Genomic DNA, 72,089 nt, shown 5'->3' on the forward strand with positions numbered 1-72,089 from the left:
GTTCAAACTTATGATTGCGTTGGATAAAAACCGCAATTTTTATACGTGTGCATGCAAAACAAATTTCTTGTTAGAGGGGTCTAAATACAGCACAAACAACATTTTCCAAAAGAACAAAAAAGTGAAAAAGTATATTTTAACAAAACGCATTTGACTAACAGGTCGAACAACAAATGTTCTTTAACCCTGCTGACTGCCATTGGCGATTGCCAAATAAACGGATCACCGATGTAATAAATGGATCTTAAATATAAATTTAATACTAAACAGAAAACAATAATAAACTTGCGGAAAAGATGTTATACCGCAAACAAAAGGTGCAAAGGTTTTTGTACACCATATCCGGATTTCGACAATTAATGTCTCTTCAGTGATGTTAGGAATCGAAACGGTATTTGGAAAGCCATACAATATATATATATATATTTTTATGTATCAGAACATTTACTAATACATCCATAAAGTAATATGAAGTTCAACAACTATAAGTATCCGGTTTCAGTCGTTCGAGTTAAATAGAAAGAATTGTCCAATTTTATTTAATTCCTATTTTTGTTTTATATATATAATTAAATTATCATTTAAATTATCATATATACCAGTATTCAAGAACTATTCATTAAATTAAATATTCAATTTAAACATGTTAAACAGAAGCTTAACATTTTGAATAGGTGAGAGAAAACAATCTATTTAAGGAATGACTGTCATATTTTTTTCTGTCTATGAAGAAATAACATCAAAAATGTGGTGCACACTGAATAACCCGCGTAGCGAGTTATTTAAAAGTGTGCACCACATTTTTCAAGGTTATTTCGAATAGACAGAAAAAATATTACAGTCATTCCTTATAATTTAATTCTAAAACGGAGTAAATCATGATAAAAACGTTGATGACGTCACGGTCACATGACAAAATTATGTCTATTAGCTGATAGACAAAACACTTTCAGCCAATCAGAAGACGTGTTACATCCAAAATTAAATTATTTAACCTTAACTTGCACTTAAATTTTAAAAAACATAAAACAGGATGACAAGATTTTCCATAATACCAAACGGTGCATCAGACCCACAACTTTTTTTTCTTATGACTATTTTATGTGTGTTTTCTGAATAACAATCGTCTTTATTCTTTCATTCCAAATAAATCATAAAATGAATATAATATAATTATTAATAACTTAATTGATCATGTTTATAATATTAAGATAAATATCGCATTTACATTATCCACTATATCTTATTTCATATAATTCATGCAAATTTTACAATTTATTAGTCATCTTTTGGAACTATACAAAACATTGTTTATTTTCACTTCATGGTTTTATTGATTTGTTCAATCAAAATTTGTATTTAAAACAAAGGTGAACGTGTTCCTTTGCAGGCACAAATATGAAACATAATTGTCAAATATATTAATGCCTTAACTGGGATCCAAATCACTTGACCAAAAGTTTGACGATCGGATTCTTGAATGTAGGCACTTATCCGCACTGTGTTGTCATATCTTGATGATGCAAAGCGATTCCTATTTCCCACAATTTTCGGGGACCAAATTTCTTTTTTAATAAATCTATAGTCATTTTGGTTTACCGAATTACTGTTAGAGCTTTCCTTGTAAGTATCCTGGACGCAAATGTTTATTGATGCGGAAATTTAGTTTAACTCATTGTTTCAGGAGTTTATCGATTTATACACTAGATCAATTCACTCACAAACGAATTAGAGTCTTTCATACTACGGAAAAACTGTTTAATATCTATGCGCTTATAGATTTTATTTTCATAAAACCTTTGTTCAGTTCATTAACAAATTTACACCTCGGCAGAGTGGTTTGACATTTCCTTATGCTTACGAAATACGACAATAACATATAAACGATTTGATCATCAATTACCTTCCCATCAATCAATCTATATCAGAGAGAGAGAGAGAGAGAATATAGTTAAATGAAATTAATATACTTGTAAAAAGACTTTCTATAAAAATGGTAAGTTGTCAAAATTAATGTTTATCCACAGGAATCAACTAATTGAAAGCTATCACTGTATTCTTGTTTAGAACAAGTAGATTTATCAGTTTTAGCCATTTCAGTGAAATTTAAAGGTACAGTAGCGGGAAAATTCGTAGCCACCGAATTCATTGATTGATGGTTGGTTGCTTAACGTCCAGTGACAAATAGTTCATGCATGTCCAGAACGAGAATGATTTAACGATAAATAGAATAGGTAGGTCCTGTAATAGAGGCCGTCCAGGGTGAAGATTGGGGAAATTTTGATTGCCTGGAATATCAAGAGTATATTTGAGTTAAGGGCATATGATACAGTAGCAAGGGCAGATAATAATGTATCCAAATTAAACGTTTTTGCAACGTTAAAACTGTTAAGTATCCAAAATTCGCGGAAAATTAGCTAACGTCATCAAATCGGTTAGTAGATTGGAAAGTAATTGCAAAGGAAAACACAGTTAATGTATATTTAAGATCTCAAAATATATTGCAGGGCATAAAATGTGAGGCAAATGAATACTGTTTACTTTACTACCATCAATAATTTCGTGAATGACAGTAATTCGTATAGCGTCTTGGTGTACAGCGGGAATAACAGCACGACGTTGTTGCATTAATAATACACTGCGACATCATTTAGCGCCAATAATGGAAATGTGATCGCCAGCATTTGCAAACATAGGTTTTTAATTTCTAGTTAAAAATGAGCACTTGGACCAGGCATGGGGTAATGCTAATTTGTAATTGTAATGCCCTGTAATGCATTACATTTCCCCAAGTAATGCATGTAATGTGTAATGCCCAAATTTTTTCATTACATGTAATTGTAATGTAATGCATTACATTGGCAAAAATGAATGTAATTTATGCATTACATGGCATTATATAGCATTACTTCTTGTCTGATAATGCTATTTATTGCTACAAATTTCAGGGATAATAAGTACTACTGTTGTATTCCTTCTTTTAAGAAATTAGGAAAAGTAAACACAAATCAATGTCTAGTTAAAGGATTAACAAAAAGTGTAAATTTGAACTGTTGTAAAACTTATGATTTTCTTCATCTTACTTTAATACTAAAACATTTATACTAATAATTAAAACAGATCTATTTTTAAACATACAAAAGTAAAATTGTTTTGTATTTGTAGTCGTTTTCATATACCATTATAGTCATTGAAAAACCAATACATGATATTTAAACATGAAAGAAATAAGTTGAATGATTGACAATTGACACCTGACAAAAACCACTAATTAGTTTGTATAGCAATTAATCAATTCCTTTCTTTTGTGATTTTAAAGTAATTAATTAACATTGAGATTAAGTTAACAATATATAAATAAAAAAAAACATAATGGTAGAATAAATTCCTTAAAACATTTCTGTTATTTCTTTTGTGAGAAAACACAGAGATGTATACTTCGAAATATAAAAGCCTGACCCAGAAGAACTATCAATCTTGGCAAACTTTTTAAATCCATCTGGTATTCAGAAATATCAATTAAATGACCCAAAGCAAAACAAAGCTTTAGATTCACTTTTCAAGTATATTGCTAGAAGTGATTTACTCCCATTTTCAACAGTTGAAAGCAAAAGTTTAAGAAATTTATAGAAAAACTTAACCCAAACTTTCAAATTCCAAGCCGGAAACATTTCTCATCTAAATTGATACAGACTAAGGCCACGGATGTATGTAAAAACAATGTATGATAACCTTCAGGCAGCTAATCACATTTGTATGACCGCTGTCATTTGGGCTATATGGCAATGAAAGGATTTTTATAAGACCTATTTGATAGTTACCAAGATTGCAGTATAAAATGTTTTGTGTATGTTTCTTCTGATAATAATCTGAATCTTTTCTTTATCGTATGCCCTTAATATATACCTCAACGTGTATTAGATTTGTAAAATTCACACGGGAAGAAAAAGTAATGCACGAAATCGTAAATGGTATCATTGTTGGACCGGGTGTCATCTAATAAACTATTTATATGACCATAAAAGATTATCGATTTTCAATGGCCCAATACAGATAAAAATAAATAGAAGAAGCACGTGCAATATTATAATGGCGATTATATTGTTTGATTTCATATCAGAGATGCACAAATAACGTTATTTACATTATCGTTTTACCTGTAACCTGTTAAAGAAAGTTTTTGGGGGTCAAAACAGTCAAAGAAATATATGTTCTGTTCGACATCAATTTCACTTTGTCTATTGATTTTCTTTTCCATAACAGAACTTGCTGTGAAATCATCTTCAACCTCAGGTAAAACTATTAATTCATAGTTTACAATTAATGAAAATAATCAACTGTTACAATTTATTATGTTTGTGCCGTTCCTAAGGGCAAAGTTCATTCATTATTTCGTTTCATCTGTCGAAGCTCTTAGCCATCCAAATGTTCATTGCCGAACCCTTTTTCAACTGAAAATATAAATTTGTGTTATCTACACGAATGGTGTTTTGATTTAATACTACATATTTGTATATCTGATATTCTATGGACGAAAAGACAACAATTGACGTAGTAATGAACCATCAAACTCTTTGTTGTTTAGCGCCCACTGACAGCACGCACTCATCTGGGTTTTTTATCCGTGGTTTTGGTGTCTGGTATACCGACATTAAATAATATATAAAGTGATTTTTTAACAGATGATATGTTACGTCCCTCTATGAAACTGCTGTTGTTTTGATTGAGATTAAAAAAGGGGGAAGCTTCATTTATACATCAACATATAAAAAATATAATTTACCACGAAATCTAGTTAAAGGTTCATGTCAAACTTAAACCTGTACAGCACCAAAGTTGTAATAAAATTAACAATACGAAATTTTTGAACAATTCGATGCGAAAGTAATATCCTTAAATGTTCTATGTAAACCAGCGTCTTACTCTTTTCACATCTTGATCAAAAGTAACTCATCGGTGTAAAATTACGAACTTATTCGTTTTTGAATAAGACGCGCTCTTTTGATTTGTGTAATGTATGTTAATAAATTCCAATGTAAAACGTTAGATACGTGTATACGTACCGTCCTCCACGCATTGTGTATGACTTCTATCTTCCCATATATAGTCAGTAACACATTCACAAGTTTGAGTTTCAGTTTGGTATGTTGCATATTTAGGACATAATACTGTTGCTGAAATAATAAGTTAACTTCTGTTTGTCGATACAGAAGCTTCAACGAAGAATAAATTGACGATGATTTGAAAAAAAATAACATCGAGTTCATTTTTGAACAAAAGAGGAGCCAGACTTTGTAAGAAAAAACCTAGAGTGTTCAAAGGTTAGCAAAATAACTAGTCCTAAATCGGTGATAGTTTATATTCAATGTATAATAAGAGGTAGGTGTTACCTGTGAAAAAGGCAAAAATCCGTATTATGTTCGTCATAACGTTTGGTAGTCAGATATTCAAATTTTCTGGAACATATTGTTATTTACAACATGGCAGTCTCCGTCAACAGGTCCTAATGTTGTTAAAAAGTTGACGAATTTGGATCATTAATTTTTATACTGTTTTTAGGACATCGTCCTCTATAATGATTATTTATTTATTTGAAAGGACATACGTACGACTTTGAATGTTTAACAAATTGTTCAAAGTTCAGTGTTGAAAATTCCACAAGAGTACACTGATCGAATGATATGATGAAAAAAACCCGAAATCATTCATTATCAAGCAAAACGTAGTTTCCAAAGCTTTAAGAACCTAATAAATATGAATGACTTCAAATGCAGGAATACGAGATACCCAAGGTACACATGGATTGGAAATATTAAGTTAAAAGTCATACGATCATTTCTATAATGGACGAGGGTTTTAATTAATTCTATGATAACAGAACATTTACCTCTTACCATGAGGTTTTCAATACCCGAATTATTGCATTTGTGCATTTGAAATTATCGCAATAAAATATCAACATCAAAATATTAAACGAGCAGCAGTAAAATGCCACTGTAAAAAGTTTAAAACTCTGTTTGAATTTACCTTTGAATTCGGTAACTATTTATACTTTTTTTATTATATGTAAGTAACATAAAATTGAGAATGGAAATGGGGAATATGTCATACAGACAACAACCCGGCCAAAGAACAGATAACAGCCGAAGGCCACAAATGCATGTAAAGATTGCAGTTGAAAAGCTTTCTTAGATACTGCTAAAATTACAAAAATGACAACGTTTTAAACAATCAACAAATAAACATATACATATCAATACATGTAAACACTTACTGGCAATTGCACAGTTCCCATTGTGTACAACAAAAAGAAGCATTGCAAAGACATACACTTGAATTTTAACACATGTCATCTTAGTCAACTTGTATATATGTTTCGTTTTTAAATGTTCGAAATAAGTTCCAAAACGAAACGTTTTTTTTATATTATGAACTTTATAGAAGTACGAATCAAGGTCAAAATGTTGTAAGGTATTTGTTCGATCAAGATGAGGTGACTACTGGATTTTATTGTTGACTACGACGAGAATTTCAATTGATGATGATGATCTTTATGGATGGATAAATAATTTAAGATAATTGAAAAGTATCGAGTAATTTTGTGCAGCTGAATAGAAGTAATTTGATGTTTTGTGTTCGTTTAAGGTAACATATGAGAATATAGTTCAAATGTTGTTTGGCATGTATGACAAAAAGACAAGGTAGTCCTTAAATTTTTAACATAGTTATTTGAATATACCATACAACTATTCATAACAGCACACACGCACATAATAGTAGCTTTATGTATCATAAGAGATTTCTTATAAAATTCCGTACACGACGAACGAACCTAATGAGGCTGGGTATTGTCATCATCTGAGTTCTATTAAATACCTAGCTTTACCAAGGTAAAATTATATATTTTTTAATCTATTGATTATCTAGATACAAGTCAAATTGCAATCTACCTTCAAATATGTAAGATCAAGTATGTACATATGTACGTATTCCTACTTATCATATCAAACTAAGATAAACTCTTCTTTTCTACATTTAACATGACTTTTGTTCATTATTTTATCGTCATTCCTTCGTTATTTATTTACATTATTAGTAGAAAAAGTGTTTCTTTCTAATCTTCAAATTTTAAGACGCTTTTTTCATACTAGTAAATTATATATAACGAACTTAATAAATGATATCTGAGTGTTGTCTTTACCAGTACGAGCATTGATTTGGTTTCAATAACTTAATATATATTGCTTTACAGTTATGAACATTCATCGTCCTATATGTTTCCGATAGTTGTATTTTGGCACTGCTCAAAATCATACGTTCCGCAGACTCTTTATGACGTCTTTTTACATAACCCGTTAGATTTGTACTGATTTATATTTTTGGTCTTGGAAAACTGATTTTATTTATCAGTTGTAATTGGCTTAAAACTAGATTTCAGTACATGAAATTACGTCTGATGAATAAACCCCTCCCAACATTTTTGTTTACATTTTGTTCTTATGTTGTGCTTCTACCACTATACGGATTTAGTTAACAAGGTTGTGCTCCTTACACAAAAACTGATTCAACAGAGTTGTGGGGCAGCTCGACTAAAATCAACACTGCGGATACATATGTTTTACGATCACCAACACGAATTTATTGACCGATAAATTGTGTTGGTGTCTGAACTAACAAGCGCCATGTTTTCGAGGCGTTAGATTTTTAAAAACCAATACAGTTGTCTGATCTGAAATTCTACCAGTTGTGTTAAGTTCCTGATTGTAACATTTTGACTGAGAGTGGTGGCTAGTCATTCGTGCAAAGCAGGAAACGCGTACATTGTCGACGCACCTAGTATCGTCCCTTTTGGTGATTCATTCAGTTTTGTTTGTGTTCTTAGTCGAATTATGAGATGAATCAATTTTTTAAAAGACCTCGGTAAACCACTATTGTTTTCAATGACCGATATGTGTGTTTAAGGCGGAAACTATAGTAGATAGATAGAACATGTTTGGAGCAACAATAATCAACAGGACAAGAACTACAAATCAGACAAAATGACTGAAATCGTAATTGACTTTTCAGAAGACTTATTATTATAAAAATAGAGGTGTGGTATAATTGTCAATGAGACAACTATCCACCAGTGTTCAACGGAAGTGGATGTAACCAATAATAGGCCGCCGTATGACCTTCAACAATGAGAAAACCCAGTACCGTATAGTCGGCTACAAAATGCACCGACATGAAAAATGTGAAACAATTCAAACGAGAAAACTAACGGTTTCTATGTCTGCTATTGAATAATTTTTACCCATACTTGAGGGTTTTCTCGGACACTATTGGAAATATTAAAATTGCATTGTATCAGGTAAACTCAAACAAGGTCCAGATGAGTAATGCATGTGCTTTGGGGTCTCATGTTTTAATAAAACCCTGCAATGAAATGCTACCTCCACAATAATATCTCTTTATATTTGAGGTAGGATTAAGTGCAAATTTGGACTTCTGTTTACCTGCTTTAAAGTTTATTTAGCTCCAGTTAAAGTATAATAAATTCAGGTGTCGCAACGATTTATTGAATTATAAATCTTCATAAGTATGCGTATGCAATTTAAAAACAGTCTTTTCAGAATTGATTTTCCCAGTAAAGTCATAACTATTCTTAAAATAATAGGCACACAAATGGTGTTTTCTTTCATTTGTATATATTCCTCCTTCTGTGTTAAAAGAACAGAAGGTTAGAATAACTGTTTACATCACAGTTCATTCATGGGTTTTCTCAGTTGTCCATGAATAAGCCATGTCGATATCTGAAAAAAAGAAAATTAACTAATTTTCGAATAAAAAACTAAAATTTAAAGCGTCCAGATAAATTTACGGGATAAATAAAAAAAATGTATAATGCTTGAAAATACGAGCCAGGATAAAAGTTTGTTGTGTCGTCCACTTTACACGAATGAGAGGTACCAAATTAGACTTATCACCGGGGTTGTACTTACATGAGCAACACGACGGGTACCATATGTGGACCAAGATCTGCTAACCCTTCCGGAGCATCTGAGATCACCCCCCGTTTTTGATCTTCGTGTTGCTCAGTCTTTGTGTTTTGTGTACTGTTGTTTGTCTTTTGGTCTTTTCTTTTTTGCCATGGCGTTGTCAGTTTATTTTCGACTTATGAGTTTGAATGTCCCTGTTGTATCTATCGCCTCTCTTTTAAACTTATCGAAATACACGTAACATTTAATGTTCCGGCAACGTTCATATATTATATATATATATATACACACTATAAAGACAATCAAAGTTCTGTTAGAAATGTTGTTTGCTATTCTCTGTGATGTTTTGGCTAGGTATGACATCACTGGTTCGCAATGTGGATCAGATTTCTTCGTTTTTAAAACCACTTATATTATTGTATGTTGATAACATATGTGTTTTTTTCTACCATATAAAATTAAAGGTTTTACTGGAAAAGAAATATATGTGATAGATGCTAAAGAAAATACAAAACCAATATGTTCTTCTTATTTTACAGATGAAATCTGGAGCAATAAATAATTCTTGATTTTGTTTTCCTTGTTTTGACATCATCCTTGCCCCAATCCAGGATTGTCCGGAAAAGCTATATGAAAAGAATTGTTTGTTTTTAAATGATGTTTAAATTTTGTTGTTGTACATATATCAACAAACAAACAAATACAACAATATATTAAAAACCAAAAATACTAGCAGTCCTGGACATAGCAACATCTCATAACCTGAAAATACATGAAAGTCAAAGCTTTAACCTTGCTAAAACTGTCTATAAGAAATAGTGAATGATAAATATTCAAATTAATGATTCAATATACCTGATACTGATTTCAGTACGAAAACTATGTTGACTGATGATGTATATAGTATATTTATCTCTTTATTGTACGTAACTAATGGCTGATGGTAACATTTTGTCGTTTTCCAGAACCACACTATTTCCGCTTTGACAATTTTGATAAGTCATCTGAACTTTTGCAACATTTTATAACTTACTTATTTAAGTTAGCGAATACATTATCTTTTAACTAAAATTTAAGAACGATGACAAATTAAGTGAAATCTCAAATCTTGTAAAAGATTAAATACTCTTTATATAGCTTTTGAAACATATAATATGATTTGAAGGAGCTTAATTGAAAGTTGCTTTACCAACGCACCTGTGTTCAGAGAGCAGTCAAAAGTCAAAATCTGAACTAGGATAATTCATAAAAAAAATAAGGAGAAGTCTATAAAAACTGATAATATCAAACGTTATCAATCAACTTCATATGACCGGGCCCGAGTTGGTGGTATTACATCTTACATAGTATATCCGAATTATTTTTTCCTATACATACTTTATTTCCTGCCATGTTATTTATCCTATATCTCGATGTACCCCGTGGTTGTCTTAATGTTTGCATTGTTTTTGCACTCTTCAGTGTGATTGTCGGGCTGAATTATGACCGTACATGTTTGATTTTCTTGCCAGATTTATAATTTTATTGGTATTACTCCATGGCTTTGTTCTTCAATTCACAGTTGTGGCGTGATCGTCAGTTTGGAAAAAAATCCGCACTTACCAGTCTTTCTTAAACTTGCAGTGAGGCGAGAGTTTTTTTGTTACGTGTTGAAAGCCTCGCTGTGACTTTCAAATGAAGAACAGCAATAAAAGCGCTATTCCTTCTTTTTTTGTGTCATGGATGAATACCTCATATCCTTTCTTTTCTATTATAAGACATCAAGCGCAGGTTACTTGCAATTTCACATTTCGTTGTGCAGTAAACGGAGAAATCTTGTCAAAACCCTTTTTGACGTATGTTTAAAGAAAGTAATCATAAACATGTGTACTTAAGTTCATTCAAGACTACATTAACCAAAAACTGTAACTTGTTAAGTATGGGACAGATGAACGGACGGACACACAAACCAGAAGATATAAGGCCCCCTCCCGCACAATCAAAATCAACACAGAAGTCAAACATGGTGATTCAGGAGGAATTATTGGATTGCCAACTCTATTTATAGTTAATCTGACTGAAAGAAACAGTTTAAGCACCAAATCATGAAAAATGATATTCAAGTCCATTCCACATTTTACAGCATGCCTTACATTACTTTAAGCATTTCCAGATTATGAAGGCAACACAACAAGATTCTTTAGATGGCAGTTAACTATCATTCTAAAATCTTTTTGACAATATATGTACTAGAATATATCTCTAAGTTGACTGTTTGTCTATTTCTCATGTATGCATTAAGTTAAATTATGTCCCCTTACATAATCATTTTACCTTTATTGTGCTTTTCATTGTCAGAAAATCAAAACAATTAATGACATTTGCATGGAAACTGAATAAACTATTTAATCTTGCTGATAAAATCATAATTACATTCTTTGTAAAAAAAATGTCTTGTCAGTGTAAAGAAACCCCTATTGCTATCTCTATTTCAGTCAAATATGAGGGCTAAATGAATAAGTAAGGACCCCCTTAACCACTTGCTGGTTCCAAAAAAGCTCATACTGGTGTCATGTTACCACAGAACTACAAATTAAACCTAAAGAAAACTAGTAAAGCTGTACTTGTGTGGAAAAAAATAAGAAATTATGCAATTTATTTATTTCGGTGAAAATAATAGGATGTACAGGCAAATAAAATATGTCGCGTCTCAAATTCCAGTGGTTGCACATGTGTCAGACACTGCGAAAAGTTATAGCGAGCATTTATAATTAAAAATGTATTGCAAGTTACATAAAAATAATGAAGTTCTACTTTCTAGGTAAATTTTTACTTTATTACCCACAGATCAGGCAAAATTTGCTGAATCAGCAATTTTCACTCCCAGGGGTGGAATTTAAGGTCTGTTTTTATCATAGTTGCCCTTAATCAACTTTTTATTGATAAACTTACAAATTGCATAGGTAAAAAAAATCCTTCATTGATTTAGTGTAAACATGTATATCCCCCTTAAGGTGGCACGGTAGTATTTCCTGGCCCATAAGGGATAATGATAGCCTTTTTAGAATTTTCACCACTTTCTAACACTGCTAAAAATTCTACATTCACAGTTAACTAAAGTACTTTCATTTTACTATTCAGAAATGAATTTGAATATGTATCATGACCGTTTACTTTTTTTGCTATCTTTAAGAATCTAAGGCCACTAGTGCTTTTAGGTCTTTTATCGTGCAGTGAATACAAAATTTAAAAAAATTCTCAAAAATTCATTTTCATCTGTATGTAAAATTATTTCATATTTTTCTACACCTGATTCATCCCTCAGTTTGGGAAAGTATGTTCAGTTGATACTGTATTTTTTGTCCAATCATAATGTTCAGATACATTGACTTAAGTAGGGTAGACAAAAGAGCAACCTAAATTCTGGAATGCAAATACTACCGTGCTACCATAAGATACGCCTGAAGTTAACTATATACCGCAATTTTAACTGGTTTATGAATATGTTTAGTATTCATATCACAAAGGTATAAGAAGAAAACTAGCACTACTGCTATATCCAAAACTTGTTTAACCACGAGTGATTTAGAAATTTTAACATATGTTGCAAACATACATATCTATTATTTCTTCCCTTCTGTTGTTCTTCTAATGGACGTTAAATTTAATTTCCATTATTTTATCTTGTCTTGCTGGGTAACATTCTCTTTCAGTTTTATATGTTTTTCTGATTTGATTTCTTAATCGATTTAAATGATTTGAGATTTGAACATCGGAAAACTACTGTTGCCATAATTTGTTATCTAATTGGCGTAGACATGTTTTTATTGATATTGTGTTTAGTGATATAGATATAATATAAAGCTTTAACATTTTTGAAATGTTTAAAAACAGTCAAAAAAAAAGACGCATGCATACATTTCATGTGTGACATTCTTTTAATTATTTAACTTTTCCCCTGTTTTCATATTTAAACAGAAACATGACTTCCGATAGTTCTTTTTACAACTATCGCACTTGACAGAACCCAAAGCAATGTGTTAATTGTTGTTATAGTCCCATTCATAATGAGGCATTCAACAAAGAGCGAAAGGTCACTTCTCAAAGTGCAAGATGGTACTGCCACCGGTTTAGGCGGACTTATTTACTCCTTTGTTTGGAGGCACAAATCCAATATTACTTGTAGTTTAGATTGGCAGTACGTATTACATTAAGGTCTCAAGTCAAGTTGTATTTATAAAAGCAAGAACACACAAAAAAGAGAAATAAGTGGAGATATTTAATAACAATTATTAATGAATCATTAACACAAAAAAAGAAGGAAAAAGGGGGGGGAGGGGGGGGGGGGGCAACGCAAAAGCGCCTGAGTCCTAAATACTTTCAGTAGGCTACACTTGTGAAATGACGATTAACACAGATTTGAGATTAGATTACCAAATTATAACGAACAAAGACATCTAACAAATATACATTTTGCATTGCATTTCGTACTATTGATAATTCCGAAATAATATATACGTACTTGTACTATATGGTACGCATTTCAAATGACTTGTATCTTCCCATCTATAACCACTATCACATTCACAAGTCTGAGTATCAGTTTGGTATGTTGCATATGTAGGACATATATCAGCGGCTGGAATCATAAGTCAGCTTTTATTTGTAAAAATATGATTCAAATGTGAAGAAAGTCTAATGACGATTTTGGCAACAAATTAAGGAGGCAGCAGCCTAGTGCAAATATATTTCTAAAAATTCCAACAACGTACAGTATGCAACAATATTATCATGACAAACTCTTATTACCCAAGTTTTTTCATATGTATACATGGTATGCAATGCTTATTGATATTTTACAAAACTATTTAAAGCTCAGTGTTTCAAAATATCATTAAAGCACAATAATCGAATGATATGAAAACGAGAAAAAAATAAAACGCTTAATTTTCTACTTGAAAAATATGTAAAAATAAAAGAGGAGTACAGAAAAGTATGTAATAAAAGAGGAGAACAAAAATATATTTGAAACAATAAAAGAGAGTACACAAAACATAAATATCCAATGCAAAATGCAAAATGCACTAATGATAATAAATCTTTTAAATGCAGAAATATGGTGGTCGTACTTGGTGTCTAATTTTTCACTGATCCGAAGTTAACAACTAAGTACTATGGTAAGGTTTTAAGTGGTCAATTGCAACATGCGGAGTATGTGCAAACTCTTGGTAGTTAGGATTTGGGCAAACTTTTCGTAAGTGGTGTATTGGTAATCTATATCATGTGGGGTATAAATACACTATTGGTCAGATGTAAATGTTCTGCTATACAAATGATAAAGAAATCCTGATCCATTTCACAAAGCCGTCGTATCACTAACACTTACATCATTTATAAGATCATCCCCCGGTTTTTTGGTGGGGTTCGTGTTGCTAAGTCTTTAGTTTTCTATGATGTGTTTAGTGTACTGTTGTTTGTCTTTAAGTCTTTTTTGGTTTTTTGCCATGGCATTGTCAGATTATTTTCTACTTATAAGTTTGAATGCCCCTTTGGTATCTTTCGCCTCTCTATTATAACTTAGTTCTTGTTTCTTATATTTAAATAAAGCCCAAGTAAAACTTGCAGTTTTAAAAATATTTTTACATTATTAGTGAAAGGAAATTTTCAACTCACAACAGATACATTTAACTTTATCATTAACTATAAATACATGCCAGTACTTACTGTCAAATACACACATCATATTTTGTGCTAGAAAAAGTATAAGAAATACATATACTTGAATTTTAACACATTTCATCTTAGCTAACTTATGTACACGTACTGTTTGGTGTACTTATTCAACTTCCTCAATAACATGTTTTTTATTGTATCGTTTTACAAAGTACATATCAAGGTGAACATATTGTAAAGTATGTGTTCGATCCAGCTGTAGAGGACCATGGGATTTCAGATTAAAAAAGAATTACTATTCAAATTTATAATGATAATCTATATGTATGAAACAATTAGTTGATATGTTTTTCAAAAATATACAATTATTTTGAGCAATCGAACAAACATTTATATGATGTTTTGTATCTGCTTTACGGTCACGTAATCAAATAGTAAAGCAAATGTGGTTATCTTTTTTGACATTTCCGTAGTTTTGCATGTTTTCTGTTATAAGACTGCGACGTATTACCTTGAACGTTCTAGAATAATTAAACGCACATTGTTTAGTATACCGTGTGACTATTCAGTACCTTAACAAGGATTACGCATATTCTCTTCAGCTATATTGACATATATCTTTTTTATTAGTCAAAAAAGTAAAACAAAAATACCGAGCTCCAAGGTACCTTCAAAAAGGGGATGTTCATAAAAAATAACAAAATCAAACGTGAGACTTTATCAACCAGCGGAACAAATGGAAAAAAAACCCGTCATATTCCTGACTTGGTACAGACATTTTCCGAAGAAAATGGTAGGTTAAACCTGGTTGTATATTTCGCAAAACCATCCACTTGTATGGCAGTTGTTTATAGTTCCGTTTTATTGACAAATTGGGTGAGCAACCTAAACAGACATAATAGGTTACTGTGACAATAATTGGGTTCCAGCAGCCAAAACTGTGTAAACATACAGCATAGATATACAACACAACTAACATATAAACACAATTATTTTTAACACACTGGGAATGCTACATGCATATATCTTCAGCAATGCTAATTGATGTAGTAATTTTAAACAAAATGTATCGAAGGTTTTCTCAATATGATCAAGCATACTTTGAAAAAAGAGTTTTTATATTGATAAAATTTAAATCTGCATACTTTTATAGAAAAAAAGTAGAATGTCAGGAATGTTAAATTTCTATACTTACAAACAAATATATCGAGGGAAAAAACTCATAATCAAATAATCACATCATATCAACAGTAGCGTTGACATAACCATTAATTAATTTCTACAATAATGGGTTTAAAACATAAATATTAATCGACATATATTAAAATGCTATTCTAAAAATCACAAAGTTATTGGAATATTAGATCATAAAATTAGATATATCCTACAAATATACGTACAATTCGTTCTTCTAAAATGGCATCTACACTAGTAATTTATGGGGCCCTTTATAGCTTGCTGTTCGGTGTGAGCCAAGGCTCCGTGTTGAAGACCGTACTTTGACCTATAATGGTTTACTTTTTTAAATTTTGACTTGAATGGAGAGTTGTCTCATTGGCACTCATACCACATCTTCTTATATCTATTGAAAACAAATTGAGTAATCTTTGAATTATTTTTTTTTATATCTACGGAAAAAGAATCATTGTCCTTCTTTGACGTAAGTACTTTACAGAAAAATGAGATAAAATAGTACCGTTCATGTTTACAACTTCAACTGAAGACAATAACGACTTAACTGATGGCTGCGTCCGAAAAACACAATGTTCCTGCTTTGTTTTCGCTTCCTTAATCAACAAGAAACCTTATAAATGTCGTTTTATCTGCATACACTCAAATTAATGTTAAACACATATTCTGGAGTATGAAAAACTATTTGGAAGTCTACGGTAAGTTATGCCTCTTTGAACACAACTAGACACATGAACATTATAAAACGCTTTGAAAATTCGAAAGTTATACATTGCATTAAACTTGATATTTTATAATACATAAAACCTGAGACATCCCATTGTGAGGCTAATTTATGGGTATCACCAAAAAACACTACATTCAATGACAGTAAACGCAGTTCATCGACCTTTCGCCTCTCTTCTTCATCAAACGTTTTACGCGAAATGAACAAAATTAAGTTTTAGTATAATAATGAAGGTCTCTTGTCCTCTTCGTCAATTGAAAATAAACAACAAACAAATTGATCATTTATCGATGCGATTGATACAATAATACTAAACGATTTGATTGCCAGTAAACTGATTGGTTGTTATTTCAATGGAAAATATTCCATTCATATTTAGACCAAGAACAAGTTTTACATTAAAATCAATTATGTAGATTCTGACTGTTCTTCTTCAGTAAACGATGGAAGACGGTTTGAATGTCGCTGCTTGAAATGGAAAGGATAAGCTATCCTAAACTCAGAAATGTTTCTTAAATGGTTGTACCCATTCAAGCCGTTCGTGACTGTGTATTATACATCCCACACTTATTGAAGTGCGCAATCCAGTTTCAGCAAGGGAATTACAGTCAGACGGAGAAATCAGAAGAGCAAATGAGGGATAAACGTTAATCAAACACCAATCCAGCACCTAAATAAAACCCAAAAGTTGATCATGGGGACCTATAGTTGTTAACTTCTATGTCATTTGGTCTCTGGTGGAGAGTTGTCTCTTTGGCAATCATACTACATCTTCTTATTTTTATACACTACTAATAAAGACACTGTATTCAACATTGATTTCTCTATATCCAACACAACAACTGCTTAAAACTTTAGGAGCTAAAGGTACATTTCCTATTATTCTGAAAGAAATAATCAACAAAGCTTTCCTCCATTAAAATGATACCATACGCTATAAATTTATTGTTTTGTGTGTGATATGATTCGACATATTTTGTTAAAAATGAGCCCGGAAATAAACATGCTACACCGAAGAACAAGTGATCAGTATGCTGGAGTTTCTCATTGACAACATATTTGTTGAATTTGGAGGTACAATTTTCCAGCAGGTTGTCGGTGTTCCTATTGGAACTAACTGTGCACCTCTCCTGGCCGACCTTTTCTTATTTTCATATGAGTCGGAGTTCCTTCAGAAATTGTTAAAAACAAGAAGTTCAAAGAATCTAGATTATTTGATTTCATATTCTGATTGGGTCCCATTAATATATCCTCTTGAACTACAGATTAAAGAAACCACAGATACAGTTTCCTCCGCATCATTTCTAGATATTTACCTCGAATTTGACAACAGCGGTCATCTCAATACTAGAATCTATGACAAACGAGACGATTTCAATTTTGAAATTATAAATTTCCTCACCTTAGCAGCAATATACCAACTTCACCCGCGCATGAAGAATACATTTGTTTGCTCAGACACCGATGACGTTTTATAAAGTCTGAGTAGCAGCTGCAAGCTCTTGAATATCGTATGCGTTGAGAAATGTATTCTTCATGCGCGGGTGAAGTCGGTATATTGCTGCTAAGGTGAGGAAATTTATAATTTCAAAATTGAAATCGTCTCGTTTGTCATAGGTTCTGTCAAAGAATGTCTCGTTCTTTCTCTAAAAAAGTTCATCGGAAAGTACCAAGACCTAATAGATAAATATTCAGTGTTTACTTCACAAATGATACAAGATGATCTTGAGTTATATATTCTAGGTGCTTTATTCTACTTTAGTTCTCCCGTTATCTGTCTTAGTGCTATAATTTCGTTTGGTCGTATGGCTTTTGACGTGACTTAGTATTTATACATCTTTCTGGTTTTTGACGTTTTAACTTTGGACATTCCTAGTGTAGGTGGATCTTGAGGTGCGATTTCGGACACAAAGGGTTTTGTTAGGCGTTGATTCTATTTTGTTTACCCTTTTATTTACATTTACTAGTACTCAATTTGTACTTTATCGAGAAAGTGTGTATACCATGTACGGTATGTACTATCACGACAAAAACAGTTTTTGTTGACATCATTGTTAGATTAATTTGTATGTTTTTTTTAATTTTTTTAGTCAGTTGTGTTGTATGCCTGTGATGCATGTTTACCCAGTTTTGGCTGCTGGATCCCAGTTATTGTCACATTAACCTATTATGTCTGTTTGGGTTGCTCACCCAATTTGTCAATATAGTTGAAACTATAACCAACTGTCATACAAGCGGAGGTTTAGTTAGCTATAAAATCCGGTTTAAACCACAATTTTCTTCGGAAAATGTCTCGTACCAAGTCAGAAATATAGCCGTTGTGTTTCACTTGTTTCGTTGATTGATAGCGTTTGGTTTTGTCATTTTTTATTGACTTCCTCTTTTTGAATTTGCCTTGGAGTTCGGTATTTTTGTTAAATGTTTTATATTAAACATTTTCCTTCGACTGAAATTAAAAGCATACAATGGTTTTAATGGAAGGTAAGATGTTTAGTTTATTAACTTTTTGACAATTTTCTGGTCGACATGGCACGACAGATTAAATTAATTTGTCTAGTATTGAGGACCGTGTGTTGAAATGTCTCTCCTTGTTTTGTCTGTTGTTGCGTTCTTGTCTCATTTAAGCAACCATATCCGGTGGCGATGGTTTATTTGAAATTTTATCATCGACTGCTTTGTTTGCACAAAAAGTTTTCCGGGGTGTAAGCGACATTTAAAATGTTCCCAAAAAAATTCCAGAGGTCAAAACATGTGATGCAAGTCAAATCTAAATAAGTAAGTCATTCAAGCACCAATTTTCAAAAATGAATGATAATATATATTAAGAGCGTACGATACAGTTACAGGGGATGTAATGACGTTGCTAACGTAAATTGTTATTTTTCGCGACGTCAAACTGCGACATTTCGGGAAAAGATGCATTTTCCGAGTGATTTTAATCCATAGCTTGAAAACGAGTCCATGTACCCCTTCTTTTTAAAATTATATTTGACTTGATACTATATGAAGATTATTTATTCCAATTTTTGTGAAAAAAAGCACCGATGAATATTTTTTTTTTTAAATTAGATAAATATACAGCAAAAAATGCCGGTGTTTTCTAAAATCTGAAAATTAGATAAAAATGAATTATTTTTAATTAATTGGTACACAAGTGGATACTTTTGTAAAGAAGATATTCCAAATCGTTTTACAAAATTCCGCTTGTGTTTATTTTTTGAAACAAAAAAGTTAAGTAAAAGGATAGAAATGTCCAAGAAACCGAAATTTTAGGTATATGTCAAAACTTTCGACCCCATTTAACTCTAAATTTAGCACATAAAGGTATATTTTTTTATAGATATAAGAAGATGTGGTATGAGTGCAAATGAGACAACTCTCCATTCAAGTCAAAATTTGTAAAAGTAAACCATTATAGGTCAAAGTACGGCCTTCAACACGGAGCCTTGGCTCAAACCGAACAGCAAGATATAAAGGGCCCCATAAAAGACTAGTGTAAAACCATTCAAACAGGAAAACCAACGGTCTAATATATATAAAAAAAGAGAAACGAGAAACATGTACGAACCACATCAACAAACGTTAACCACTGAACATTAGGTTCCTGACTTAGGACAGGTGCAAACAAATGCAGCTGGATTAAACGTTTTAATAGGCGCCAACCTTCACCCTACCTGAAACAATAGTGTAACATCACAACATAGAAAGACACACTATAAAATATCAATTGAAAATGGCTTTATTCAATCAAAAGACATATTAACAAAAACAAGTGAACATACACTGAACGAATAGACGTACATGTACAACATATTTGAATTGACCAGTTGAAAAATAGCTTGTATGCAAATTTTCGGAAAAAATTTCCGTGGGATCGAAACTGTATCCTATGCCCTTAACATCATCGAGGGTATTATGAGCATTGCCTCATTTAACTTTTATTTGCATGTGTTCTGCTATGTTTCGTTGTGTTTTCTCTCAATTGAAATATCTATCACGTTTCTCTGTTTTTACCAATTATTATATGATGTCTTGGTGATCATTATGTTGATAACGATATAAGAGCTTTAAAAAAAAAGAAAGGATAGGGGACTATATTAATTCTACGGCTGATTAATATATATGTTTTCGAAATATTGATTGTCATTTTCATTTCAATAGATAGTACAAAATAAATGTGCATAATTGTAGACATGATTATTCTCTCTATCCATCCAATCCAGGTAGGTCAAAAACACCTATAGAAATAAAATAAAATATTAGTGGTTTTGGACTTTTTAATTCCTTTAAGTTTGTGTGCATATCAGAACAAATGTATGATCGTCATTGAGACAAATATCTACAAATATCCACCATAACTAAGTGCAAAGTGAAGGACGTGAATAACAACAGATCACAATAAAGCTGATATAGCGATACTTTTACTTTGTTTCTTGCTCAATCACGGTTTTTTTCGTTTTGGCAATACAATTAGTCACCGGAACGCTTACAGTTGATAAACGGAAACTTTTTCTTAATACTGACATTTTCAAAACTGCATAATTGATTGATAGTTGTTGTTGTTTTTGTCGCCACTTTCGGCACTTTAAGCAATATTGCCTCTATCGTGGCGGCTAGTTTTATTTGTGGAGGAAGCCGTAGTATCTCGAGAGATATTCGACAGAAAATTTGGCAATCATAGTTAATTCAGATTGGAGTCGACTGCACCTGCCACGTGCGGTATCCAGTGTTAACAGGCTAGTGATACAGTAGATAAACTACTTAGACTACTCGCCCACTCGTCACTCGCCCACTCGACAAGGTTAGCGTCTTCTGCTATACATGCATGCATGATAAGTCGATATTCAAACTCAAAATTTGGATTGTGTGAAGTTCATTCTTTATGGAAGCGAACTATAGTTAGTTTCAAAAACACCCGAGTTCATCCTGATTTTAATTGTGATTAATTGTGATTAAATTTTTATTTAATGTTTTTGTTTTGACATTCGTATCGTATTCCTCGTTCTTCTTAAGGTTTTACGAAGCCAACAGAAAGTTTTAAGTGAAAAATGAAAAAATGCTGAGATATATAGTAAATATTATGTGTACTATAACAATTTTTTTCGTTATAAAAGACAAAAAACACAGAACAGAACAAACTTGAAACATTTACTGGAGAATAATTTAATTTTGGATGTAACACGTCTTCTGATTGGCTGAAAGTGTTTTTTCTATCAGCTCATAGACATAATTTTGTCATGTGACCGTGACGTCATCAACTTTTTTTCATGATTTACTCCTTAAAAATGGAATTTAGAATTAGATTATAAGGAATGACTGTAATATTTTTTTCTGTCTATTCGAAATAACCTCTAAAATGTGGTGCACTCTTTTAGGTATTTCATTGTAGCCATTCCTTTAAACATGCATTTATATATACTTTTACATGAATTGTAAAATTTTGAATTTGATTTTTTACCATGACCTTTAACCTACTTTATGTGCTCTTATACAAGAAGAGACAATGGTCTTAATAAATATCTTACCGTCGTCATATTTGAAACACTCTATACGATTATCTGTCAAGATGAATTCTTTAAAACCATTATTACACTGGCATATTTTCTTTTCTTCATTGTATACAGAGTTTTTGTCAAAACATTTACAACTTTCAGTAGCTTCATCATAGTCCATCCCCGTTGGACATGTACCACTTTCCCGTTTATCCTCTGACGAAAGCGAGGACCTTAGCAAATGAACAATTTTCTCCTCTATAGTTCTCTGCTTAATCTTTCTATCTATAAGAAAAAAATACACTTAATTGAACCACTCGAGTTGATGATAGAAGCAAATATGACCAAATGCATTTACATTTATGCTTTTACTACAATACCATAGAAGTCTACAAAACACTAGTATAAACACAACACAGAATTCTAAATGAAAGTATTTAGTGTTTGAAAATTCCTTTAACTTGATTCACTACCAGATTCAAGCTGGCAGCCACTTTAAGCAGCCAATCAAAATAGCAGCCAATTTTTTCCAGCAGCCAGTTTTGAATATATGTATAAAAACCAAAAAAACTATTTGAGACTCAAACGTTCCAAAAATCTCAAAATCTTAGTTAAATATAATTTAACAGCGGAATTCGACAGTTTCACTGCTTATATTGATTCTCAAAGCATTTCAATCCGTTTTAAATACCAATAATGATAGCAGCCACTTTTTTTCGGAGGACACTGTTTGTTTAATAAATAAATGTACAATATACAATTTAAAATCGGGTTTTTTACGTTCTTTATCTCGTTTCTGATTCGTTATGATCAGGAGGTACAGAAACAATATAGGAATAGAAAATAAAAAAGAAACCAAAGTACAACTTCCATTGTTAATAATAGATTTAAGTAAGTTGTGAGGAATCGTGTTATGTATATATAACTCCAACCAATTTGGACTGAATAAAAAATATGCAATGCACGATAGAAAAATTACATACATGTTTTCCATATACCTTTCATCCTCAAATATCCAGTATTTTAGTTGAAACCATTTTTAAGGTTCATGTGGACCCTTCGTCTAAAATGGCTGCATTTTCACCTCAAAATTTACTCTGAGTACAGACAAACCTGTGCATCTGGAAAAGTTTTAAGGCATAGCATGCCCTAGATAAATGAAATTCAAATATATTTTATGTTTTAGAAAATTAAAAACTTAACCGGATTTTGCAGTGCACTTTTTTTTCATTCCTCCAGAAGGTGCCAAAATAAACTAAGTTGGGAAAGAGGTTTGAGAACTTCCCCACAAGTAATAATTGAAGTGAACTGTTTTGATTGACATGGACAATAGATGGACAATAGATACCTGACAATAATTGGTGATTTAAACTGTGTACCTGAGTGGACCATATCAAGTGAAACTCCACTGTTTGTTAATTTTATCATCTTCTGCAGGGACGAAAAAAAGTGCACTGCTAAATCCAGTTAAGTTTTAAATTTTCTAAAACATACAATGCATTAGAAGTTTATTTATCTAGGGCATGCTATGCCTTAAAACTTTTCCAGATGCGCAGGTTTGTCTGTACTCAGAGTAAATTTGAGGTGAAAATGCAGCCATTTTAGCCAAAGGGTCCACATGAACCTTAATATCAATTTCTGTATATATCAAATGAAAACATTTCGATATACATGTAACGGTTAATTATCTCTTTTTTAATGTGAACAAGTATTTTTCACAAAGATCCTACGTGGACTATTTTGTACGGCATGCATCATTACCAATTCATTAATTCTAAACTGAAATTTTGATTGTCAAATGTGCCAGTACAAATAATTGACATATAACTAAAACTGTGGTGTCCAGACGGGCCCGGATCCCAGAAAAATATTTTAGTGGCGAATAGCCTCGGTCAACACCTTTGAAATGAGCTAGGTCTGGTTCGGAACTTTGGAAAATAGTCCACGTAGGATCTTTGTGAAAAATACTTGTTCACATTAATAAGAGATAACCATTACATGTATATTGAAATGTTTTCACTTGATATATACATACATATATATTAAAAATGGTTTCAACTAAAATACTGGATATTTGAGGATGCCGAGTATATGGAAAGCATGTATGTAATTTTTCTATCGTGCATTGCATCTTTTTCATTCAGTCCAAATTGGTTGGAATTATATATATATCACACGATTCCTCACAACTAACTTAAATCTATTATCAACAATGGAAGTTGTACTTTGATATCTTATCTATTTTCTATTCCTACATTGTTATTCTACCTCCTTATCATAAGGAATCAGAAACGAGAAAAAGAACGAAAAAAAAACGATTTTAAATTGTAAATTGAACATTTTTTTATTAAACAAACAGTGTCCTCCGAAAAAAAGTGGCTGCTATCATTATTGGTATTTAAAACGGATTGAAATGCTTTGAGAATCAGTACAAGCAGTGAAATTGTCGAATTCCGCTGTTAAATTCTATTAAACTAGATTTTGAGATTTTTGGAACGTTTGAGTCTCACACAGTTTTTGGTTTTTAGACATATCATCAAAATTGGCTGCTGGAAAACAGTGGCTGCTATCTTGATTGGCTGCTAAAAGTGGCTGCCAGCTTGAGTCTGGTTGATTCACTGGATATATAAATATGACATCGATTATGACGTGTGTGTGTGTATAGGATAAAAGAGGGACGAAAGATACCAGAGGGACAGTCAAACTCACAGATCGAAAACAAACTGACAACGCCATGATCAAAAATAAAAAGACAAACAGACAAACAATAGTACAGATGACACAACATAGAAAACTAAAGACTAAGCAACACGAACCCCACCAAAAACTTTGGGTGATCTCAGGTGCTCCGGAAGGGTAAGCAGATCCTGCTCTACATGTGGCACCCGTCGTGTTGCTTATGTTATTACAAATCCGGTAAATAGTCTAATTCGGTAGGTCACATTCGTGAAAAGGGAAGGGTATTGTAGTTACGACATAAGGAACATATCCGATATCATCTGTGAAACGGTTATTCCATAACGGTCAACCAACTCGTGATGGCGAGTCTGGTTGATTCACTGGATATATAAATAGGATAAACTGCATAGGATAAACTGCATTGGGTACACAAGAGACCAAACGTCTGGGACCCAAAAACATAGATGTTGAGGCATAAAACCAAAAGTGCTTAAACTGAAAAAAAAATTAAGCTAAAACTACTTAAAGTTAAATTTGCGTGAGGGAGTTGCAACCTAGTTTAATTACAGTTATATAATTAATGTGACCTCGAATTTTACAGACAAGATGTATCATTTAATTAATGCCAACAGTGAAGTGTTTGTTACAGGAAAGATGGTACCCTAAGAAAGTTACAATTTGTCTATAGGGGTACCTAACCATTGATATAAATACACAAGCCACATGACACAACTCGCTACACGTTTACGACGCCTATTAACACTGAGGTGAAATTAATGCAAGATGTCGATGGTATCATATCGTTGTGCATTGAAAACCATTATAGATGCGGGTTAAAATCAGTAAACTATTACTACAATGGGTAGCGAAATCTGACAGATACTGCACACATCAGTATAACCGTTTGTTGCATGTGTCATAAAAGGCATTACAATTCCTCTGACTACTACATTTCATATTCTAAAACAATTTATTTTTATTGACAGCATTTAACTAAAATTGTTATTCGTAGTCAAACTGGAACCCGAACTATACACCTTATCGCTATTCCCGCTTGACCCGAGAATCTGTCCCGCTCGAACTTTTGACGTCATACAACAAACACTTTTCCATTGTGGCGTCAGACATTTTCTATTATGACGTCAAAATTTTACGGGAACTTGTGTGATGTCCAGTAATGGCGGACAAATAGCGATAAGGTGTATTGCTGGAACTTAGCATCATGTTTACTCAATTTTCAACTTTTAACTGGAACAGTTTTACTCCAACTCGAATATTAACTTATATGTACTTGAAGCTCATTTCAAACTCTAACGCGATGCTTAGTCAAACTCGTGTTTTATATGTCTTTTGGATTAAAAATAACGAAAAAAAATCACCAACCAATTAAGGTCCTGCTTGTTCGTCACTTTAATATGTTAATATTGTTTAAGTACTTTTTTTAACTTTATGAATAAGACATTTCGACCTATTTTGAACCACAAATGACGGAGTCTGTTCTTGTATTGTGTAAAAATATGCATTGGGCAACTGACAATATTTCCAGTTAAATTTTGAAACTGAGGATAATTTTCGCATAAAACAGTATAACCGTGATAATTGTTTTTTGCACAATAACTATATTATAATTATGATACATGCACATGTGTTATCTCAACATGTTTCTTACAATAGTCACACACTCAGGAATGTTATCATAGTTTACATAGCAGCTTACAAATAAGTCAACAAATGAACATGAAAATGAATTGTGCCGTACCAACAAAAACAAAAACTTACCCAAAGCATATTCATACGAAATATGGCATCCTGTGATACACAAAAATAAGATGAATGAACTACTTTGCATTTTCCCTTTAAAATAGCTACAGTATTTCGTTGTGGGTAAAGATGAACAAGTATTTGTAAGTGGACTATAATGTGCTTTTATATATACTTCGGTTTCCTCAGTGTTCATTTATGCAGTGTATGCACTAAACTGATTCATAAAAGAAACAGGTATTTAATTTTATTGCATCTTTGTTAAAACGGAAAAGGAATTAAAGTTATTAAAATGTCAAAGAATTTGAATAACACAATTTTAATGTTATCGATAAATCATTGAATAAGCTTCATTAATAAGTGCACATTATTAAATTCATTGGACATGGGAACTGATAGTTAAAAACTGTAGTCTACAAAATAGCGAATTGCACCATTATGTTGCCACTACATACGTGTATACACCTTTTATCATACCTGAACGCATACGTAAAATTTGCAAATAATCCCCTAAATTAATACATTAGTTTTTGGACCTAATTTGTTTCTCTAGCCTATAACATCTGTCACAGACTACGACACATAGGAACGCTAATCCGATGGCGGCCTAACTACTCAGAAATAATTGCGATTTTTTTTTTAATGCGAACAATTCGAAAGTATCACGATCGCAATTATAAAAACTCACATTCATAATTTCAGTAATGATTTTCCTTCACCTAGTTTTTGCATTTGCATTAATCAGATCAATCAGTGATTCACAATAGTAAATGCACTCATTAATTTCTGAATTTACAGTATTAGATTAAAGCTTAAAATTCAGAAGATAGCAGACCAGAATATTCCGAAATATTTTTCGGAATTCTAAGTATTTTTACCCAAGGAATATACTACCTTAGATGTATTTAGCAAAACCATTCGAAATTTGGGGTATGTAATGCTCAACTTCGTTTTTTATTTGGCCGTTTTAACTTGTTTAATTCGGGCGTCATTTATAAGCAACACGACGGGTGCCACATGTGGAGCAGGATCTGCTTACCCTTCCGGAGCACCTGAGATCACCCCCAGTTTTTGGTGGGGTTCGTGTTGCTTAGTCGTTGGTTTTCTATGTTGTGTCATCTGTACTATTATTTGTCTGTTTGTCTTTTTATTTTTGGCCATGGCGTTGTCAGTTTGTTTTCTATCTATGAGTTTGACTGTCCCTCTGGTATCTTTCGTCCCTCTTTTAAAAGTCTGTTGTAGACGAAACGAACGTCTGGCGAAAAAAGTTAAGGCCTGGTATCTATGATGGGTTTCTTTCCATATCTAGTACACAGTGCCCGCTATTGACCTCATTCTAACGGTTCGTTGACGGTTGTATAAATTTAGTTACGTTATTTCTCACCTAATGCGACAACTAAATAAGTATATAGATTTCTTAGATCGCCTGACCTTGGCCTCATTTCATAGATTAGTGACCAACGATAGCTTTTCATGGTTTTGTTCAATTGAAATGAGGCAGTTATAATTGGTGTATGGAAAGATTGTAAGGTGTACATGTCCACCTAGCAGGGTTCATCTAGCCTTGATTTTTTTCATAGATCAGTGATAAGGTTAGGTTTATGTAATACATTTATTATAATAAAGACTTTCAACATTGAATTCAATCACTTCCAGTAAAGCAAGAAAGACATTTCGTTGTGTGCTCTCTAAAGCTTACTTGGAAAAGTTATATTTCGATAAGTTATATATATAGTGATGTTAATAGATAATGTTGTAATTCTAGGGACTATTATGTATCTAGGACTTGCCAATGTTTTTAATAATGTATAATTAATGGTATTGAGAAAGGAAAATTCTTATGAATCATTAATGCAGGTACGTTTATGTGAACAAGAACTTTAAGTGAAGGCACGACAATAAAATCAGAGTAGTCAGACATACAAAGTAGTCGGACATACAAAGTAGTCAGACATACAAAGTAGTCGGACATACAAAGTAGTCAGACATACAAAATGTTCTCAAATTGATACTAATTCAAGAGTTCCAAGTGGTTGAGTTGAAGTCATTCCTTCGAAAATGTAACAGACGCCATCACGATTTGGTTGAACGAATGGAATATCTGTTTACAAATGACGACGGTTATGTTTTAATTGTTGTAACCACAATCCCGTCCTTTTTCCTCGAATCTGACTTATCAATCGTTTGTACTTGCATGAGCAACATGACGTGTGCGTCATGTGGAACATAATCTGCTTACCCTCCCGGCTTTCGGTAGGGTTCGTGTTGCTCAGTCCTGTGTTTGGAGACTATTGTTTGTCTTTGATCGGTATTTTGCCATGTCATTGTTAGTTTGTTATCGATTTATGAGTTCGAATATCCCTTTGGCATTTTCTGCCTCTATTTTATAGTGAGGTTTTTTGAAAGTCGAGGAATATTATCAAGGAATCGTACACATAACATCTAAAATGAATACCTAAATACGAAATAAGAATTACGCTTTTCATTTAAAGAACTGCTAATGTAAGGACTAAATTATTTTTACATTTACATTGGATGTTACATGTAAGGTTGGCTAGTGGCTTTGGGTGGACTATATCATCTTTACTTTTCTATTGGATGGTGTATGTAAGGCTGGCTAGTTGAACTGTGTGGACTATATCAAATTTACATCGGCATTGAATTTTAAATGAAAGGTTGACTAGTGGAACAACATTGACTAAATTATCATTACATTTACAATGGATGTTACATACAAGGTTCACAAGTAGGACTGTGTGGACTAAATCATCTTCACATTACGTTCTGATGTTACATGTAAGGTTTGCTAGTGGGACTGGGTGGATTAAATTGTCTTTATATTACGTTTTGATGTTACATGTAAGGTTGGCTAGTGGGACTGGGTGGACTAAATTGTCTTCACATTACGTTTTGATGTTACATGTAAGGTTGGCTAATGGGACTGGGTGGATTTAATTGTCTTAATATTTACATTGGATGTTACAATAAAAAAGTCAATATGAATCGCTGGATATAATTACGTTCAAGAGTTTTTTATGAACAAAGTTAACAAAAAGGTTTGATATAGAAGTAAAATTTACAGTGGTATGATGCAATATAAAACGCCGTCACAATTTGAACGTTTTTTTTTTTTTATAGATTAATGTAAGTGTGATGTGTTGTACTAAGCAACGAAAAAAACCAGCTTAATTGATGTTAATCTATTTCCTCAACAAGAAAAACAACAGTGTTAGTATACAATTATTTTGAACATTATTTCTTATTGATACATTTTTCCAGACAAGCAATAGACCTCTTTGCACAGGATGAACATTGTTGAGCTTCGCCGAATTCGTCATGTTTCTTAGGACACATATAAAACTCTCGACATTTCTCGAAGTCCATAGAGCAAAGTTCCCAACATTCCGTCTCTACATCCGGTTGCGATCTTGTAATTGACTTTCCATGTATTTGAGCGACCATTAGTGTCACGAAGAATACCAGTAGAGCTGTTCTTGTCATCTATAAAGTAAGATAAAAACATAAATTACTTATTTGCAACTAAGTTCGTCTCATTGCAAACAAAACTTACACAACTGCGATAAATAATGATCTCCGACCATTTATAGCATTACAATATTACAATATTTTGAGCTTAAAGACGTTAATTAGTTTGTTTTGCATAAACATTCTGACATCCGATCTATTTGTCAAAACAGTAATGATAAATTATCTTGTAGCTGTGGCCTTTTATCTTTTCTCCGCGTGAAATGAATATATATTTTTTCGTTATCACACAGAATGGAATTTGATATGAAAAGAGACAATTTGGTCGGCGTATAGTATGATGCAATATAAATTCTGTAGATTGACAATTAATTAAAGGCCATGTTACAGACTTCTTTTTCTCCGTCACAAATATTGTATTATTTCGAATTTTGAGATGCATTATCATTTATTCGATCTATGAAAGACGATCAAGGATAGGGTGTCTTGTACAAAAATAAACAAAAGTCATAATATACTAACTGGAGTCTCATTTTTTTTTGTTTCAGTCCGCGTCTCAGCTGATGACGAGTATATTAGTATAGCAAAATAGGTCGTATAGAGGATTTAACCGTTAGATAAATAGGTGAAACAACTAGCCAATTGTCCGTTTATTATAATACTGAAATAAAATAACTGGAGTTGATCAAAACTCTTTATTTCGAAATAACTGTTTATCATATCGCTTAAAGTCTCTAATAAGCGGGATATCGTACAGCTCAGTCCATATCTTATGTATGAAAATGAATACAATCATGGTTGCCATGTGTTAATGTTTTCCAACTTGTTGTTATCAGTTGTTTCAGTTTTTGAAATATTGCGATTTGTCGAACCACCTTTCCTGTCGATTCAAAGTACGAACATATAAATATGTCATTTAAATAATCTAAATTAATCAATAAAACACAAGTAAGTTTGCTTCGTATATATCAATAAGACTATCTTGACGAAAAATGCATACCGACTGATTTACGAAATGAGTTAGCTACAAAATGCACCATATATATATATATATATCTATATTTACAATATTTATTGATAAATACACATCTACCTTTTTCGTACAATTTTGCCATTATGATAATTCAGGTGCTCAGTCTTACCTTTATAGTTTCCCTTTCAAATACCTGAAAATGAATCAGTTGTTCGAATTTATATACGGTCTATGTAGCCTCAGTGGAATTTTATAAATCTAATAGGAATTTTAATAACGAAATTTTAATAGAATTTGATTTCTAGATAATTATCAAATTGTAGAAGCCCGAAGCAAGATGAATTGTAAATTTGTTATTCAAATTGCTGTTGTTTCCATTAGTCAAGTGATAATACAAATAATTGGATTTAATCATAAATAAATGTTGATCAAAAATTGTCCTCCGTGTTCATTAACTTAGTACTCAACAAACTTTTTATGACGATTTGGTTGTCTTTGTCAACAGAATGAGGTTGCCCCAAAATATATGTTTTAGAGATACACTTATATATTAAATCTGTAAAAGACATTGATATTTTATAGTGTGTCTTTTTATGTTGTGATGTAACAATATTATTTCAGGTTAGGGTGAAGGTTGGCGCCTGTTAAAACTTTAAACCCGCTGCATTTGTTTGCACCTGTCCTAAGTCAGAAACCTGTTGTTCAGTGGTTGTCGTTTGTTGATGGTTTATAATTGTTTCTCGTTTTTCGTTTTTTATATATATTAGACCGTTGGTTTTCCTGTTTGAAAAGTTTTACACTAGTCATTTTGGGGACCTTTATAGCTTGCTGTTTGGTGTGAGCCAAGGCTCCGTGTTGAAGGCCGCGTACTTTGACCTATAATGGTTTACTTTTACAAATGGTGACTTGGATGGAGAGTTGTCTCGTTGGCACTCATACCACATCTTCTTATATCTATGACGAATTATGAATTTTTGTATGACGAAACTTTGTTTTACTTGCAAAAAAAAAAGTCATTGATGCTTCTTGCGGTCAAAATAATAACCAATACGAGTTGCAATACCTTTCAATCAAGAAAATGTTGTAACAGAGAGGATGTAAAGATGGTCGATAAGATATCTAAAAGTTTTTAATTTGTTTAGGAATAAATACCGTATATTGCCCTCAATGTTCCAAGGATTAAACATATATACAAACCGACAAACCAAAACACGACCCTCGTCTTTTAAACTTTTTTCAGCTTTGTTGGAAAATGACCTTATAGTGATTAAAAAATCAGGGGATTACGCACTACCACTTTCTAAACTAATTCACACTAAATATATTGTACACAGTATAAAATCCTTCTGAAGTTCGTGCGATTTCTTGACGTCGTCCATATGCTTGAATATCGATGAAATAATCCATATATCTGAAAGTTTTAAAAAAAATGAAAACAACACTTTCAAGAGATTTTAAGTTGATTATTTTTTTACAAATAGTGACTTATTTAGAGGATTGCGATTCAATAATATTTAAGCAAATTTTCGATATTTTGTTATAGTTCAGCCTGTCCAATTTTACAAAATCGTGCAATTTGTCCATTTACTATTCCTTTATCTGAAAGGTCGCTCACTCTTGTTTAGGATTTTAAGCTATCAAATTAATTACCATATAAATATCATATAAAAGAAACTATACTAAATTAAAATCATACTAAATAGTTTTGTTATACACATATGCACTTTAACGGTACTACAATCTGTCGATACCTTTATTTTGGCATTGCACAAGGTCGTGTTTTTCTCGGACTGTTAATGACGTCTTTACACTAAATCCATTGGATGTTGGATGTGTACTGATTGATATCTTAGTCTTAGATACATGATTTTTTGTTATTAGTTGTCATCGGCTTAGAACTAGCTGTCAGTAACTTCGAGTACTCTCAGATCTGTACTTAGTCCCCTTTTTGTTGTTAGGGGTGAGGGATTGATAAATACCCTGCCACGTCCGGTCTGTGTTTTTGTTTGATTGTTCTGCTTTGTATCGATCTGATGAGTTTAGCCTTTTTCAGCTGATTTTTATAGTTTGTTCTAATGTTGTGCTTTTTCACCACTGTCCCAGGTTAAAGGGAGGGTTGAGCGCGTCACATTTTTATGTGCCTGTCCCAAGTCAGGAGCCTGTAGTTCAGTGGTTGTCGTAGGTTCATGTCGGTCATATTTGTTTTTCGTAAATTTTTTTTTTTATAAATATGGCCGTTAGTTTTCTCGATTGAATTGTCATATTTTTTATGTCGGGGCCTTTTATAGCCGACTATACGGTATAGGTTTTTTTCATTGTTGAAGGCCGTGCGATTGCCTATAATTGCTTACATACTCTTCACTTGAACTTTGGTGGATAGTTGTCTCATCGGCATTCACACCTCATCTCCTTATTTTCATTGTATCTATACTATGACTGTCTATAGGAGTAATATATATTCTTAAGCTTGCTATTCATGTTTTATCCGTCTGAATCGGTAAACAAAACTGTGAGTAATATTTATCCTCAAGTATTGTATTCCGATTCCTTTTTTTATAAAACACGTGTAATTATTTTCAGGTTATGTAATTGTCATACGGTCTGTGCTACGTTATTAGAAAGCATACAACATGTTTTACTATAATACAAATAATAACAATAAATGGCGTACAAGTTAGCATCTATAGGTCACCGTTCGGCTTTTAGCAATGAGCAAAACCCTAACCGCATAGCAAGCTATAAAAGGCCTCGTAAACAAATTCAAATGAGAAAAACGGCCTGATTTATGTGCAAAGCAATAAACGAAAAACAACCACTTAATTACAGGTCTTGACTTCGGACAGGCACATACAAAGTTTGGCGGGTTATAGATGTTAGCGGACGCCCTACCCTCCCCTAAACTGGGACAGTGGTGCAATAGAACACTAGAACAAACTGTACAACACAATTAACAAAAAACAAATATATGTTCAATAGCAACAAACGACAACCACTTAATTACAGGCTCATGACTTGGGACAAGCACATACAGAATGTGACAGGGTTAAACATATTTGCGGGGGCCCAACCATCCCCCAAACAGCACAACATAAGAACAAACTATAGAAATCAGTTGAAAAGCACAAAAACATATAACAACAAGAATGTGTCCATAGTACACGGATGCTCCACTCGCACTATCATTTTCTATGTTCAGTGGACCCTGAAATTGGTGTCAAAACTCTAATTTGGCATACAAATTAGAAAGATCATATCATAGGGAACAAGTGTACTAAGTTTCAAGTTGATTGGACTTCAACTTCATCAAAAACTACCTTGACCAAAAACTTTATCCTGAAGCGACCAAAAAACTTTAACCTGAAGCGGGACGGACGGACGAACGGACGAATGGACGCAAAGACCGAAAAACATAATGCCACTAGGTGGGGCATAAAACACTAAAGGCACAAAGTACAGATCTGAGAGTACTCGCAGTTACTGAAAACTAGTTCAAAACCAAAAACAACTATTAGTAATAAAAATATCACGTAAGACTTAAATATCTATCAGTACACACCCAACTTGCAATGAATTTAGTGTAAAACATCATTAACAGTTAGAGAAAAATATGATCTTGTGCAATGCCTAAATATAGGTTTCGACAGAATGTAGGACCGAGAATGTTCAAATAACAAAAACATTTATTAGAGTTTTAATTCATTGCTTTATCTATTTAGGCTTAGCTTTTAAAAAAAGAAAAAACTTATAATTTCCGTTTTATAACCAAAGATTGCACTGTAAAACAAAGGGAAGTACCTCCTCAATTTGCGACAGAATACAATTAACTTAAACAATGTTTATGGTAAAGTTTCTATCACCATACAACAAAAAAATGACAAACAAATAAAAAACGACTGCATAATTATTGTATTTGAAAGTATTTTCGTTCAATTGTTGTAGAGTGGGCATTATTAAAATTTAATTCATTACCATGGTGATCTTCGTTTAATGTCAAATAAAGTATAATTTAATTACTTTTGATAGTTACCGTTCAATGCCAATAGCTATAAACAGGTGATATCCTTATTGCAATGTATAATGCAAACGATAACGTAATTGATATTGGACAGGAATAAAATACTGATCTTAATACAGTGTTACACGTTAAGCTAATGGTCTTGAAATATAGCTACAAAATGAAACATTTAAATTCTATATTTACCATTACTATTACTACAATTATCATTTAGGTTTTTTTTTCATATAATTTTGCTATTGTGAAAACTTATTTCATAAAGAATATTTTTTATTTATACTTGTATACTGTCAATGTATCATCAACTGAACTATACTTGATACACAAAAGAAACGCACCATCTCTATTAATTTCTTTGGAGTTAAAATTTCGATTGCATGTAATTTCTGTTTATCAAATCTCCATTGTCGCCACTAGAATGAAAATGTCTCTTTAAATTCTGCATTAATTCCAAGGTTATACTTAAAATATTATTGATTTCAACAAATTTGTGGCAAAAACAAGATATTCTGAAACTAACGTGTATAATTAGATGTGGTGCATTATTTCTGTTGTTAAGTATATGATAAATATAATAGGAATTTTGATCATGCAATTTTAATAGAATTAGATTTGCAGATAATCTTCAAATTGTAAAAGCCCGCAGCAAGATAAACTGTAAACTTAACAATTGTTGTTCAAATTGCTGTTGTGGCAATTAGTCATGTGATAATACAAATAATTGGAATTAATCATAAATAAATGTACATTGGAAATTGTCCTCTGTGTTCATCTACTTTCTACCAAACAATCTGCTTGTTATAACTATTTAGTTGCATTTTTTAACAGCTAAAACGAGGGGCCCCAAAATGTATTAAATCAACACAGTTATATATTAAATCTGTTAAAAAAAAAACATGTGGAATTTTGGTATCCTTAAAGCTTGATGTAAATGTTTTGTGCGTCTTGTGAACCAGTAAACAAAAATATGAGTCATATGTATCCGTAAATTTGAAAATAAGGAGATGTGGTATGATTGTCAATGAGACAACTATCCACCAGAGTTAAAACGAAGTGGATGTAATAAATTATCGGCAAACATACGGCCTACAATAATGAGAAACCCCATACCGTATAATCGGTTAAAAAAGGCCCCAACATGAAAAATTGGAAACAATGCAAACGAGAAAACTAATTAATAACAAAATAATTTACGAAAAACTTATATGACAGACATGAACCAACGACTACCACTGAACTACAGGCTCCTGGGACAGGCACAAAACAAGCTTGATATTTATGCATTTTGTTCCATGTTGGTAACGAGTAAATAAAATTGTCAGTAATATGTATCCATAAAGCTTGGTGTTTCTATTTTGTATTATGTTATGTGATCAAAACTGTTAAAGGAAATGTGAAATATTAAGTGAGTACTTTACATGGGATTTAATTGTCTTCCCTCTACGATTCCTTAATGTAACAAGTATATTTAGTTCCGGACTAGACGGATAGACACTATATATACCGGTTGCTTTGTCTTTAGTTTTCTATGTTGTGTTTTGTGTACTACTGTGTGTCTGTTTGTCTTTTTTCTTTTTCAGACATGGCGTTGCATGTCAGTTTATTTTCGACTTATGAGTTTGAATGTCCCTTTGGTATCTTTCGCCCCTCCTTTTCAGACAGAATGCGATTAATTTAGAATAACATGAGTTGTAAGTTTACTCTCAACATCAACAAACTGTTGATTATGAATTATAAATTTTGTCATAAACACTCGTTAGATGATTTAATGGAAAATCAATTATCAACAACGTTGTCTTTGCGAGAGGGCGGTGTCAAATGTTGTCAACGTTACATGATTATTACATTGCCTTTTAGTTGACAATTATCTTGCAAAAACAGGAGTCTAAAATAAAAAAAAAAGAACTGTATATTAAGTTCAAAAGTATTTTCGTTATTTTTTTTCTGGAGTCATACAGCCGTGCAGTGGCATCATAGAATTTCCGTTTATTTACCATGGTAGATATCGTTTGATGTCAAATAAAAATATTGACTAATGAGTTTTGGTGAACCTTTAAATAGCTGTCCAATGCCTATAGCTACATGTGTTAGCAGGTGGTTCCAATTGACAATACAGATAAAAACATAGTTGACACTGGACGACAATACTATACTGATCTTCACCACACATGCAATTACATTTGTTCTTTACTTATCTCAATATGTTCTACAAACATTTATCGAATATCTAAATTTATTGTCTTCAATATATCTAAGTGTAAATAATTTATTATAACCTTATTAAGAGACATTCAGAAAAGCGACATACTTTATATTACTTTAGCATGTGACCAATTATATATTATATTCGATAAGCGATAGAAACTTTTTTACATAGTATTTAGTAGTTAAGAAATTGTTTTCTGGTAAAATGGAGATTTCAACTGATTTCTATAGTTTGTTCTTATGTTATACTATTACACCACTGTCCCAGATTAGGGGGGGTTGGCGCCTTCAAACTAGTGTAACCTCGCCACATTCTGTATGTGCCTGTCCCAAGTCAGGAACCTGTAATTCAGTGGTTGTCGTTTGTTGCTGTGTATCATATTTGTTTTTCGTTCATTATTTATACATAAATTAGGCCGTTAGTTTTCTCGTTTGAATTGTTTTACATTTGTCATTTCGGTGCCTTTTATAGCTGACTCTGTGGTATCGGTTTTGCTCATTGTTGAAGGCCGTATGGTGACCTATAGTCGTTAATTTCTGTGTCATTTGGTCTCTTGTGGAGAGTTGTCTCATTGGCAATCATACCACATCTTCTTATATTTTATTTAACTCACTTCAAACGGTGTTCGATCGTCCATTACATCTAAGAGACGTCCGTTCTATGGACATAACTTAAACTTTACTTAAGTATCTGCGACTCTTTTCACAAAAAATCTTACGATTAAAATTGATCGTAAGCTATACTAAAATGTATATGACTTACGAGTATTTTTACTCTTAAGATTTTTTGTGAAAAGAGCCGCAGACCTATAAGATGTAAGAGACGTCCGTTTTGGACATAACGTATAATATTACATATCCAAATCAGTTTAATAGTTATTCAGTTAAAAGAGGATACATAGAAAAGAAATTATCTGTCATTATATCATAGACTATTTGTATTTAGAAAACCATTGTAAAAACTATCCTCTAAATAAATCTACTTATTTCAAATATTTACATTTCTGAATATTTTCCTTGTTGTCTCTTCCTTTTATTTAGAGACAAATTTTTATTATTTTTTTTTTTATAGATAGAAAATCTATTCTATTATTTATACCAGATTTAATTGTATCAACCAAAATGCCAAAATCAAACCAATCATCTGTAAAATTTGGTTATTGGAATATAGGTGGCTTATTTTCAAAGGGCATGAATAAAGCAGAGGATCCCCTTTTTCTGAAACATATAGAGAATTACGACATTGTTTTTTTAGTCGAAACTCATGTGGGATATAATTCCCAAATACACAATATTGGTAAATTTCATTATCATCCAATATGTAGAAAATTATCAAATAATAACCGTCATTTTGGGGGTATAGCAATTCTACAGAAAAGTCACGTTAAACCTCATGTCAAAATATTGATTAACAGTAATCCAGATTATCAATGGATTAAATTAGAAAAATCCTTTTTTGGATTTAAAAGTGACCTATTTATTTGTGTACTGTACAACCCCCCTGTTACGTCTAAATATACCCAAGAACTCTCTTCTGATGTTTTTGAATGCATAGAAAAAGATATCTTTCAGTATAAAAAAATGGGTGAAATTTTGTTATGTGGAGATTTTAATGCCAGAATAGGCTCTGAAAATGACTTTATAGTAAACGATGATTCAAAATTTACTCCAATTTTTGATACATACCCTACTGACAAAAACATTATGACAAGAAAAAGTCGAGACCAAAAAATTGATCAAAGAGGCAAAGAAGTTTTGGATTTTTGCATTAGTAAACAAATAAGAATTTTAAATGGCAGAGTTCTTGGTGATACATTTGGTAATTTTACTTGCTATACCCCCAATGGTGCAAGTGTGGTTGATTATGTTGCTGTGTCGGAAGAAATTCTTGAAAATGTACTGTATTTTAAAGTATCCAGATTTATTCCCACATTATCTGATTGTCATTGTAAACTTGAGTGGGAATTATCTGCAAAATATTGTGTTCCTGGAAAAAATGATATTCCAATCCAGTTGAAAAATATGACACCTAATTATATCTGGACTGACTGTTCAGCAATAAAATTTCAAGAAACACTTTCTTCAGATACACTACAAAACTACATACTAGAATTCAACAACAGCACAATTCAATTTACTCAGACATCAGTAGATGAAGCATCATCAAAACTTTCAAACATCTTTTTATCAGCAGCAAATCTATCACTTAAACGACCTTTAAAAAAACACACAAACAAACAAAAAAACAAAAAGTGGTTTGACGCAAGTTTACAACAAGCTCGAACTAACTTGCTTAATTATGGAAAAATTTATTCAAGATTTCCATATGATCCAATTATCAAAAATCACTTTTATAAACTGAATCGTGAATACTCCAAACTAAGGAAATATAAATACAAACAATACAAACAATCATTGATTAGTCAGCTGGACTCCTTGCACGAAGAGAATCCAAAACTGTATTGGAACTTAATTAATGAACTACAGGAAAAAAATGAAACTAAAAAAAAATGTGGAGTACAACCATCAACTTTGATATCACATTTCCAAAAGTTGTCACAACTGAAAGGTGAATTTCAAAGTAGATATACAGAGCTATGTGAAAAACTGAAACAGTTAGAAAACTCAAAATGTTTCAACGAGTTGGACTCCGTTATCACTGAGTCTGAAATATCCAAAGCCATTTCACACTTAAAATGCAATAAATCATCAGGCTTGGATAACATTAGTAATAATATGATAAAGAATGGACAGACTTTCCTTTTAAAAAGTTTTCAACAGATGTTTAATACTTGTCTGTCTTCAGGTATATACCCAACATCTTGGGCTGAAGGTTATATTACACCAATTTTTAAAAGCAACGATACAAGTGACCCTAACAATTATAGAGGAATAACAATAACAAGTGCAATTGGAAAGCTTTTTAATAGAATATTAAGTCTAAGACTGGACAAATTTCTTCAGGAACATAATATTATACATGATAGTCAAATTGGATTCACAAGGAAAGCCAGAACTGCAGATCATATGTTTATTTTAAACTGTCTTATTAACAAATACTGTAATTCAAAAGAAAGTAGACTGTTTGCCTGTTTTGTTGATTTTCAGAAGGCTTTTGATACTGTTATACATACAGGGATCAAGATTAAACTACTAGATATTGGGGCTGGGTCTTATTTTTATAACATTATTAAAAGTATGTATGAAATTAGCAAATCATGTGTCAAAATTCAAAATCAAGTAAGTGATTTTTTCCCATTAGATATTGGAGTCAAACAAGGTGACAACCTCAGTCCGAATTTATTCAAGATATTCATAAATGATTTGCCCAGATATTTGTCAGATACTAGAGACCCAGTTAATGTCAATGACAAAGATCTACATTGTTTAATGTATGCTGATGATATTGTTTTATTATCTACATCAGCTGAAGGACTACAAGAAAAGCTGGGAATGCTTGATAAATTTTGCAAAGATTGGTGTCTCAATGTGAATACTAATAAGACAAAGGTGCTGATTTTCAACAAGGCAGGCAGACATGTAAAACAGATATTCACATTTCAGAATATAAATCTGGAATGTGTTTCAAAATACAAATACCTAGGTTTATATTTAAGCTCATCTGGTTCATTCAGTTATGCTCAAAATGAACTATACAAAAAATCCCTGAAAGCTCATTTCAAATTAAGGAAAGATCTTTTATCACTTAATCCTGATGTAAAAACAAGTATTCATGTTTTTGACCACACTGTAAAACCTATTTTATTATATGGTAGCGAAATATGGGGGATGTTTAATTCTCTTTCCTCTAAATGTAAGAAGGAAGATATATCTTTTGAAAAATTATATTCAGGTTTACCCTGTGAGAAACTTCATATAAAATTTTGTAAATTTATACTTGGGGTACACAAGAAAACAACAAATGCTGCAGTGTTATCTGAACTTGGAAGATTTCCAATATATTTTAATATTATAAAAGGAATGTTATTGTACTGGTATAGATTAGAGAATTTAGGTAATAATTTTCCTCTATTAAAAGAGGCATATACACAATCAAAGACACTACATCACATGAATATAACATCATGGTATGGTTCAATAAATGTTGTTTTTAAAATACTTGGTATTGACTATACAAATGCCATAAATGCTCCATTTTGTGAATCCTTATACAAATTTAAGAAATATATACAAACCAAGCTATCAATATTGTTTATTAGCTGTTGGAAAAAACAAATAGATAAATTTTCAGACAGTAAACTGAAAACCTACCTTTTATATAAAACAAATTTTGGTTTTGAAAAATATCTAACATTGATCAAGAATTTTGAACTTAGAAGAAGTTTTACTAAATTACGTGTATCTTCTCATAGATTACAAATAGAATTAGGTAGATATCAGGGTATTCCCCGAATTAACAGAATATGTAATAAATGTTCTTCCAATACTGTCGAAGATGAGGCTCATTTTCTATTTGATTGTAACAAATTTGAGGATGATAGAAATTGTATGTTAGCTAGTATTGCACAATATAATTCTTATTTTAATCATATGAACAGTCAAAGCAAAATTATCTGTTTATTTAGTGTAGAAAATGTTGAGTTACTTAAAATAATATGTAATTTTATATACAAACATCTTCCTTAGTGAAGATTAGTTAAAGGAAATCTATGTGTGTATATACATTTGATTGGACATAGAAAATTATATTCATCTGAATATCACAAACATACTAGCCGATTAAAAAAAAAAATAATTGTTAAGATATATTATTTATTCAAATGTTCTCTTATATCCTTGAGGCATCGTCCCCTGGTATCAACTGCATTCAAGTTACCTATGATGCTTCCTTGTTTGCTTTTGATACAGGTAGGAAAGAGACATTTACACACATTTTACATGCCTATGGCCCATAAGGTATCGCCCCCTGGTGTCAGCTGCCTTTAGGAAACCATAATGCTTTCCTATTTGCTGCTGACACAGGATGAGTCATGGACATGTTTAATTTCTACTTTCTTTTTGGCTAATTATTATATATTTAATTGATCCAACTTTTTGTGTACTATACATATGTGGATATCTATTTTTCTTTTTTTCTTTTTGGGCTGCTTGTTTGTTATCTATATCAACCACACTTGCAATAAAATGCATTAGTATTAAAAAAAAAAAACATACTATAGATTCTTTATCTACGTATTCTTTAAGAACTTAAATAGTTCTCGTTTAACTTTTTTTTTTTTTTATCTCATTGTTTGTATTGTATTATGAAAAAATTATTGATGTTGTAATGTTTATGCCCTTTGGGGCCCATAATTGGAAATAAAAATATCTTATCTTATCTTATCTTATCATATGGTTTGATTTTTCTTTTTTCTCATTGATTTATTTGGTTACGTGTTTCCCAATATATATTTTGTATTTTTTTTTTACTATTAGGACATATTGACTCGACGTTGCTATTTTTAAAAATAATATTGACTCCATGTTACTAAAAATAGAAACATCGAGGCAATATCATTTCCAAAAATAGTAACATCGAGTCAATATCATGTTCAAACTTAAACTATTTAAATATGTAATATATAAATTAAGGACTTTCACTCAGTCAATACGTTATATATGGACCTATTTGATTATATTGAACGTTGGACTTCGTCCTTGATCAATATAATCTGAACAGGTCCATATATGACGTATTGACCTCGTCAACAGTCCATAATTGATAACTATACTTAAGTATCGGACCAATTATATGTAATAGACGTCCGTTCTATGGACATAACTTAAATAAATTGTAATTTACTTAAGTATCGAACCTATTACATTCGAGTGAGGTCCGTTCTATGGACATATCTTATACATTACTTAAGTAGCAGACCTTTTATATGTAAGAGACGTTTCTTCTATGGATATAACTTATACTGTACGTTAAAAGTATTTGACCTATTAGATGTAATAGACGTCCGTTCTACGGACTAAATTTATACTTTATTTTTACGTATGTATCGGACCTTGTAGATGTAAGAGACGTTCGTTCTATGGATATAACTTAAACCGTACTTAAGTATCGGACCTATAAGATGTAAGAGACGTTCGTTCTATGGACTAAATTTATGCTTTACTTATGTATCGGACCTTAAAGATGTAATAACGTCCGTTCTATGGATATAACTTATACCGTACTTAAGTATCGGACCTATAAGATGTAAGAGACGTCCGTTCTATAGACTAAATGTATGCTTTACTTATGTATCGGACCTATTAGATGTAACAGATGTCTGTTCTATGGACATAACTTATACTGTACTTAAGTATCGGACCTATAAGATGTAAGAGACGTCCGCTCTATGGACATAATTTATACTTTACTTTAGTATCGGACCTACTAGACATACATAGCATACATTTGTAATGGGCGACGGATCAAATTTAACATTTTAGATATTTTAGCTGTGATGTTTTCTGGTAAACGGGAGATAATCCGATTTGAATCTTGTTCCATCGTGCGATTACATATATACTATACTAGAACACATCCGCGAAATCGCGGTTAAAAGTATGTAAACTGTTGTAGGATGATTTTTTGTAAAAGATTTTATGACTGGAGAATTTCAGGAAAGGTATCAAAAGTCATAGGTACTTGGGAACAGGACAATTTGTTTTAGCCCTCCCCCTTTTTTCCAAAGTCCATTATTTTTTTTTTCTATTAATTTCAATTATTTTCGCGTTTTTCTGTATACTATGAACATACATAAACTATAAATAAAGTGTATTTGATATTTACTATCAATTCGAAATTTACTATCCACGGCTCTCTATATAATATATCAGTGACTGCAGTGGATAGTAAACTTGGAATTGATAGTAAACATCAAATACACTTTATTTATAGTATATGTATGATCATAGTATACAGAAAAACGCGAATATAATTGTCCTGTCCCCAAGTATTTATGACAATTATGTGTAATTTTAAAACAGTCCATAACGGAAGTCTTGTCTATGACTTAAAAGTCCGTCCGATGACGGAAACAATATCCGGACGCCTTTATTTTCGTTTTCCTCCAAAAATATATCAAACTGAATAATCATAAGCGAGGATGACAAATGCGACTATGCATGGTACCTATAGGACACAGAGGCATGACGATTAATTTATTGTGGACGGGAGAGAAGCGACACACAAAATGAGGTCTTCTCATTTAAATATATAGAGGAAGGAAGAGAAGCGACACACAAAATGAGGTCTTCTCATTTAAATATATAGATTCGTATAGTGTAGGAAAATATACAAATTATTTGACGAGCTTTAGAAACTGAGAGAAAAGCGAGGCTCGCCGATCTTTTCTATTGTTTCGTAGCGAGTACAAACATATTTTATAATTTTCTACACTGTAGATTAAGGAATATTGTTTATATCCTTCAATTCAATATTGAGCTTAAACGTATAGATTTTTTCCATCCCAATGGTTGAATTTGTTTTTGAATGAAATCGACATGACTTAAACGCGGACCACAATGAGGACCCCAAGTTGAACTATAGTGTAAACTGTAATTTGAACATATGGTATGCTCGCAACAGAAGCAGGATACCAGGAGACTATAAACGTTTATCGCTTCATGTTTTCTGTCAACCTGTATTTGTATACTAGAAAGGTCGTTTGCAGGATAAAAATGTTAGTTATTCCCGGTCTACAGCATGAAATACATGGCATGCTGAATTTACTGGTTTACTTAAGCACATCAAACAGTGATAGTTTTTAGTTTTTAGTAGTGAAAAATATAGTTATATTCAAAATACTTCAAGGGGAATAATTTCTGAGGTACAGATGCTGCTACCGAGTGCCAAACGGAATGAGAGGTGGAAAAGTTAATTATAAGGTCAAGTATCTTTTATTCTTCGTTCCGTGTCTCGCTCTTCTTTCGGGGTTAATGGAGCATAACCTAAGGCGAGAAATTTTCTACATAAAAAAATATTTCCGTGCAGAGTTTTTTTTAAATGTATTTTTGTAACATGAATGAGTTTTGTTTGAAATGGCACTGCGCATCATGTAAATATGAGACTACCACTAAATAATAACTTATATATAAATATGATGTTGCTTCTCCTAAAGTCTATAAAATTCTATGTTAACATGTGAATACATTTGTTTTAACTTCTTATATGCTTCTTGTCATGTAATATAGAATTATTTTTACATTCGAGACGGAATCATGAACACCAAATGTTTCTTCATGAGAAATGTCAAATCAATGAATAATGAAGACATGCTGTCAACGGGCACCAAATAATTTGTACATCAACGATATCCACCCGCTTTTGGGGCCTCAGTGGCCACGTGGTCTAAATACTAGTAGTTCATCTACTGTATTTCTAGACTGTCAACACTATAGGTTGTGAGTTCGATCCCCGCACGTGGCAGGTGCAATAGACTCCAATTTTAATTGACTAGGATTGTCAGTTTTCCTGTAGAAGGTCGGTGGTTGTCATCGGGAACTCAACTTTCTCCACCAATACAAACTGGTCGCCACGATGTAGCCAACAGTGCTGTAAATGGCGTTCAACACCAACAATCAATCCTACATGATGTCTAAATCAATTCATGTATCAACATATAAAACTTACAGGTCAGCTACAGTCAGATTAACTTTTGGAAAATCAAAACAAGCGACTGTTTTTTGTCTTTGAATTTTAAGTGTACGACGAAACTTTTCATACATGTATGTAGAATGTCATAAAAATAAATAGAAAATTCAAAAGTTCTTTCAAGCTATTTAAAAGAGTTAAATGATGATGATGACGCTGATGACGACGACGACGCAATGTCCTTTGCATGTATAACGTAAAATTTTGTGTTTCTTTTCCACCTGATATTGGAAACTGTCTATATGGCCGAATGAAGTCTGGCATTTGTCACACGTGTATTTCTTGTTACTGAGTTTCATTTGAACTCGATGCACATAGTGTAAAATTGCGGCTCAAATATCAGTGTGGTGTTAATTCCGCCTTGTCGTATGGCGAGTTTGTGCGGACTAGCAGAATATAACTAGCATGGAAACTTCTCATAATACCCTTTTTGAAAAAAGCTACAAGCATACTAAGTAATACATGCTTATTATAAATATCTGTAGGTACATGTAAGCCTAGGTTTGATTTGATGAATTTAGCCTACTGGACACAATAATAGTTGTCGCTTTAATTGTGTTATTACTTTCTTTGATAAGAGTTTTTTTTTATTACAATTACCTTTTTCTGTTGTCCTGTATCAACATTTTCCATATAAAAATAAGGAGATGAGTATGTATAGTCAACGTCCTCGATCACAACTAACTCTTCTACTTCAAAAGAAACGTTCATCTGAAAAGGAAAATAAAAACGTGTGAGTCTCGTTATAATGACTGACGACGAGACGACTATAATTACACTCAAGAAAAGCCGCTGGATAACTAGTTTAATATATGGTCGTTGGTTAATGGTAAATTAAGTATCTTTGCACCATATGTGTTCTTCAACGAAGTCAATTAAGGGTTTGGGTTCCTCTGAAAAAAATCATTATAAATACCTTCTTATCTTACCTCCTATACATTTCTAGGAATATCATAATATAACACAAGGTACCCATCTTTAATTTTTTGAGAAATGACACCGGGTCGCCAACTTTCTCTATATTTCGATTCCGCGGTCGTCTTTCCAACTAAAACGTTTTTTTTTCGTAAATCTGCAATAAATAATCTACAAAATGGTGTCTGTCTATCTATGTTTTCGGAGTCGATCGTTATAGGCCTGCCAAGTAGGTTAACCGGAGCTAAATGAACGAAAAGAAACATAAAAAGAATAGTATTCATCCAAGGTCAACTGAGGGAGTTGGAACTTTAGTATCTAAATAATTTCTTAATTTATCAACTGTAAAGTTTAGAAAAACACTTCATAAATCGTATCATTACCATTGCTTTTCTTGATTAACCTACATTAGAAACGCTCAAACCTTAAATGACGATTATTGATTAACCTACAGAAGAAACGCTCAAACCTTATATGACGATTATTGATTAACCTACATTAGAAACGCTCAAACCTTAAATGACGATTATTGATTAACCTACATTAGAAACGCTCAAACCTTATATGACGATTATTGATTAACCTACATTAGAAACGCTCAAACCTTATATGACGATTATTGATTAACCTACATTAGAAACGCTCAAACCTTATATGACGATTATTGATTAACCTACATTAGAAACGCTCAAACCTTATATGACGATTATTGATTAACCTACATTAGAAACGCTCAAACCTTATATGACGATTATTGATTAACCTACATTAGAAACGCTCAAACCTTAAATGACGATTATCGATTAACCTACATTAGAAACGCTCATACCTTAAATGACGATTATTGATTAACTTACATTAGAAACGCTCAAACCTTAAATGACGATTATTGATCAATTTTAGCATTTGCTTATTATGTTGAAATTGATAATTAATAGACAAAAACTGTAATCAGCATAAAACGATCTGAAATACAAGTTCTATAATACTGATTGTATGTTTGATACCATAAATTGCTATCTCATTTCAGCATTATTGCGTATTATCTGGAAAATTGTTATGGTTATACCGAAACTGTTCCAGCCAAAACTGATCAGCAAAAATAAATCACAATGGTAAAAGGAAGGTGATAGTCTAAAATTTTGTAAATCGTAATAGATACAGAAAATCTGACAAGGCAAAAATGTTCGGAATATCAAGATCAACTGGCTTTTTATTTGTACCAAATAAGGATGAAAAATCAGAGCAATTATTAGGTCCACGAAATTAAAAAGAATAGGGAAACTACTTCAATCCTTTCAATAGTATTTTATTTCTATATAATCTGGACCCTTCAGTTCAGAAAAATCCGTTGTGATGACCCTACGGCGTCATAAACATGTTGAAATTGGCGTATTTGACCTCAAAGGCCATTTTACACATAGTTTTTGTTAAATAAGTTATGAACCAAGGCCTCACCCAAAAATATATAACTATAATATATAAATGACGATTTCTGATCAATTTAAGCATTTGCTTCTGAACTTGGAAATTATAATAGATAGACAGAATCTTAAATCAGCATATAATGATAATCAAAACAATACATACACTATAACAGCAAATATGACTTAAACCATAAATTTACGCCTTATAGAGATTATTGTTCGTAAATAAGAAATTTTCGCTTACCTTGCCACAAAAGCCATATGAGTTTTTCTCATTATTCGGCATCCGTCGTCCGTTTACTTTTACAACAGTTTAATGTATAACAACTGATTCAATTAGAACCAAAGTTGGTCCAATAGGGTGTCTAGTTTGAAAACATATGTCGAATAATTCCGGCTGCCAACAAAAATGGCCACAAAGATTAAAAATAGAACTAGGGGTAAAATGTAAGTAGTTGTTTGAATTCGCTTTATCTAGACTCAATTGGATTTCTGTGTCTCATTGGCAATCATACCACGCCTCTTTATTTTATAAAGTCTTTTATATTGAAATCCGTTATAAATAGATTAAATCTGGCATTGCTAACAATTAACAGAATGTCAAGATCTACACTTAGTAATACGGTCTATTTTGACCAACATTTCCTGACGACTGCAGTTATTGTTCTTGAATGACGTTTCAACCCATTTTTGTGTTTGTTGCTGAAACTTGTGTTATTTTTTTAACAGCGTTTGTGATTTTGACATGAACAATAGTAGACATTTAGCATTTGTTTTTCGGAATGTTTTACTCGATCTATATGTTTATGAGTTTGCTTATTTTGTAACAACTGTTGTAATTCCAGGAAAGAACATTTTCAAAGTCAAGGTCCCTAGTACAGGAGATCATTTGAAAAAAAATCTCCCGCCCGGATCAAACCAAAGAATTTTTAAACTTGTATCTTCTGTTTCTCAACCAGCCTCGCGGCATTTTTCACTGAGAACGTAGACTTGTTGACGGTTCTTTGCTTTTGCGCCAATTTGTATTTCATTTGCGCCAAAAAAATCTTTCATTTGCGCCACAAACCATATTTCATTTGCGCCAAAATAAAACATTTCATTTGCGCCAATAATACAGGTAAATATAGTGTAAAAGTAGTTTTATTCAAAAGAGACTTTAAATAATAACTTTAAAACACAGTCATCGTAACAATAATGAAAGCACTATACACTGATATGGTCGTAATTAGAACCTTTTCATAATAATGTTAAAACACAGTTCTGTTATAAATTAACGAGATCATAAAACCTAAAAGAAAGCACTTTACGCTGGAGTTAAACCAAAAGTTTGTTGTGACACAAGACTTGTAAGCATCGACTCATGTACACTGGATAACCTATATGTGTGGTTATAAAAAATACAGACTCATTTCCTCTATATAAAAATAAGGAGATGTGGTATGATTGTCAATGAGACAACTATCCACAAAAGTTCAAATGAAGTGGATGAAAGCAATTATATAGGTGACCGTTAGGCCTTCAAAAATGAGAAAAACTTATAATGTATAGTCGGTTATAAACAGCTGTTTGTCTCAGAATTGACAATGTCTATCTTGACACCCCAAACATGTGCACACTATATAGTTTTAAACCTAAGTGACTCTCAGTTTGATATTAGAAATGAGTATGAACTTTCTCAGTTATCCAGGAGGAATCCTCTAAAAAAATCTTGTTCACGATGAGCAATGAATTATTTTACTTTTCCATTTTATGATACCTGTAAAATACCGCAAATGTAGTTTTTACTTTTTTGGCGCAAATGAAATATAACCTTATGTTGCCCCTTGTTGACTCGGGCTTGAGATGTAGCGCGTTTAAATCAGACTCCATGTGTCAGTCTCGTTCAAAGCAGGGTATATTCATGTAATTTCATTAACCTTATCAACATCCAAACGGTACCATAAGCCACCTGACATTAAGCAATCAAAGTATTTTTTCAGACATTTTAACAAGGTAATTTTATGTTTTACAAATTCAGAGATCAAAATCGCAGAAGTCACTGAATGATGTTATCATCTATCATATTTATTTTGTAAAATTCCAAAAGGAAAGTAAAAATCAGAACTGATATCATTCCTTGTATTAATGTGCTGTAAACATTGTTAAATTGAATCGTAGAGATCATAATAATAAAAAACTACTTCATTTGTCACAAATGTCTTCAAAAATCGAGAGGCATCAACTTGTTTCTATTGATTTCATATTTTTACATGGTGTTCGTCGTATCTCCTGTTTAATTTAAAGGGCTGTTTGAAACAATGACATGCCGTCATTGCCATGTGTCCGAAAAAAAGATTTGAAAAGCCGGGAATTGGAGTTCAATTTGAAAAAGTGAAGAAGGTCATTGATTATGGAAGCGTCAAAATTGGCAGCCGATTCAGAATCTATTCTTAGTTTATTATGAGGTCAGATTGAACTCCGATTTGAGGAACATTGATCCTAGTCCAACATATCTATGCAAATTGCGTTATTCATTTATTCGTGAATTAATTGCTTCAATCTTTTTTTACATGCATTTATTTGCATATTGTTTTTATCATTTATTGTATATTTTTGATCAGTCATTACGTTCTTTGTTACATGTAATGAAACATGTAAATGATCTGCATGACATACATCAGACGCCTAATATCCCCAAGTACACTTGCTTAAAGTTTGATGTACAATTTATATGACTTTTTACGAAATCTTATTTCATAATTTACTAGTATATGCTTTCTTGATGATTCTATATTTCATGATGTACATATTTTGTTTTACCAAACTGAAGATTCTTTTTAAATCGTGTAAGAACGCATACTGTCTTATTGCGACGTAAAACTTGTTTTTCTTAATACACGATTACGGAGAAAAAAATGTTCATGGTAAATAACGACGATATTGGTAACCTTAACATATATACATCTTCCAACAATTTTGATCGGAATTATATTCATGTATAAATATACATGTATATTGGCAGGAATGAATTTCATAGAACGAGTATACAACTGATGGATTTGTCCTGAAAACATAGACGAGCACACTAAAGTTGCTGCGTTTGGAGGTGCCTTTACAAGAAACACGTGAGGCCGAATATTTGCACAAATAAAAGACAGGTTAATTCAAAATGATGCGGTATTTCTCCTGAAAGCTAAAAAATGTACGATATTCCTTATATACATTTCAATCCTTCTATTAAACATATAATATTATACATAAGATTCTCAAATAAATGCTTTTTATAAATATTAGACTTTGACCTTGAAACACTCCGTACTTTAACATTACGATTCTATGAAAGTCTTTGCTAAAGGAGAAAGTAAGAGGCATCGGATCATCAAAAAGTATACGGGCAGTAATTTAAAACATAAATGGCATTGTTAATGCTGTGCTTTTCATTCAAAAGAAATATTTTCCCAAAACAGGCAAACATTTTCAAACAAAAAATACAAATTTTATATTTGTCCACGATATTACAAATGTAAAGATCCCTTGGTTGGTACTTTCCATACATTTGTTGTAAAGTTTAATGTTTTTGTCTTAAAATATCGACTGTCTACAGAGACAAGAAGGCAAACTAATTATATTTAAGATAAAGATCGCAAAAAATCAAAGTAAAAAAGACTGATCTTGATTCATATCTTCATCAGGAACACTCAAAATTTACGGTAATAGGAAGGAAAGGAATTTTGTTGATGTATTAAGAAGTCCATTCAATCATCAGGAGTATACATACATGGTACAGTAATCCTTTACCTTTCGTCAAACAGGCTCATCTTGGTAAATGTACATGGCATTGTAATCTTGAGAGAAGAGCCATGTTTACTTTGCTGAATATGAATTACATCCGAATAAGAGTCGTCCAAGGCCATTTTTCAATCATATTTTACACTACAGATTTCTCAAAAGGAAAAACTGGTTATTCTTTCCAATAGGAATTAAAGAGTTTTGTCTAGATATCCTTCATACGGTAGTTATTTGGAATATAACGAGAGCATCTTCGTACAGCTCAATAGGGCATAATGTCAAAAGACGTTATATCATATTTCAAGGAATTTGAAGTTAAAAAAAACTGCCATTCATTTTATTATTAGACCAGTTTTTAAAATGCAAACAGCATGTTTGTTAATTTAATTAAACATGAAAGTGAAATACTAATGAAATATGCATGATGACAGTTCATGTTAATTTATCATACAATAATGAGATTCTTACATGTTTCTCATTTTAATAATTCTAATAATGTAAATTGTTTGTCCAACGTATGGTTGATACTATACACATTTTCTAAAATTTGTATTTTCTACTCTTTAATCATTATATATTACTGTACATTACTAATTAATTTAGGACTACAATGCTACTGCAATGATCATGTAGATATTTTTGGCAAAATGGAAATTAGCTCACCTCTGAAAACAAAACTTGCATATGTTAGCAATAAAAAATTGTTTTGGGGAACTACTGCTTTTGAGCCTTTTCTGATGATATAATTTTACGTTAAAGGTCAGATATAGAAGTAAGGAGGTGTGGTATCATTGCGAATGAGACAACTATCCACCAGAGTAAATATGATGTGGAATTAAGAAACTATATGTCACATAACGACCTTCAACAAAGGGAAAACCCATACCGCATAGCCAGCTATAAATAAAATGCCCCCACATGATCAAAACATACCTATTTAAAATCATATCATGAAAGATCATTGGATCATGAATAAAACAATATGAATAAAACATTACATTATTGTTGAAATTAAATTCCTGACGGATGTGCATCTCTTATCACGACTAATACAAACATGGGTCAAATAAAGTAATGAAAATGCATATCGGGTATTGAGAATGGTTGTCAGCTTTGACATGATAATTCATTATGATATATAACAAGGCATATCATTATCAAGTCAAATAAGTCAACATATTATCACCACATGTCATTTTCAAAGTAAAAGTAATTTATCTAGTAAGCTGACATCTGTTCCTGTACTTATACCATGTTGAAGGAAATACCACTCTTTCTAAAATCCACGAACAAAATTCTGCCTTGTATTTTGTCTCCTTCACTACGTTCGTCCGAATATAAAGTAATTATATTCTATGGCCTTCACATAGAACAACGTCCAAAGTAGATGTGCTACTCGCTACAACCTTTAATTCTATATCTTTTTTTATTATACTTCACGTTAAAATGTCATATTTTGATTGGCTAATACGAGGGTGTTAATTTACTCTATTACCCTTCATGGAGACGCTTGATCAAGTGTGCGCTTTATTAAATACGGATGGTTGTTATATGTACATGTACAAGACGGCATAGTTTATTACTTTGAATTTGAATTTGAAATTTAATCGACAGTAATAGCAGAACATTCAGTATAATAAATTAAATAACACATATCTCGAAAAGACATTGTCAACCTTGGCCTCAGTTGACAATGTTTTTCTCGGGGTAACAATCTGCTCTTTCACCCTCTCAGCTATGTGTTATTTATATAATATCAAATATAAAACATTATAATAATAATAATCAGAATTACGAATACAAATGCTCATTAAATTATGCGTCAATAAACGTGAATAGAAAAAGCTAGTATTTTTTATATTTTATTCTGACCATAGTGTAGAAAATCTATTGTATAGAAACATTATGGTACTACACTATATCAATCCTGGTATCTACGATGAGTTTATTTGCAGCAGATGTATTTGACCAAATAACGATAATTCTATGGAACAAGTACAATGAATATTTAAAGTTGTTGAACAAATATATGCATGATCTCATTTCGTTTTTATTATTTGATGCAATGCGTCTTTGTCTTTGAACGACACGTTAGAGGATATCAACCACAGACAGTGTCTGTTTTATACGATGAGATACAACTTTGTCTTTATACGACATGTTAGGGGATATTAAAACCGCATACTGGATATACTATGCACAGGATTCTATACTTTGTTAAGTTCCCAAATAACTTTATATATTATGGATTAACCTAAATGTACTCATTTATATAAAATCCATATGGTGTAAGTAAGATGTTCATTAGACACAATTAAACATAACACATATTTGTCTGTTGACAGACATAATACAGATTGTCACCTAACAATGATTCACCCTTAAAACATACATTACCAAACAGCGAAATGTATTTTTTACTATTCATAATGTGCATTGAATTTCCTTGTTTTTAGTTTTACAATTATTTTTTTTAAATTTTTATATGACCTACTTAAGGTTTGTGACTCGAAAGCACGATTTCTAAGTAGTAGGTTTTTGGTACATGGTGGCTCGGAAGCATAATTTCGCAGTAGTAGTAGGAGTGAATAAAAAATCATCATCAAAGATATGAACGAGAAATTAGAACCTATTTGCTATCAAGGAAAACATCTACAGTAAAAAAATTAATTAACTAAGTGTCGACTAGCCACATATATATAGATGTCATGTTCATTTGTAAAGTATTTTTACTGTTCGTGACAAGTTTATAGCTAGGTATACATCTGCGGTTGGACGTGCTTAGAATATATCGTGCTCTTTTTTTAAGAAACATAATTTTCGTTATCAAATTGCTTAGTAAAATATTTAGAAAAGAAACATTCTTTAAACAAAACAACTTTTATATGTAAAGAAAAGAGAAGTGCACTAAACGTCATTAACACAACAATTTTTCCAGCAAAATGAGTTGCTGTAACTCATATAAATCCTTCATCTGTAATAAAAAGCAAGTCATATTTTAGGTATACTTACTGGAACTGTGATGAGATGATTAAAGCTGTAATTATTCTGCTGGACGTCATTTGTGTTCTTTTTGACAATACAATTTATCGGCAAGTTTTATGTATTGCTATTGTACCAAGTGTGCCTCTTTAATAGAAGACCTGTTCCTGTTTTGTTATAAATCACAGTGTATGGCCAAGCAAAATAAACCACTTACCGTTACCTTGATGATACTTTTGCTTTAAATAATCAATAATTGTCTATTTATACTGCGGAAACTTACCCTTGATAAATTTAATATAAACAGCAACAATTGTGCTCGTCTTTTTTTTTCACGCTCATATATTGGCGAGTTTTGGAAGTGTCTATGGGCCACTCGATATCCTCGGAATCACGATTCTCGGAACGTCTCGAAAATTTTCAATCATTTGTATAGGTAGTTATTTATGTCTTTGATACGGTCCCTCTATGGATAGGCTACAACGTGACATCGTATATTTCAACAATCCGACAAACGGTTCATTTGTAGATTTGAAAGTAAAACAATAAAGACTAGGTTGCATTCTAAAAATCATTTATATGTTAGAACCTATTTGCCTTTTGACAAAACATATATGTTTTTAATAATGTGAATGTTTATTAAATATCAAGTATAATGATAACGTAATTATATAATTCATGCTTTGAGATGGTCCCTCTACGCGTTGTGTGTGTTGTATTTAATAAACCTGGAAATAGTTTATTGATATACAATGACCTAGAATAAACTGATTATTTCTGAACGTTTATCATTTGATATTTAGTATTTCAATCATAGCATGAGAAAATGTCGGAAAGAATGAAGAAAATTAAGAAAACGATATTTCTGCTAAAAATATTTATCTATGGTCGGAAACACAGTGGTCGGAAAGCAGAAAGATAATCAAACAAAAGGATTTTTCTGTAAAAAAATATCTAATTTCATTAATAGATACTACCAGACTAAGAGAATATTCATTGTTAAGGTAAAGCTGAGACTGAATTTATTCCTAATAATTATAGAATATAATTAAAATTGTAATGTATACGTGCATTATATCTCACAGGTTTGATCAGTCATTACATTTATGAAAATTATATGTAACGTATGAGCACCAATGAGCTGGGATGCGAACCCAATGTTAGCTGAATATCTAAATTTTAAACGGTCGTGAATGAAAAAATACTTGCGTGGTTTCAATTCACAAGGATTTTTATATCCTTGCATCTCACAAAAAACGTATTTTTTACGTCAATATTTTACAATAATCATAACAAAATCTAATTACTATCATAATGTTAATTATTTTTTTTTAATTTTTTTTTTTTATTTTATTAGTTCAACCTTATAGCATCTAAATAAATATTTGTACTATGGTACGGTTTTGAAAATTGTATTCATTGTGTTGGTCAGCTATCCTACACGTCTTGATTCATTCACATTATACATCACCCTGTTCACACGCACTCTATCGGTTTGCGTTCACCAGAAATCCGGATAAAATCTCAATGAATCCGGAGTCAAAACACTTGAGGTAGGTAGTTTGACATCCGAATTCAACTATTAGATTAATATATGTGATGACGCAAATGCGTATTCGTATCCAGAGTATAAGTGCGTATGCTTACTATTTACTATTTCTTGCGCAAAAATACCACGTTCATGCATAAATATTAATTTCACACGCGAATGCGAATTTTCGCTTTTCTTATCTAAATTCAGGACACGGCAATAAGAGCTTGCCATGTGCCTTTCAAGCACGGTCATCATTGCTTGCGGTATTCTGACCTCTAGCTGTTTTTCTTTTGTTTTCTTTTTTGAGTCACTGTCCTTTTATAAACTTTAACATTTTCGAAATGCCAAGGATTTTCTACCCAAGGAATTGATTACTTAACTTCGTTACTTTATTTGGCCTTTTTAATTATTTTTATTCGAGCGTCACTGATGATTCTTTGTAGACTTAACTCGCGTCTGGCGTACAGCATGTTAATCCTGGTTTTTTTTTTTAGATCTACATGTCTTTTTATATAAATTGGTTCTTTTTAGAGTATAAAATTGAGAATGGAAATGAGGAATGTGTCAAAGAGACAACAACCCGACCATAGAACAGACAACAGCAGAAGGTCACCAACAGGTCTTCAATGCAGCGAGAAATTCCCGCACCCGGAGGCGTCCTTCAGCTGGCCCCTAAACAAATATATATACTAGTTCAGTGATAATGATATGTTCAGGTATTCATAAAACTTCTGAAAATAAGATATTCTTTAAAACCAAGTTTCCCTGTAAAATATTTGGATTGATTTAAGTAAAATCAGGAAATCCTTAAAATTTGAGATGTTTTATGAGACCAAAATAAGTCTCTATATAAGAGGTTCAAATGAAGCAGGTGTGTTACTCTCAAGAAAAATATACGAAACCTTCTTATAAGTTGCATGCCACAGGGTTTCACTTCACATGGAAAATGGACTTTAAATTTATTTGTACAACATCTACCATAAGTACAGACAACTTCAATAACGAGTTGAGAATATGAAGGCATCCATGCAGGAAACAAAATATAAATTTGTGATAGATAAAATAAATGCATCCAGATTATAAAGCGAACTGAGTGCTTAAATTTATATTGCGATTGGTTTGTGCAATTTGCATTATACATCAGGTTTGTAGAAACTGGGATTTGCAATAGGATTAGAAGAAAATGATGTACAATCCCAAGTAATAAATGAAATAGTCGAGCTTTAAAATGTATATTCAAATAGTAGCTGTATATAACTTTTCTATTCACACATATCCAACATTGCTTTCAACTGACTTGTGCAAGAATGTACACACTATTACATATTTTTAATTAAGGTAGTTTAAATTCATCATTATCTCCTTCTATTCACAGTCAATTATTTCAATTCAAAAGCAAACAAAAAATCAGCAACAATCTTTTGGTGACCAGTCAGCGGTCTTAGGTTCACGTATTGCTTTTCTTTTTTTTAAAGAAAGCAACTTGTTTGAAGGTTGATTGTACCCGTAAAAGCACACGGGATATCACATCTTCCTTAGAAGAGCGCTCAAACCAAACGGCATACTTTAACTCGACCGATATATTCTGGCGACAGATTCTGAGTCAAACGAAGATTAAAAAATCCAACTCCAAATGAATTCATTTCGCCTAAAAGAAAGATCACAAGGATAGCTCTTAAAATTGTTTCCTTATTAACGTAATAACAATAATAATTGGGTGTTAAAAACGAAAATACAACAATTTGCATCACTCTTTCAAAATGAGTCGTCAAATTTTAAATGTAAATGTTTTGAAAAAGGTGAATGTGTTATAAGAACATATCGTTTGGATTTTGAGTTCTATTCATCAATATGCAGAGATGGGCAACAGCCTTCCCAAGAAATATACTTTTAATATGATGTATCGGATGATAAAAACATGTTAAAGAGAGGCGAAAGATACCAAAAGGACATTCAAAACTCATAAGTCGAAAACAAACTGACAACGCCATGGCTAAGAAAAAAAGACCAACAGACAAACAACAGTACACAAAACACAGCAATATATAATACAGCCAAATATCTTAAAAGTCCTCCATTTAATCTCAGCAAACACAGTTTTGGTCGATTATGGCCAGACAAAAACGTTTAAAGTGACATTTCTGACCTTCAGTAACTGTAGTATATCACTGCATTCGTTTATCAATAATATTCACATAGCTTGAAGGTTTTGTAGAATTGCACTACTTTTGACAGAAACTTGCTCTTTTTGTACCTTTAAACAATACAGCATTCCTTTTATATTTGAGTGAACATCAGACGGACGATTTCAAAATTGAATTTCGTTAACGAAGGGTGGTATCATATTCGTTATCCCAATAGCAGTCTATGTTATCAGAAATGTAAATCTACAAAATCTTTGAATCACTGGAAACTATATTTAATAGTAAACATCGATGTCATATCTTTATTTTTTGTCATTTGGGAATTTGGTTTTAATGGAAAAAATCCTACATAACTTTCTATGACAGAAAATTAGCAAATACATAGTTAGAACTTACCATATAATAAATCTGATGCCATATATAATAACTAGAATTTACATTATTTACATATTTATTCTAAACATTTGAATATCAATTAAATTTGGATGATTTTAGAAATATTATATTTACATGCAGTCCGTAATAGTGTGTAAACCACAAAAACTGAACATTAACAAAAGAACCATAAAAATGAGGTCAAGGTCAGATTAAACCTACCAGTCGGACATGTACACCTGGCAATCATTTCACACACCAAATATAGTTGACATATTGCTTATATTATATGAGATACATACATATTATATATTGATCACGAAAACATAACCTTGATCACTGATCCCATAAAATATTACTCATGATAAGTGAGTATTTCACATGACAAAACGTCTATTTTTTTTTCAAGCAGTCACTGAACCATATAAATGGGGTCATGGATAAAAAACATATGACAGACGGAAACTTCGTAGCATAAAGCATCTGCATACTGAGGAATCCAGATCTACTACCTTCTGAAATGTAAAGCTTTATACAAATTCTTTACGCTGTTGAATTGTAATCCCTATATCTCACATTCTGCGACTATCGTCGTAGGGAAGACATAACCCGAACTAGACTTCCGTTGCATACAGGAATGATAAAACCTCGTAAAGGACAAATATTTGAACAATTACATGTCCCCATTTGGTTTTCAACAATGAGCAACACCAATACCGTAAAATACTTTATAAAAGACACTGGTATGACAAAACGGTAAATAGCTCAAAAGATAATGATTTATACTACAAAAATGAATAGAAAACGAATATGGCAGACATAAACAAACGTGACCACTATTTTATGACAGGCACGTGCGGCGGGTTGTTTTTAACATGTTTACGAGTGTTCAAACCTCCGCTAATCTGAGTCAGTGATGTAACAACTCAACGTATGAACAAACTGTAAAAACTTGAAAGGGGCGTAACCAATCAGATCGGTACTTAGCACAGAAACAAACAACACAAATAACACAAATTACCGAAGTAAATAAATCGCAGTAATGGAATTGGTCGCTACCTTAAATGTCAAAAGGTATACATCTAATGTGTTTCGCATAACTTTCAATTTTTTTGTTCACAGCTTAAAATCTTGTGCGCAGAACTATATAATAGTTCAGATAACACAGCGTTAAATCTTATGCCCCCAGCTGTCAATGTCATACGTATGGGTATGTAAACATCAGATATTCAAAAGTCATGTTGAAGATAGTATTTGACAGTCCAACTTATCTATCAAAATCATGGGATGAAGATTTCATGGATACATACTAGTACATAGCATAAGAAGAAAGGTATAATATTTCATGACCAAGACGTAAATTTCTGTCACTAAAATTTCATATAATTTTCCTTTTGTAGTAAGTGGTAAGCACCTCAACAAAATCTTTTTGGAATGAATGTTCAAAATATATTTTTTTACTTCGATCCCCGTTTTAGCTCCCCACCTTCTTCTCTGAACTCTTCTGCCTAATTTATACTCGACAAGATTGTCTAGTATTGAGTCAATACATTGTTACTAAGAATGCAGTTTAGTAGCAGAAAAAGATCTACAGTACATCACAAAATTTTCCTTTTTGTCAGAGAAACGAGATCAAGGATACTAATACCGCATCTAATGTATTGCCTCCTGTTTGTATAGGGTAATACTTTTGTTTATACCGTACTGAATCCTCTAAAAGATGGCACCACATCCATATGTTTAGTCATCATTTTCTTTGTAAGCTTACCATTTTAAAAGATAAAATAGCCTTTTACATTTAGAACTTCAGACCATAGATTGATTGGTGTTTGCTTTACGCCGCATCAGCGCAAACAGGCTATATCGCGTCTGGCCATTAACAAATTGGTTTAAAGAATGATGTTTTTTTGAAGCAAGATGCTATTTTATGGCTCGTTATAAACCTTTGAATATTCACTATATTGGAGATAAACTCTCTTCCATACCCTGATTAAAGCTCAATTCATTATTTCAAGAGGCCAAAAACACTTCCATTTTTTATATAAATTTTCCTAAGTAGATATTTCTTGCAATAATTATGGACATTGCTAACTGTAGACTTATTTAACCAGGTACAACTACTCCCAAAGTAGTTTTTCTAATGTAGAGTTCGCTAATAAGGGTTTGGATGTCACCAATATTAGCAATGTTTTCCCCAAAAAATCTGTGCATTAACCAATATCTGGTTACTTCAAAAATTACACCTTTCATTTCATATACATGTATATACACCAAACATATTACTTCCAAGATATCTAACCACAAGATGATAAACAATACCTTAATCCTCATGAATGTAAAATCCAAACCTCCTGTTTAATCTTGTAAATCATCCCTATACAAAATATAAATCCGCTGGTCATGTTATAATTAGAGACCTTTATCCATGAAAAACTTAGATAATTGTTTGGTCACGGCCCAAAATATCGAATTCCTATCAACTGGAGGAAGAACTTCAGCTTACTGATGGATGTAGTTGAGACCAATGCTAGAATATTTGTAAAGCGTGAGCTATATAAACCAAAACTGGACACATTATCTAAATGGTTTAAAGCTGTTCGGTCATGCATTCAGAAGCGCGTTCAAAATCAAAGATATACAATGAGCTTTAGCATTCTGACCTTTTCAAGAAGCCCTAAGATGTGGATACTTTATCCTGTCTTCACGACAAATATGTTGTTGCTTCAGCAGACAAAGCCTTGAACAATATTGATTTTATATGCAAAATCCATTGCTTGGAAGTCCTTTTAAAGAACGATATATATAATCGGGTCGTCCAGATATTCCACTAATCATCTTTCTTTAGTTCTTACTACAGTAAAAGATGGCCTTCAGAAAAAGCGTGCGTGGTACATATTCAACAAGCGGTGTCGATCAGAAATGGATTCTTAAAAATTCTAAACATCTACTCCAAAATCTTCAATCACAATTTTAAGAATTTGACTTGTTTTTGTATTTTTATGAAGTAGCTTTCGTACAAAAAAACCCTCAAATACAAAAAGAAAAATCATCTTGCAAAGTTCTTTAAATTCCGTTTTAGATATATTGATGATGTTCTGTCACTAAATAACCCACATTTTAATGATATTTGCTAGTGAACTTTAGATTAAGATAATACTGTTTCCTATCTTGATATTTTCCTCGATATTAACACAGATGGACGATTTCTAACTAGGATCTATTACAAACATGATAGTATACGTTTCGCTTGTGCACATTCACACTATTCGGACTTTATTATCAGAGATGTGCTCCTTACACAGAAACTGCTCCAACAGTTATGAGGAAGACCGTCTGAAATCGATACTATCATCATCATGAATTAGTTGACTGATGTGTCGGTGACTCAACTCACTAGCGACATGTTTTCGCATTCTTAGAGTCGTCTAATCTGTAATTCTAATGATCTTTTCCCATACCGTCACATTTTGAATGAGTGTGAATCACATGGCGGTAGATTCATACTATGCAGAAGATGTACCCTGTAAACATACCTGGTCTTGCTCCTTTCGTAATTCCCTCAGTTTTTGTTTTTTTACCTTGATTTGTCTCTTCCTAATCGATTTATGAGGTTTGAACATTTGTAAACTACTGTCGCCTAAGTTAAATACAAGGCGTAAGTATAGGATATTTTGCACGTTTTCCTGGTGACAATGTACCTGCCAGTTACTAGTATATGCAAAATTAAAACTGTACAAAAACGAATTAATTGTGTTCATCAGAAATAAAGCAGCCTCCAAATGTATGCTATATGGTTCTTCTGTCAGTTACACAAATTTTCTGCTTCAATGAACTTGAATATTTACCACTTTTTACTCAAAAAGGAATACCACAGAACAAGGACATATGTGCAAAAAAACAGGATTTTTTTTTCATCACCAGCACATTATCATGACAATTTTGTTTTGCAAATGTGCACGACTTTTGCAATACCAAATTATTATGATATACCTCACGAGGTACGTATATCGTTTAAATGAAATCTTATGCAACAAAAAAGCTCTTTTATTGTCGTTCGGTTGGCACTTCGGTAAGCAAATTACTTCCTTAATTATATTCTTATATAACGAGTAAATATTAAAAAGCGAAAATGTATTGAGACTTTAGTTGTTAATTTCTGTGTCATTTGGTCTCTTGTGGAGAGTTGTCTCATTGGCAATCATACTACATCTTCTTATTTCTTTATTAGAAACCTAATTGTTAGACATCCATGTAGGCATTTTTTTACGAATCCAATGTTTGATTGTTATGCTGTTTTTTAAATTCATTTGGCTGTAAGATTACGTATTTAAGCAAAATAAGAAAAATCTGTATGTTCCTGACAAAATTGAATAATACAAGAAAGCATTCTTTCAATGAAAATCCTCACAATACACAAACAAATATCCTTAAATGACAGATAGAATAGGAGAAAATTGATCCGTGTAAGCGATACCTTTATAAAATGGATCGGTTCAAACCAGAACAATTCTGAACAATTGAAGGTCTTTCCATCTCACGTGTTGAAAATTAGGGTTTAGATGAGATTTAAACAAATATGCACAAACAAAAACTTTCGTTTAAAAAAACATGTCAGAAGATAACTTATTTTGCACAGATGCTAAAAAATATTAAGTGTGTTGTTCTATTCTTTGAAATAAGCTGTCAACTGATGGTTTACTTTTCACTGATTCCAAAAAAAAATACGGTTTCTATATATTTTCCTTTGAAATAAGAGAGCTTATTGACTACTTCTGGTCTACAAAATACCACTTCGGGTGGCATATGATCGCTAAAATTACACTTATTTGAATATACATTGTTACTATGTATTTTACTTTGAAATACGAGAGATAAATGGCTACTTCCGGTTTACAAAATGCCATTTCCGGTGTCCTCTAGAAAAAGTCACCATAGCACTTCGACATAAATGTATTGGCGCTGCTATTACGGGTTCTGAGGATTTGCGATATCAAACGAAGTTAAAAATTCAAAACATGATCATGACCTTTGACATTGAACTCAATTTCCTGCTAATGGCCCAAGGACCTCATATCTAAAGACTCTAAATATCTATGACTTACGGTTTATGGGTTATACCGACATACAAAAAGGAAAATAACTCTTATTACATGTAACGTATCGATTCTATCCAAATCGAACAGATCATCATGAGGTAGTAACAAACATTTTAAAGAAAACATTTAAGCGGTATCGTTTACAGTGTCTGAGGAGAACAGTCACAAGAAAAACAGAAGATACTGAAAAGATAACTCCTATATGGAAAAGTGTTCAATTGAACAGGGTTAGTTTCAAAGCGTTATAATTTTTTATATGATATACCAAATATCTCATCGAAATGTTGTGAAACGAACGCGACATTTTAGAAACAAAATTGGCGGTAGAAAGAAACATAACCAGAACAACATCAAAAGGTTTGTCCATGGAAAGGTGGAAAGACATAAAAGATCAAAAGGTTTGTCCATGGAAAGGTGGAAAGACATAAAAGGAAAACATTTTAGAAATGATTTAAACTATAAATTAGCAAGTTAATCATTTATAAAAAAAAAATATCAGACGCATGACATTATTTTAGTAATCAAAATATAGCGTTGATTGAAATCTGAGTACTTAAAATATAAAATCAGGGTAAATATATAAGTAGCTTCAATTGATTTCACACAACACATTTATACATTTCTGACAATTTGAAACCTTTATATTATTTATAAGTCAAAAGGGTCTGATTATTTCGAAACAGTTTTGTTAGTAATGCTCTAAGGGAAACAATCTCGCTGGAGAATTTCCAAAACCACATCCGTACTGTACTGGGGCATACTGTTAATACATTCAAGATCGTTCTTAATGAAGAGAGTTGACTTATGATAATTTATGACATTATATTTTGAACACTCAACGATCTTTATTAATAATAATTAAAAAAAACAAAGGTAATGGAAATGTGCAGTAATTATGTAAGATTATTTCCTCTATTTTCAAATTTGTATTCTATTGACTGCTGAATTCGCATTACTGTCATTTCTAATGAGTGACCTTGCACCTCAGGTATAGCGAAAATTAATTTATATATCTTCATAACAAGACAAATTAAGATATGTAAATAATTATAATTATAATTAGAAATAATAATTAGATATGGTAAATGATGTAATTAATCAAATTTCACTTATTCTATTGTTCATGAATCTAAGGTGGGGTTTGGTCATGTTCGTTGACTCTGACGTGGTGTTTTGTGACAGGGTAAGGCGTTGACACTATAAAACACAGAACCAAGTCGGATATCGGCACTCGCCAGGAATATTCTTAACCTTGTTTCACGGGAACTAAAGTAAGTCATAGTTTTTACTTGATACTAAAAAAGAAATGAAAAAGAAAACAAAGAATTTTAATACCGTCATTTTTATATATTTTATTGAATATCCAACATTTGGAGTATGTGAATGAAATTTAGATTATTGAATATATTTTTTAGTTATTGCTTATTTATTGAATTGTTTTGTTTTCAACTTAAAATGCTTGCAATAATAATAATAATTGTAATGAAAGTAATACTAATCATGGTGAAAGCTATAATATAAAAACAGAACAATTAAGGTATTCAGTAGCAATTCGCGGGGATATTACTCAAACATTGTTTAATATTGTCCCGAGTGGATTATTATTGCTCCAGCTTTCAAGGACAGTTAAAGTTCTACGAGAGATATTAAATGTCTGCACCGGTACACGCCTTTAGAAAATGACAAAACATTATATTCATCTTACCTCACTTGCCTTTTCATTATCGAGTGAAATTACACAGCATTCAATAGAGAGTATTAGTTTTGGTTAGAATTTGTTGTTGTACAATAACATTAATAGATATATGAAGAAGTGGTATGAGTGCCAATGAGACAACCCTCCATCCAAGTCAAAATTTATAAAAGTAAACCATTATAGGTCAAAGTACGGTCTTCAACACGGAGCCTTGGCTCACATCGAACAGCAAGCTATAAAGGGCCCCAAAAATTACTAGTGTAAAACCATTGAAACGGGAAAACCAACGGTCTAATCTATATAAAAAACGAGAAACGAGAAACACTTATGAACCACATCAACAAACGACAACTACTGAACATCAGATTGTTTTAGCAAGTTAAAATAGTTCCTGTACTGTTTCTCTCTATTCTTTAAATATTACTGTAAAACGTTTTGCTTTAACTTCGGTTATTAATATGAATAAATGCATTTTTTTCAGACGTTTCGGTGAAGAGGTTTTACAAGATGCTTCTTCAATTACTATTTCTGAGCTCTTTGGTCTCCCTTTCTTCACAAGGTAAATGTAGTTTAATTACTTTATATCAGCTTATATTACATTTTTACATAAAGATGTTGTTAAGACATTCAACAAATAGACTCAATGTTATCAGCGTATCAATATTTTCCTAAATCATACCTTTAAAATTGTTTATTTGGTGGATCTGAATAATATGTACTGGTTGATGAGTATACTTAGTCCCTAAGAATACTTATTATTGTGAATGCAACTCTTGTTGTTGTTTTTTTTTTTAAATGGTAAAAAGCAATTTAAAACTGCACAACAGCAATTTCTATTCAGATTAATATTTATATCCATCGTATTTTTATTGTATTGTATTGTTATACCTTAAGTAATTCCTACTGTTAGGTACGCTGACTAGCGGTACATGTTATGTCCACTTCATAGAACTTTCCAGTACTGTCGATGTTTTATTTGTTCTTTATGGATTCGGATCCTTCCACCTAATTGTTCGGCCTGCATTAAGTTCACTACAGTTCATCCACGTAGTACGTATCATCTTTGCATTGATTCTGAACATTGCCATTTTGAAAATATTTTATGGTCTTTAAAGTAGTGTGTGCCGTCGCAATTTATAAAACAAAATCCTCTTGATTCAATTAAAATTTAGCTATGGTCAACAAGGGTTTAATGATGAATATTGCTATATAATAATTTGTCTCGCTCTGGTATGTGGGTCAATCATTTTCTTCCTAACCTATTAGTTCCCTCTTTCAATGCCCTAACTATTACTTTATGACCTTATTAAACGCGAGCATTGCCGTGCCATCATCTTTCATTTATTCCCAAAACACATTTTATAAGATAAATTGTTCGTTGTAAATTTCACGTTATATGTTAACAAAATGCATGGATTTATCGGACGAACGAAATAACTGCGAATAATAGACAAACACGCTGTGTTCAATTTCCACATATTGGCTATTTATTTTTCTAGGTTGTGGACTGCGTAAAGTGAAAGGCGATATACGAAAATATGAACAATTTGTGAATGGTGTCGGGTGGAAGGATATGTGGTGTGCTATTGGAACTGGTTTTAGTGACCAAGATTGCGACTGTACAATCAGAGTAACAAGTGGTAAATATAAATAGAAAGAATACTCAGACCAATGTGAAGACATAAACATACTGTCAAAGAAACGAAAAAAAAATGTATATACATAAATACATATCACACATACATATCTTTGTGATGTAACATTTACCAGTAACCAACACTAGCAAAGATATGACAATATCGATGGAATTTCAACAATGAAGACTACTGTAAAAGAATATCTAACAAAAGTATACATAATATCAACTTGAATTTTACAAAGCCAAACAAATTACTGTTGAAGATAATTTTATTAAAATTTTGCATCGAGGACACAACAAACAACAATAATTAATGTGTAGCGGAAAGGAGTGCATAGCATGACATTTAATACAATTTTATCTTTTGGTTTTTGATTGCATTTCCTATCTATATTTAGAGAAATACTCAAAACTTGCCAAAATCTATCAAAATTGCAACGTTAGCCAATTTATATATTACTTTTAACTTATTCATTTGGCGGTTGATAATAGTACAAATTCAAGAACTTTCAAATTGGCCCTGCTTGTGGAAAAATTACAATAGGAAAGCGACATAAATAAAGATCAATAGATAAATAGATAAATTAATCAATTTCAAATAAAATGTGCAGTAGTTACCTTGTTTATTATGTCATACCATGATCTAGCAATCAAAATGTATATCTAAGTAAATTTTGTTTTTAACAGGTCTTGGAGGCTATGCAGGGGCAGGAGCAGCCGCAAGTGCATCTGCAGGTGCAGTTGCAGGTGGGGGCGGGGTATTAATTGGAGGTGGAATCGGAGGCGGTGTTGGAATTGGAGGCGGTGTTGGAGTTGGAGGCGGTGTTGGAGTTGGAGGCGGTGTTGGAATTGGAGGTGGAGTCTTAGACCTTGGTTCATACCTTGGTGGAGCTATAAGTGGTGCTGCTGCTGCTGCCGCCGCTGCCGCTGCCAGTGCTGATGCTGGTGGAATTGGAGGTCTTGATGCAGAAGATATGAGATTGGCAGCTCTTCTCTCAGGTGGAGATGCAGGATTTGGTAGCACTGCTGGAGATCTTGGTTCATTATTGGGAGGAGGAGGAGGCGGTATCGGAGGCGGACTTGGCGGTGGTGGAGGAGGTGGTGGAGGTGGTGGTGGAGGTGGTGGAAGTGGTGGAGGTGGAGGCGGAGACGGAGGGGAATCTAGTTCTAGTTCAGATGACTCAAGTGACGGTGGTGACAGTGGTGACAGTGGTGACAGTGGTGACAGTAGTGACAGTAGTGATAGTAGTGACGGCGACTTTGATGAACTTGCTTTGGCTGAACTTGGTCTAGGAGGTGCTGAACTTGATGAGGTTATTGCATCACTAAGTGGTGGAGGTGGTGGAGATGGATTTGGTCTTGGCCTCGGTGGAGCAGTAGATATAGATTTAGGAGATCTTGAAGAATTACTTGGAGTTGATTTGTCGGATCTCGATGAAGCCACACTTCTCGCTCTTCTTGGTGGTGGTGGAGCAGGAGGAAGTGCTGCAGCTGCAGCAGCAGCAGCGGCAGCTGCAGGAGGACTTGGAGGAGGAAGTGCTGCAGCTGCAGCAGCTGCAGCAGCAGCAGCTGCAGGAGGGCTAGGCGGTTCAAGTGCAGCAGCTGCAGCAGCAGCAGCAGCAGCAGCTGCAGGAGGGCTAGGCGGTTCAAGTGCAGCAGCTGCAGCAGCAGCAGCAGCAGCAGCTGCAGGAGGACTTGGCGGTTCAAGTGCAGCAGCTGCCGCAGCAGCAGCAGCAGCCGCTGCTGGAGGATTTGGTGGTACAAGTGCAGCCGCTGCAGCAGCAGCGGCGGCAGCTGCAGGAGGAGTTGGTGGTGTCGGTGGTTCAAGTGCAGCAGCTGCAGCTGCAGCTGCCGCAGCTGCAGGTAGACGAGCAGCAGCTGCAGCCAGTGCTAGTGCTGCTGCAAGTGGTTCATCAGGTGGAACTTTAAGACAGAGGCTTATTTCTAAAATTATAGCTCGACGACAAGCGGCAGCAAGTGCCGCAGCAGCAGCGTCTGCCTCTGCATCTGGTGGAGGTGGAGCAGGAGGTGGAGCAGGAGGTGCAAGTGCAGCTGCTGCCGCAGCAGCAGCTGCAGCTGCAGGTGGTTCAGTCGGTGGAGCTGGGGGTGGATCCGGAGCTGCTGCATCTGCAGCTGCTGCCGCTGCAGCAGGAGGTCGTTCAGGTTTAATTAGATGGTTGGTAGCAAGACGTGCTGCCGCTAGAGCAGCTGCTTCAGCCGGAGCTGGTGCCGGAGGAATAGCTGTTGGTGCTGGAGGTGCTGGTGGTGCTGGTGGTGCTGGTGGTGCTGGTGCTGGAGGTGCTGGAGGTGCTGGTGGTTCTGGAGGATCTGGTGGATCTGGTGATGGTGGTGGAGATGGCGATTGCGGCTCTTCTGATTCAGATTCAGGATCTGATTCTGACTCTGATAATGATACTGACAGCTCCGACAGCGACACTGGAAGCGATGCATCGAATTCTGACTCCGGTTCTGACTCGGATGGTGACGGTGATTCAGATAGTTCTGGTACTTCCGAAAGTTCAAGTAGTGACAGTGGTGACACCTCAAATGAGGATAGTGACGATGGTAGCGATGATGATGATGATGACAGTTTCCGATCAGCAGCCAAAATAATTATTCAGCTTCTCACTAGACTTTTGATGTCCGGAGGATTTGCTGGAGCTGGTAGTAGTGCATCTGCAAGTGCCAGTGCAGCAGCAAGTGCAGGCGGAGGAGCAGGAGGAGCAGGATTAGGATTAGGCGGTGGGTCTGGTGCAGCCTCTGCTGCTGCCGCTGCTGCTGCTGCTGCTGCTGCTGCTGGTTCCGGTGCTGGTTTCGGTGTTGGTGGTGGATATGGAGGAGGGGCTTCAGCTCACGCCTTTGCTGCTGCATCCGCAGCAGCCTCTGCAGCAAGAAGAGCAAGACTTCTTAATTTGTTGTTTGCTAGATCATCGGCAGCAGCTGCTGCATCTGCTGCAGCTTCAGCAGGAGCAGGAAGTGGAAGTGGAGGATTTGGTCTAGGTTCTAGATTCCTTGGTGGAGGTAGAGGTGGTTCCCGTGCGGCTGCAAGCGCAGTTGCCAGTGCTGGAGCTAGTGCCAGAGGTGGAGGTGGAGGTGGTGGTGGTTCATCAAGTGCTGCTGCCGCCGCTGCTGCTGCAGCAGCAGCTGCAAGGAACGCTAATCTGAGAGGCTGGTTAGTTGCAAGTGGAGTAGGAGCAGGAGCTGGTGCTGGAGCAGGTGCTGGAGCTGGTGCTGGAGCTGGTGCTGGTGCTGGAGCAGGTGGTGGATCTGGTGGAGGAGGTGGTGGTGGATCAGGAAGTGGTGGAAGTGGTGGATCTGGTGGTAGTGGTGGTTCCGGCGGAAATGATGGAAATGATGGAAATGATGGATCTTCTTCCCGTGGCGTCAAATTGTATGCCTATGACTATTATAAAGACGATAAAAAAGGTTCAAATGACTAACTATTGATGTTCATTTTATCACTTACCTCTACAATTCTACAATTAAGTCAATGGACAATTATATTCAATAGTAAAATCTGTTTGTGATCTTACAGAGTACACTGGTCTCGCTGTCCCTATTAACAATGTTTGAGAATATAACTGAACGATAGTTAATGAAGCAATCCATCGTTGTGGATAAACATCGATTTACAGAATATTGTGATTTTTGTACGTATTTATTGTTGTTAATCAAAGGCCTTATGTGTTGTTTTATTGTGCGAAAATTTTCGTAAAATAAATAAATAAAATTATTCCATATTGGTATTATTTTAAAAGGTTTTTCCATACGAATTGGGTTTTGAATAAATCAGCAATTCACCTGAAGAAAAGTCATATTCACCGTGCTTTTACGTGTATAACTGCTTGGTTTTGGTAAATAATTGTGATTAAGGTCAAGGAACAGTAAATGGGCCTATGTCACAGATTCTGCTAAAATTTTGCATACAACTACAAATGAAAATCGAAAAAAATAATCTCTTTTATAATCTGAAATATTACAGATTGATTTCTTTTAATTTAGGTGAATATTTGTATAGATAGCACACAAAATCGGCGAAAAATCTTCTTAAATTTGGCTTAAAAACATGAAATCTCTAATTTCTACTCCATAGATTTTTTTTTAAAAACTATATGTTGTTGACACATAAATTTCTGTTCTAATGATATAAAATAATCATATTGTCACCGACTTCGTTTTTTTTTGTCTAATAATCAATTGGTTACCTTGTTGGTAGTGAAGAAACGTCAAAAATCAACGTTTTACAGCCTGCAACGCGATGACGTTACGATTATTTCGACGTTTTGTAGAAGTTTTTCATAAAGATCACAACTGTGAAAGATGTACACCGTAAAAACGAAGTCGGTGACCCTATCTTTATTTTGCATCATTAAAACAGAAACTTATATATCAACAACATATAGTTTTTTAAGAAAAATCTATTTAGTAGAAATTAGAGATTTGACAAATTTTAGAAGTTTTTTCGCCGATTTTATGTGCTTTCTATACAAATGTTTACCCATTTTAAAAGAATCCCATCAGTAATAGTTCAAATGATAAATGAGATAAATGCATTATTTTTTCGATTTTCAGTTGTAGTTCATCGAGTCAAAGTTATGTGCAAAATTTTACTGAAATCTGTGACATAGCCCATTTACTGTTACTTGACCTTAAATACACTTTTTCCCCCCGAACTATGGATTAAAACAATTATTGTCTTTTGTT

General features: G+C 32.9%; 1 protein-coding gene and 3 long non-coding RNA genes across 5 annotated transcripts; 1 reads left to right on the plus strand and 3 right to left on the minus strand.

The window, feature by feature from the left end:
* Positions 1 to 9,514: 9,514 nt before the first annotated feature.
* On the minus strand, positions 9,515 to 14,784 carry LOC127728829 (uncharacterized). Its single transcript, XR_007994391.1, has 3 exons — positions 14,685 to 14,784; positions 13,483 to 13,599; positions 9,515 to 9,607 (listed from the first exon to the last, which is right to left on the minus strand). It is a non-coding gene; the product is annotated as an uncharacterized LOC127728829 (long non-coding RNA).
* A 5,496-nt stretch (positions 14,785 to 20,280) lies between these two features.
* Positions 20,281 to 26,672, minus strand: LOC127728830 (uncharacterized). The gene is made up of 3 exons (XR_007994392.1): positions 26,502 to 26,672; positions 22,077 to 22,328; positions 20,281 to 20,789 (listed from the first exon to the last, which is right to left on the minus strand). It is a non-coding gene; the product is annotated as an uncharacterized LOC127728830 (long non-coding RNA).
* Positions 26,673 to 29,668: 2,996 nt separating this feature from the next.
* On the minus strand, positions 29,669 to 52,207 carry LOC127730875 (uncharacterized). 2 transcript variants are annotated; one of them, XR_007995339.1, is made up of 5 exons: positions 51,929 to 52,207; positions 46,410 to 46,520; positions 32,140 to 32,353; positions 31,112 to 31,135; positions 29,669 to 29,984 (listed from the first exon to the last, which is right to left on the minus strand). It is a non-coding gene; the product is annotated as an uncharacterized LOC127730875 (long non-coding RNA). The 2 variants fall into 2 exon arrangements; XR_007995338.1 differs by having other exon boundaries at positions 51,909 to 52,207.
* Positions 52,208 to 65,279: 13,072 nt separating this feature from the next.
* Positions 65,280 to 71,118, plus strand: LOC127730863 (spidroin-1-like). Its single transcript, XM_052239473.1, has 4 exons — positions 65,280 to 65,321; positions 66,228 to 66,305; positions 67,246 to 67,386; positions 68,073 to 71,118. Exons 2-4 carry the CDS (start codon positions 66,254 to 66,256, stop codon positions 70,823 to 70,825), a joined length of 2,946 nt encoding a protein of 981 aa, XP_052095433.1. The 5' UTR covers positions 65,280 to 65,321; positions 66,228 to 66,253; the 3' UTR covers positions 70,826 to 71,118.
* The last annotated feature ends 971 nt before the right edge of the window (positions 71,119 to 72,089 follow it).

The sequence above is a fragment of the Mytilus californianus genome, unplaced genomic scaffold (genome assembly GCF_021869535.1).
Source record: "Mytilus californianus isolate M0D057914Y unplaced genomic scaffold, xbMytCali1.0.p SCAF_2, whole genome shotgun sequence".
Taxonomy (NCBI): Eukaryota; Metazoa; Mollusca; class Bivalvia; order Mytilida; family Mytilidae; genus Mytilus; species Mytilus californianus.

Bases quoted from the DNA above. Each gene is read 5' to 3' on its own strand.
- LOC127730863 (XM_052239473.1), top strand. From the start codon at position 66,254: ATGCTTCTTCAATTACTATTTCTGAGCTCTTTGGTCTCCCTTTCTTCA. The intron at 66,306-67,245 runs GTAAATGTAGTT...TTATTTTTCTAG, and splicing joins GGTCTCCCTTTCTTCACAAG to GTTGTGGACTGCGTAAAGTG. The intron at 67,387-68,072 runs GTAAATATAAAT...TGTTTTTAACAG, and splicing joins TACAATCAGAGTAACAAGTG to GTCTTGGAGGCTATGCAGGG.